The sequence below is a fragment of the Solenopsis invicta genome, chromosome 3, assembly GCF_016802725.1.
Source record: "Solenopsis invicta isolate M01_SB chromosome 3, UNIL_Sinv_3.0, whole genome shotgun sequence".
NCBI classification, from domain to species: Eukaryota; Metazoa; Arthropoda; class Insecta; order Hymenoptera; family Formicidae; genus Solenopsis; species Solenopsis invicta.
In genome coordinates this window covers 7,540,161-7,595,359 of record NC_052666.1, presented here as the reverse complement: position 1 = coordinate 7,595,359, position 55,199 = coordinate 7,540,161, and the positions used below count along the sequence as shown (strand labels likewise).

The 55,199-nt window shown below is 38.4% G+C and overlaps 3 protein-coding genes and 1 pseudogene across 4 annotated transcripts; 2 read left to right on the top strand and 2 right to left on the bottom strand.

Moving 5' to 3' along the window:
• Nucleotides 1-14,361: 14,361 nt before the first annotated feature.
• Nucleotides 14,362-15,240, bottom strand: LOC113004533. The gene is made up of 3 exons (XM_039447504.1): nt 15,166-15,240; nt 14,893-15,109; nt 14,362-14,636 (listed from the first exon to the last, which is right to left on the bottom strand). Exons 1-3 carry the CDS (start codon nt 15,238-15,240, stop codon nt 14,362-14,364), a joined length of 567 nt encoding a protein of 188 aa, XP_039303438.1.
• Nucleotides 15,241-15,477: 237 nt separating this feature from the next.
• LOC120357337 lies at nt 15,478-32,894 on the bottom strand. The gene is made up of 13 exons (XM_039447503.1): nt 32,765-32,894; nt 31,650-31,866; nt 31,033-31,203; nt 30,820-30,881; nt 29,844-29,882; nt 29,641-29,740; nt 29,464-29,558; nt 29,191-29,238; nt 29,072-29,107; nt 28,960-28,989; nt 28,746-28,871; nt 16,102-16,206; nt 15,478-15,749 (listed from the first exon to the last, which is right to left on the bottom strand). The coding sequence occupies exons 2-13, from the start codon at nt 31,813-31,815 to the stop codon at nt 15,486-15,488; spliced, it is 1,242 nt and encodes a 413-aa protein (XP_039303437.1). The 5' UTR covers nt 31,816-31,866; nt 32,765-32,894; the 3' UTR covers nt 15,478-15,485.
• Nucleotides 32,895-34,093: 1,199 nt separating this feature from the next.
• LOC113003042 lies at nt 34,094-40,753 on the top strand (annotated as a pseudogene).
• A 7,954-nt stretch (nt 40,754-48,707) lies between these two features.
• LOC113003989 lies at nt 48,708-51,613 on the top strand. 2 transcript variants are annotated; one of them, XM_039447264.1, is made up of 5 exons: nt 48,708-49,225; nt 49,318-49,572; nt 50,033-50,237; nt 50,364-50,521; nt 51,001-51,613. In XM_039447264.1, the coding sequence occupies exons 1-5, from the start codon at nt 49,011-49,013 to the stop codon at nt 51,026-51,028; spliced, it is 861 nt and encodes a 286-aa protein (XP_039303198.1). In that variant the 5' UTR covers nt 48,708-49,010; the 3' UTR covers nt 51,029-51,613. The 2 variants fall into 2 exon arrangements, with proteins under 2 accessions (XP_039303198.1, XP_039303199.1); XM_039447265.1 differs by lacking the exon at nt 51,001-51,613 and having other exon boundaries at nt 50,386-50,515.
• The last annotated feature ends 3,586 nt before the right edge of the window (nt 51,614-55,199 follow it).

Below are 55,199 nucleotides of genomic sequence, written 5' to 3'. Positions count from 1 at the left end.
TTAATTTCTAAATAAACAAAAAATAATTCTAAATAAATTATAATTTTATTGTGCTTCTACATTACATTCAATTTAATTATATACTAATTATTATGTATTTGATTTATTAAAAGTTGAATAAAATAAATTTTATTAATTTTTTACTTGTTTAGAAATGTCTATTAAAATTAATGTATCATTAATAAATTTGATTATTTAAAAAAATTAAAAAATTATTGTTTTTGTATTTTGATCTATTGTTAAAGGTCATGTAATAAATCGATCAAAACATAAAGATAACTTTCTAACCTCTTTAAAAAAAAGTCGGTTAAAACATAAAAAGTAAAGTTTGTTTTGTGTAAAATATTATTTTAATAGATTAATTTATAAGAACATGATGTAAAAAAATTAATACAGTTTGAATATATTTTATTTTATATGGTAACTACAATAGCACACTATGTTATTTAAGTGTTTTATTCAATACTTCATTCATGTTGTTCAAAAATAAATCTTATAAAAAAATATAATACAATTCTGTTTTCGTTTTATTTATGATATGTCACTCAAGTCGCTCGTTTATCTACCCTCATGTTCCGGTACTGTAAAACTTTCTAACGTGACTGTACTGACAAAGAGAGGTGGCCCTTCGAAATGGCTCTCTTTCGTCACGTTTACTGGCGGCCAGTGCCCATTCCAGTTAGAGTATAGTTCAATGGCAGCTCGGCTGTAGGTCCGCGAGCGGAGTGAGGGGCTCGAGGGGAGACAGTAGGCGTCACATCGGAAATCGGCTCGAAATGTGCCACTAATTCCAAGCACTGAATTACATATAAACAAGACCATTACAAATGTGAAGTATCCTAGCAACCACTGCGTTGATTAGATTTTGTTCAATATCTCGAAGTATTGAACGTTATTCGAACCCTGGGTGTGGTGTTATTTTTCGCAATAAATTTCTTACAGTTTTTTCAGGGGGGAATGGGTATATAGATGCAAATCAGCATCAATTATTATATTAAATTAATCAATTTAATATAAATAGTGATATTACTAATTCTTATTCGACATACTATGTTACGAGCGAAAATTAATTTGTCGCACATTCTGGTTGAATTTGGAGAAGTATATAATATAAAATCACACAAATAAATATAAGCACTAAGACCTAGCTGCGACCGAAGAAGGCTTTCTTACTATCATTGTGTTGTTACACTGTTAAATCCGTAGTGTGAAATTTTACTCAAAGTGAGTTATTTTTAACTATGTTTAGAAGTCGCCACTGCTCCTATTAAATACGTCGTTAATTTAATTGAAACGATAGAGTTAAATAATTTAACTAAAAATGTGTGTTGAATTTAACTAAAATTAGGTTCATTTTTGATCATATACATACGTTAATGTTAACTTTTGACTTAATAGAAAATGATTCAATATTGAGTTTTAATGAATTAATATTACTAATCTACATTGTGTCAAAAATTACTCAAAATTAAGTTAAATATTATTGTTTTTATCGTTTTGCTAAACACAGAATAATAGATAATTATTATTACATGTAATTATATTTTAAAAATTATAAAAACGTTATGTTTTTATGATTAATAAAATATAATTATATGTAATAAGCATTTTAAATATGGTGTAAATATAAATAGATATTATGGGTGTATTTATGTATACATATACCTTATTTCTTGAATTTTTACAGAAATTAATAATCTAAAGACTGCTATAAAAGCAGATTAAAAAAAATAATTACAGTAACTTTTCAGATTATACATCTTTAGTCGAACACACTTTGTTTCGTAAACATATATAATAGTTTTCGTTATCAACAAGAAATGGCTTACATGCATAATAAGTTCGAAAATCATACAATATTGATTTTTTTATATATATGTAGTCTTCTGAATAACATACAACATAGGCGTGAAAATGATCTTGAAAACAAAGTGTTTCAAATAGATGGCAATAAAAATAAACAGCAAAAGGTAAAATTTGCTTTATAACACCAAACAGTGGTAAATTTCCATTACATGAAATTAATAAAACATCACCAGCTCGGTACATTGTACTCTGAACATTTGCTGATTTTGCAATTGTTATTGTTGAATCAACAGTTAAATTATTTACTTTAAACGCTGTTTTCAAAAAAAAGCTGGTAATTTTCTAACAAAACCACTTTTTTAATTGTAGTGGAATATAATTCTGCTACATTCTCCAAAACACTTTTTCTTCTTAGAATTGCAGCCTGTTTTGATTTCTGTATGCAAGTGTTTTACTCACGTTAATAAAATTACCAGTGGAAGCTGCCATTATTTTAAAACTAAAATGTTTGCTTTCGTTGCGCATGTTCCAGTACCTGATTGGAGGACCTAATTCTCTTATAACCCGGGGATAATGTATGAGAAAGTGTTGTTTCGGTGTCAAATGTCGCTCAGGAAAAAGAAATAAAATTAATTTGTGATGATCATGAATCATTTCTTGTAGTAAAAATGTTTCACTTATTTAAATACGTGAAGCCATAACAATATCGAGAATCTTTAATATAAGAAAATGCAAATGCCAATAATTATTATCTGCTGGAATTTTATTACCTATGAGTAAAGGCAATATTCTAATTAAGCACCAGATTTGAGCGGCACTTTGTCCTGTTGCACCACCAGGCCTATTTATTTGTTCTTTTGTCAACGTAGTTGGCTTATTTTTCATATCACAAAAACCATAACTAAAGCTTTTTAAGCTACCATTTAAAAAAGATAAAGTAAAAAATTTGTCATTAAATATAAATTGTCTTAATATAAGTCGCAATTCTAATGATCCCCAGCCTTCAAATATATCATGCATACAGTCTACTGAAAAGTTTTTCGTAACATGCCAGTAATTCAATGTATTGAGACAATAACTGGTATTAATTCCAGTTTCAGAAACTGTTTTTATTCCATTTAACCCGTCTGCCAGATGTTTTTCGTAATTTTCTGGTGTTCTTGCAAATTTCGCAGAAATTTTTGTAGTACATGAATTCATAACATCTTTGTGCAAAGTACAAAACCTACAATAAAAATTGGCGGTGAAACCTTCTACCAAACAGTTTCTGAATTCCTAAATTATCTCCGGTAAATTGCCATAAAATAAATTTTAGATGATGTTTAATGTTGCTATTTTCATAAACTATTATGTCATCTTTGTTTAAGTCTTCCAATTCTCTAATAAGAGGCTGTAAAATTTTGTTGTAACCATATTTTTTAACATCAAAGTGTATAACCGCACAGTGTATATTACAAAGAAAAATATTTTCCAGAGAAGACATATGTATAAGAGGCAAGTCTTTTATCGTAAAATAAATAAGGCCAAGTTTATGAATTCCAGCTTTTGAACCTAAAGGATTTGTAATTTCAACATCGTCTATATAAAACTCTAAAGCTATTACGTTATCATCAATGGACAAAATCTCATGATTTTTATAATAAGCACCTTGTTGTAAGTTAATCATTTCATTAACAACATTCTTAGCTCTTTGTTTATACTGCGTAATATTATTTAGAATACCATCAGAAGTTAAAAATTTTATGAGCAATTCCTTTAATGGAACGTGTTGAAATGTTTCTTTTACTCGTATCAGACGCATCACACCTGACTTATATCTATTTTCATAACGCACTCCTAATTCAATTTCTAATGGTGCTACATAGGTTGGCTAATTTTTTACTAAATTCTGTAATTTTTGTACAGTAGAATAATGTTTTAGAGCTAATGACAATGTACCAAATTCTTGTAAGAGATTATTGTGTTCCTCTGAAAAAATATTCCCAATAAATGAATCTTTTATTCTTTGTTTCAATAAAGATGTAACATAAAATCTGATGTCTTCTCAATATTGCTTACTGCGGCAGTGACTGTAACATTTGATTGTGCCAATAAATCAATGCAGTGTTGAGCAGCTGCATTTTTAACCCTTTCATAGTATTATCTAGCACATTGTGATTACTATTCTCAGATTGAATTGCATATGTAGACAAATTTACAGTTTCTATATTTACGTTATTAGTTGGCAGATGATCTGTGAAAATAATTTCTGGTTTATGCATATGACTGATAATACGACATTTTCTACAATGTTGAATAAAATTAAACACTTTCATAAACATTTGAGAACAATTATTTTCAGCGCACACAATAATTTCGCCATCTCTAATGCCATGAAATAAACGAATATGTCTACGTAACATCTCAGTTTCATTAAATATTTTTTTACATTTTGGACATTTCATGACTGTTCTGAAATGTGAGAAAATAACTGCGTTTTTAATTCTCGTACAGAAGCCGGGATATGCTTATCAGAAAGAGAAGCAGTTTTATAAAATACAATATCTAAAACTGCCACACATTCTTGCAGAATTCAGAGTAATTAATATTACAAATAAAGGGCATTTTAAAACACAAATCAACATCTTTCAAAACAGTCGGTACATTAATAGTATGATTTTCTACGATAACAAAAATTTGTGTTGGTCGAGATTCTTCTCCAGTCAGCAGAATAAACGGTTGTTTTCGACGCTTATCTGGTCCTAAACGGTCATTAGCAAGATAGTAATCTAAATTTGTTGTTTCCTACAAAAAAATATCAAATTTATTAATATTAAAAGTGCATAGTATAAGAAATTTTTTTAATAATGAGACTAATTGCTGGAATCAGTAACATCATGAAATACGCTAATTATATACCATCGTTTTTCAGAAATGTATTATGAATAATGCCAATACAGCTTGTAATAATATATATTAAATATATAAAAAAACCTGTATATAAGAAACTATAAAATTTAGTACTCACAGGAATAACATCGATGAAATGCAATTTAGAAACCTGTGAAGTTGGTTTGATCCTAGTCGTTTCTTTTTTACCTTGTTCTTTGATTAAAAATGCTGTTTGAGGGAGAAGAAATGGAAGCAGTCGCAACGCAGTTATGGTCCGATCAGAATCTATTTTTGAAAGTTATATTATTTTTGAAAGTTATATTAAAATCAAAATTATTTATAAATCTAAAGTAATGAAAATTGTTTTATTAACCTTGCGCGCATAGTTCTAGTGCAAATTTTTCAGCTGCTGTTCGTCCGCAGTTTTTGGCTTGAAAGATTATTCTTTCTGAAAGTAAGCCAAATTCACTACAAAGAGCATCTCCTTGTTGTTGTGAATATCGTTGCACAAATTCTTTATCTATCTGAAAGATAAAATCAAAAGATACTTTAAATATCTATTGCACAATATATTTCTCTTTTTTTTCTCTTTGTTTAAATAAATTGTTATATTTAAAATTAATACAAATGACCATAAAAATATTTACAATTTCTGGATCTAATAATCGAGGCCATGCATCAAGAATTTCTGTAAGAGAATGCTTCTCGTCAAAAATAAAAACGTCTCTTGCAATTGCAGTATCACGCATACGTTCAATTACAACAGATCTTGGCGTAGAGTTTTCTTTCAACCATTGTTGCATTTGCAGATCTTCTTGGCTGATTGCTGCATTTTTTCTTAAACATTTTATAGTTGTTTCTTTGTTGTCCTCTTTAGATATTTTCCTGTTACGTGATTGTATTCCTAATGCTATTTTATCCCCGGGACTAAGACGTTTCCTCCAGTTTTTGATTCGTTCTTTAATAAGTCCAGATAACGCACTTCCATTCTGTCTTTCACAGAACCACTGTTCCTATAAATGTTACAATTCAATGGCTGTACAAACTGAAAATTTACAAGTTTTTTATAACTAACATAGCCTTTTCCTTCGTGATCTTTCAAAGATGGAAATTGTTGTATAATTAGCTGTGCTAAACTGGTTTTCCGTGCTGTAGTGGAAAAGGCCCATATTTTTCAATAAGTGCCGAAATAAACAATCGATTAATTCGCTGTTTATCACACCAACCAATTTGTTTTTCTTTTCTAAGCAAGGATAAAATGTTTGGGTACTTCTTTTGCAATATTTGTATCAGATCAAGATTAACTAAATCAAAAGATGATTGTGTAGAAAGAGAAAATGAATGATTAGAATCAAATGAATCTGATTCAGATACACTTATCAAGTCAGTATTGTCACTGGAAGCAGTAGATATAGGTAATGATATGTCGTATAGCACTTCGTCTAATAAAGATTTGTATTCAGCTAACATCTTTGTAAATTTTAATCGTGGGCCAGCTGGTGGAATGAGAACTTTTATCGTATCCAAATCTAACAATTTAAATGATTTTTCATCATTTGTTCTCTTGTTAAGGAAAATTAAATTAAGAATATCATGACTAAAAACGTTTCGTTTACTATAATACATATTACAGTAACGCAGCTGATCTTATAAAGTACTAAATAATAAAAAAAGTTCCACATAATAGTAATATTAAATAAACTATTAATTGCAATAGCACAATATAAAATATAACAACTCACAAAATACTGCTGAACATATTTCATGACACTTACGATTAAAATTGTCTATAAAATTTTTAAATCCCCATTCCTGGAGTTTTTTAGCAATAAAATCTCTGTTATTGACTTTAGCCATTATTTCCGAAATAATCTGAATGAAAAATATACAATAAAAAAAGGCACGTATAATGTGGGTGACTGTTTATTAACGAATAAATTTATTATAAGTAACAAAAAACTGACGAACTGACTAATAAATAAATATCGAATGTGTGGTAGTTCTCATTTCTGAAAATCTTTAGTAACATGTATAACATATATGTAACACATATTTGTAACATGTACATAGTTCGTGCTTTATGTGCCTTATGTGTTATCATTCATTGTTTCATATTGCCCTTATCATCCATTTTTTTATATTACTCGATCTGTTTTTGATATTACTATTGTGAATATAAATGTCTAAACATTTGCTAGTTGCTTACTGCTCGATTAATCAATGAGCACAATTTTGCAATGAATACAATTTATAAATTGGTGGATGAAAATGATATTAACTATCAATGTTAGATTATTCTTGCTTATTATTTATAGGCCTGTCCAAAGCCGGCTCGCGAACTAAAGTGGTTCTACCTTTCCATCGCCTCGATAGAGCGAGACAAAGCAAACAAAAAAAAGTCACTATAAGCTCTTTCTGCATTCGAAGCTCTAGTCTATCGTAAGTAAGCTCGTGAACCAAGTTTTGGACAGATCTAATTTAGGTATATAAATTTTAGTGCCTACATAACCTAAATCTAAACGTTGATAACTAACGTGTCCGTCGGTCAATAAAAAAAATTTATTTTTACTTACTACAAAAGGTATCACTTTCTTCTTCTTTTTCTTTTTCTTTTACAAATTAGCAGTCTTTTTCTATCACAAATTAAGTAGCATTATGGCACTCTTGGAAGTACACGTCTTGTTGTCTCTCATACATAGCAACGACACCGCTACTCATTTGTTTTATTGAATTGTGGCGGTCAGTGGCGCTGCTTTGAAATGAAGTAATTCAACCATAGAAATGAGTAAAAAAAAATAACCATAGATGTGGTTGTTTCTTTAAACACATGTTTTGTGTTAAAATAGTAAATTTTGACACATATGTAGTTAAGAATAACTAAATATTATTTAACTCAAGAAATTGGTTCAAATTTAATCCATTAACATTTAACAGTGTACACTATCGGTCCAATAACATATTTGTAATTTTCATTTCTTTTTAATTTATAATAAATTATTTTTACAGCTGAATTAGATATAAATGACAATATTGAAGCTAATGATATCGAAGTTATTAATATTGAAGCTAACGATATTGAAGCTAATGATGACTCTGAAATATTGAATGCTGACAGCATTTCTTTCGTTAAAAATATTGAAGATGATCTATTGTCAGATAATATACAAATAATTGAAAGAATTCAAAGTAACAAAGAAACAAATACCGATGAAGTAAATGAATTACGCGAATGAGCTCTTGATTGTAATATAAAGCATGCGCATTGTTACGTCCGCGGATTCGCGAAATTGTAATCTGGGACATAGATTTTGTTCTTTTGTTAGTTTTGGTGAATAAGTGGGTATTTTGGCACCCCACCGCTGTCACCAGTTGTTACGTCCGCGGATTCGCGCGGCTCGCGGTCCGGGACGTGTGTTTCTTTGATTTTAGGTATTAAGGCAGCTGTCACCAGTCGCGGCTCGGAATCGTGCGATAACACGCCCCGATACACGACAATTCATTCATGCAAGGAGAGGAGATGTTCTGGGAGAATACATATATTTATGTAATGAATAAGCAGTGAATTTGGAAAGTTCTAATAGAATTTCATTGTAATGGAAGGAGATTTGAAATGCGTGATTGAGCTTGTGGGGTTAAATAACAGTGACACGCGTGTGATTGTTAGATTAAATATGTATATATATTTACGTAATTACATACAAAGAAGTTGAACGGTGGTTACATAGTTTAACTGCGGGTAATGCGGATGTTCCCGTGCCGATTCTTAGTTATAATTAATTTAATTTTTACGTCCTTTATAATGGCCGGTAATCTTCGCGAGATCAGTACCGGGGTTCTGCGAGAGACCTGGTCGGTTTCCTGGCGGCGATGGACAGGGACAAGGGCCGGGTCATAATACGCGCTGGAGCGAAATCTGTGGTTCCCCGTGCAGGCCGGCGCCTCTCAAAGCTCGAGACTGCATTTTTGCGAGTTGCCGCAGGGTCTGGTCGCGAGGTCTCCGAAACGTTGGGCCTAACGGCAGAGGCGTTAACGGATGACTCCTCTGGAGATTCACCTCCGCTCAAGTCCGGCCTTAATCGGTAGTCGGTGTTCAAAGCCTCCTCTACCTCCACCGGTGAGGGTAGGAAGCTTAGACGCGGGGGTGAAAACGCTGAAGGGTCAAACTCTCTGAATGCGTGGAGCTCCCGCATCATTTTTCGGAAAAAACGTTTTCTACCGCCGGCGTACGCGCGGTGTGCCTTACGTTTGTCCATATGTGCTTCAAGAGAGACATGGTTGAGTTAATATGAGAGAAAGATTGCCACGTGAATGTAAGAATGAGCAGATGACTTACCGCTCTTCTGAAGAACCGATTCTAAAGCGATAGCGATTGATAGAAAGAGGTCAGTGTGAGCGATCTACGAATTTTAGTGAGACAAATTATTAATGATTGAAAACCAATTGAAATTACGAGTACACGTTGTGAGAGACGAATCCGCCGGGTCGGAGTGGATACCCGTTAGAATGCCTTTCTGCAGGTAGAGATTGTCTAGCAGAAGGCTTCGGGCCCGGGTAGAGAGACTGACTGACTGACTGACTGAGCGTTTATTATTATTCTAGGGCGTAGCCCTCTAAGAATAAAATACAGGAAAATAACTTCAGGATTGAGTACAATGTAGATAACAAAAATAAAAACAAAAAATAATAACAAGAGAAGTAAGGTGCAAATAAACTTAAGATAAGCGTAACTAGAGAGAGAGAGAGAGAGAGAGAGAGAGAGAGAGAGAGAGAGAGAGAGAGAGAGAGAGAGAGTGGGAAGACGCCGAAGAGTCGCGCTAGCGAATCTTCTTCGGTGCTGCGGGAGGGGAAGAGAGGGAAAACGCCGAAGAGTCACGTTAGCGAATCTTCTTCGGCGGGGATGGAAGAGAGAAGGATAAAGGACGCCGAGGAGTCGCGTTAACGAATCTTCCTCGATGCCAGGGTGAAGGGACAGAGAAACGAGTGAGGCCACACTCTAGCTAATGCTAGGTGTCGTTCAACTCTCTGGACCTCTGGTGGGAGGGGGAGAGCAGGGGAAAGGCGATTTGACCGGGATCACCCCGAAGACCAACGTCTTCGTCAGGAGTAAGTGGCCCAACAATATACATATATGTTAAATAATAAACCAACATAATTTTATACATAAAAAATAAGTAAAAAGATTAATATTAAATAAACATTTAATAAATATTAAACAAATATATAAAAAATGCTAATTGAAATAATTTTTTTAATTAAATTCATGACAAATAAATAAACAATATTAACTCTTAAACACACCGATCCCGTAAAATACGTAAGCACATTTTTGGGTCTGGGAGACTACTTTAACTTTGAGAAGCTATAACTTTGCTTCCAATCAACATTTTTCAACAATCTTTTTTTTATATAAAAATTCAGAATCTTAAAAATGTGACTGCATAATCGGAATTGTCAAAAAATGCTTTATTGTGAAAGTGTAAAAGAAAAACCATTAAATAAAAATGAGAAATTGTTCAAAAATTCACTTGTCCTTTAAAAAAATCATATCTCCGCAACAAAAAACTTTTAAGGACTTTATAATACGACGTTTTAAAGCTAAAGAGTCATATTTTCAAAAGAATTATGGTATTGTCATTCTTTTTAAAATCGGTACCCCAGGCATCAATGCAACGCACTGTACCTACAACAATTGATGATTATAATTTTTATGAAAGATTGCGTTATATAATTTAATATATTTTGTCCTATCGGGGAATGTCACGCGTCTCATCGCCAATTAGACAATTCCAGATCTAAAGTTACATACGGCTGTTACTGTTGCTGTAACATAATTTCGAATCTCGAGATTCTTTAATTGAATTCTGGCGTTTATAATATTCGGTACTTTAATACAACAATTAAAATGTGTTAATATTTCAGTCAACTCTTGGCTACCATGCACGTTTTTTATTTAAAATGTATCACGCAACAAAAAATTATGCTCATTTTTTTATATCAAAATAAATACACCTATTACCGAAATTATTTTTTTTTAATAACCTGTTTTCTTACATTTACTTTATTTTACATAAATATTTATTTACACAAACGTACATAGTGTTGCTCAACGGAAACCACAAGAAAGTAGTGGTCTCTTCCGTCAAGAGGGAAATGTAAAAAATTCTTATCTATAATTGAAAGTAATAAGAATTATAATTAATATTTAATCAGCTACATTGTTTTACAATATTAACTAGTCGCATAAAAAGTGAAATTAGTTAACATTGCAAAATAATGTAACTGATTAAATATCACTTTTAAAATAAATTTTTTACATTTTCTTCACTGTGTGTATGTGTGTGTGTGTATCCGCGCGCGCGCGCGCGTGTGCATGTGTGCGTGTGTGTTTGCGTGCTTAACTTTATATGGTTTTTACACGCTTGTTCTTTTCGAACAATGTCCTTACGGACAAAATATTTTGCACATGCACTCTTTCGAGTGATATCTTCACGGACATAATATTTTGCACACTTTTTCGAACGATGTCCTTATAAAGAAGTACATACACATACGCGAATAGGGTAAAAATGAAAGGACAGTTATTTATATTTACTTCTGTATAACTAATTTATTTATTATAATATTTATTTATTATTATTGTCTCTGCCCCCTACCGCCAATACTCCTGCTTCTTTCGCCTCCACTCCTTCCTCTCTCGCCTCTACCTCTAAAAATCCCGCGTTGACGGTACCAGCGGGCACGGGAACGTCCCGCACCAGGACCGTTTCAATGAACTGAAAATAAATATAAATCAATGTAAAAATAAAATTTCATATATATATATTCATTTATTTACATATAAATATTGTAATAAATATTATTATTATTTTGCTGCTGCTGTTGTGCATGCTGCGCCTGATGCTGTGGTTGCTCCTGCTGCTGTTGTTCCGGTTGCTGTTATTGCAGCCTTTTCTGCAACAGCAGATTGACCGCTTGTTGATGGCGGTCAATCTGCTGCTGCGGTTGCTGCTGCTGTTGCCGCCACTCTTGCAGCATCCGCTGAACGGCCTCCATCGTTCTTACCATTTGTTCCAGCCTTTGCTGGAACCCTTGTCGCACGATCTGTTTATCTGAAAAATACAAACAGAATATTAATAAATAACAAAAATATATGAATATATATTATGTAGTAATTCTAAAAGCAAGGTTGACGTAAAATATCAATAATTTCGCTTGAAATATAAATAATTTACATAATTAACATAATACTACAAGTAAATAATGTAAGCTATGTGAATTATTATAAATTGCATAACACAATACAGAAAGTTTTAACGCAATAAAATTATTAATATATCCCAAAGAGAAATAACTCATCAGGTTTATGTCAAATAGATATTGATTCGATATAAAAATCATCGTTTTGATGTCGATTTTATTATCATTTCTCGCTGGAATACGGTTTTAATATTGATAAAATAAAAATATGTAACGTCTCAGAGAATTAAAAAAAAAAAACCAAGTTTATCAAGTCTGAGTTCATTTTGAGATGCAAAAGGAATTCTTTTTTAAAAAATCAGAAACAGAATTTTTGCATCTGAAAATGAACTCGTGAATTGACATAAACTTGTATTTAAAAACGTTTTTTTAATCCTTTGGGATGTTATGTTTTTTATTTTATCAGTATTAAAATCACATCACAGCGAGGAACGATAATGAAATCAACGTCAGAACGATGATTTTTATATCAAATCAATATCCATGCGATATCAATTTGATGAGTTATTTCTTTTTGGAATATATAAATAATTTTATTCCGTTCTAACTTTCTGTATTGATATTCAATTTATAATTTACATAGTTTATCTACTAGTAAGAGATTCGTTAGACATGTAAACAAAACATATACATAACCCCTTGTATCATGAATTATTTCTTTTAATCGCTGAGTTATTACACGTCTCTGAATTATTATACGTACAATCCCGTTAAAGAATTACTTTAATCATTGAATTAACATGGATTGACTTTATCATTATGTTAGTATTAATAAAATATTTATAACTAACTTGCTATATCGCTGTCCGTCGCTGTCGCAGGAACATAAACAAATGACAGCGGAGACGCGGATCATCGATAAACGCGCGTCTACATGCTTTTTTATCAACCGATTAGTAAGACGCGTGCTAAATGTGGTATCACTGTTCTGAAATATGCTCAATTATTTTTTTATGCGCTATGTTCATTGTTATATGTTTGGTCGCAACGTCTTGCTGCTGATCAGAGCTCTGTCTTTAGTTGGCAAATATTTACGACCAAAAAGGTAAAACCGAAGGGCAAACCGCTGAGGGCATTTGGTGTACAGACTTCCTTGCCGAAAATATGCCATTAAAACCGATTAAAAAAGAAGTAATCCAAATCGATCGGGATTTCTGCACCGAAAATACGGTATTAAGACTGATTAAAAATCAGATCGGAATTAGTATAATTCGAACGGATTAATATTGGAATAAATCCATTTCAATCCGAAATTACATGATTTCATAAATTATAATTAAATCGAATTTTAATGCGATATGACACGCTGAGACGCTAACAAATCTTGTGTGCCATTTTTAAATAAATCGATATTTTGATGACAACACTATAAATCACGTTAAAAAATTTGTAAAATTGTCCAAAAGCTATGATTTTTTGGCAGTTCATAAACCGTCAAGAAAAAAATAGTTTTAGAACAATTTTACAAATTTGTTAAAATAATTTACAATGTTACTTTATCAAAATAGCTTTTTATTTGAAAATAGCACGCAAGAATTCTCAGCGTCTCAGCGCATCATTTCTCGCTACTAGTGTCAGGATTCCTAAATGTGATGGTCACTGAGAGTATTTAGGAGTCTTAATGCAACTACATTAAAATTTGTAAAAATTTTTATATTATGCATTACACTTAAACAATTTATAAATTTAAAAACAGAAATATATATAGAATAGGTGTCGTATTTCACAGTCAGAAATATCGTAAAGCATGAAAAACGAGCGATACAATGGTTCAGTTGCATTCAGGTGAATATGAACAAATATTACACATCACTCTCTTAAATAATAAATGTCACATTCAAATATCAAAAATTACAATCAGTTCCAACAAACCGTTCGTACATGTATCGTACATGGATAAGATAGAATCAGAAGATTATGTACATAGCTCAATAGTTCCAACAAGTGATGTAAAAAGCAAGATTATTCATGTAGATGTAGGATATTTTAAATATTTATGCAAACCTCCGAATGTATATGAGATTCAATAATAATAACATGGTAATAAACAAATTTCATATATATATATTTATATATATAAAATATATGTAAAATTAAAATATTATAAGATAAACAAAACTTCTGTTTTTCACTTTTTAATTTTATTAATGAAACTTATGTTTTTCACCAAATAATAAATGATATTTTGGTTTTTCATCTGAAATGGTTTAATTTTCTAAATAAAATTTTCGTTTTTAACCAAATAAAAAATGAAACTTCGGTTTTTCACCTGAAATGTTTTAATTTTATAATAAAAACTTCTGTTTTTCACCCGAAATGTTTTAATTGTGAAAATTAAAACATTTCAGGTGAATAATTATAAAAACGAACATCTTCGTCAACAATATTTGCATTTTTTCGCTTTGTTCGTTAGTCTCTTGAGTGATTTTACTGTTTCTTGTTTTTCTGTTTATACTTCTTTTTCTTGTCACTATTTTTTAGCCTCGCATTTTCATCATTCATCTGTGAATCATCAACAACGTCCTCGCTTCCTTCATCAATCGATTGATCTTCATCGGTATCTTCACATATTTTCTTTAAATCAGCAAGTTTTTTTCCCACATAATAATAAAATTTCGACATTTCTCTCATAGAATTATCTTTGTCAGGAGTATCGGCAAATTTGGTTTTATACACGTTGTTTATCCAATGCTTGTATGCATCTGAACAAAAAATATAAATGACAATACATATTTTTAACTCAGTAGTATGGTCTTAAAAACAAAACATAAAAAAGTAATATATATTATATATTCATACAATAAACTAAAATAATATTCTCAAATGATTACACTTATGAATTTATGCTCATTATTATAATATTCCATTGATTTTGTTCAAAAATTATTAGTAACAAACTTTATATATTTATATATTTATATTAATATTATATGTTGCACAAAGAAACATATGTTATACCTTCATAAGCCCCCAATTTCTTTTCATCCAGTTTATTGCATTTCTTTTTTTTACCGCGTCGTGCAGTAGTGTATCCTGTAACGGTGCTAGTCATGAGCAATTCATCGTTGAAATTAGCAAGAATAATATTACTTGCAAATTGGCGAGGAATTTTCGACGAGTTCAACACTCTGTTATAGTGGATTTCACTCATCCACTCGTTTCGCCCAATGTGAATCTGTAATGTGTGCATGAATGTTTATTATCATAACGAATAATTTTTAAAAATAATACATAGGAAAGGCAGTACTTATTACCACTAGTAGACTGTCTTGTCCCAATTGGTGGAAAATTATTTTTGTACTGCATGTTGATATTGGAAGTCAATACAGTTTTCAATGTTGCTGTAAAAATTAAAATGTTAATTTTTATCTAGATAACATTTTTAAAAATTACGACTATCCAGATAACATATAACATATCTAAACAAGATGATTAAAAATTACTTAAAGATTCCTTATTGTCTTTTATATATTTTTAAGAAATTTTCTTTTCTATGCTGTCTGAATAGCTATGTAATTCATTTATTAGTGTATTTATTGTACTTCAAGAATTTAGGATTTTTTTATAAACTGACGGAAAAAAGCGTAATGTATACACAATTTCTTCCTTTCGCATTCGTTAGTTTTATCGATTAATGCTGTTTGCAGTCGTTCGTTTAACTTTCTTACATTTGTCAACTCAGACGTTACTTTCTCCAGCTTTTTTTTCATTTCTTTGCGTTCACCCTCTAAATTGTTGTTATATTCGTGTAATTCCTTAATCCGTGATTGTAATTTCGACTTTTGTTCACGAAGTAACGATACTTTTTCTTTTAACTGCAAAAAACGGGTATAGTTTTAAGTGTATATTATACTACTACTAATAATAGTACAATGTATGCAGAGAAAAATGTATCCAATTTACAGACGAGAATTAAAATATCTACTGGTTATTCTTATATTGTTATGTTATATAATTATTCTTTATCATAATTCTTTTTATGGAGTTGTATGTTTGCCATAAAATAATGAATTGTTTTGCAAATCGCCACTTTCATACCGATTACTCTTTGATTTTTTATTTAAATACTCTGTTATAAGCTGCAACCAGACATGTATTTGAATGTGATACATTTTTCTCTCTGTGTAAGCAAATATTTTTTGTTCTAACAAATATTTTACACAGTACCTTTAACTCATTACACATTTTCTTAGTTGCAGTGATTTTCGTAAAATGATGCAAAGATTTCGGACGCAAAGATTTCGCAAAGAGTTCAGATTTATGTGGACTCATCTAAATAAAAATTGTCATATTAGGTTAAGTTTTCAAAAATTAAATATACAGAACAATTATACAAATTATAAATTTCTAACTGTTCGATTCGAGAATGGCTTTCAAAATCTGGGGCTTGTGCCCTGTCCGCGCGTTTCGCACCAAGTAACTCACAAGAAAACGCGGTCGAGAATTGCTGGCTAATTCTCTAATTTCTTTAATAACTTTATTTAAAAAACTTTGAACAAACTACAGCTTTTGCGAAAACGGGGTACAAGAATATCGACACGCTTGAAAAACTTAAATGAAAAAATGTACAAATACGTCCGCACGCATCGGTGACTGAATTATGAATAATTGTGATCGCGGAGGGCGGGAACAGCGCAGAAATCGGGATCAAAAAAGACAATCGAAAACGCGAATATTCACCTGTCTAAGACGCACGACGCTTTATGGGAATATGCGCAAACGGAGGCTTGTTGCCAAGGGAAAACTCGCGAGAAAAACGGAGTAAGCGATGAAAATAGGGCAATCGCAAAAATGCGATGAAAACGAATCAAACTCAAAGAGGCGCAATGGAAACCGAGCGACAACGATGACGCGCGTACCGAACAATGCCGCCCCCCTTGAAAGGACCAACTTCAAAAAAAAAAAAGGTGTGACAAGTACGCGCGTAACACTCTAGCTCTCGCGCGGGAATATGCTATTTGACAAATATGAATGAATTGTGATCAAATTTAGAACAAAAGTTTAAAAATACATTGATATTGCCGTAATTCAATTGTCTATTGGCAATATCGCAAGCCGCGATAGCGGACGCACGAAAACACCTTTGGCAGTTTTAATAGTGGCTGTTCTCGCCACCCCGTCCGACCCTGGATGAGTTTCCTGGACGCGACCCAGAACCCACTGCATTGGTGCTAAATTTTGTTGTCTTACTAGCACCATTTGATTTGGTGATAATTGCGCTCCCTTGCTACTCCTCCACTTAGTGCGTTCCTGTAAGGAGTGGAGGTACTCTGTACTCCACCGCTGCCAAAAGTGCTGTCGAAGCTGCTCTACCTTTGCCAGCGCACGAGGCCGTACTCAGGAACGTTGCTTATGTCGCTGTAAGGAAAACTGTTTAGAGCGTGCCGACCAGAAAATGACCCGGTGTGATAAATTCTAAGTCGTTTGGATCCGAACTCAAAGGCGTGATAGGGCGTGAATTTAAAATCGCCTCGATTTCGCAGAGTGAAGTCTGCATCTTTTCGAATGTTAAGTGAGCATTGCCTATGATTCGGGCCATGTGAAACTTCGCAGACTTAACTGCTGCCTCCCAAAGCCCGCCGAAATGATGGGTGTTAGGAGGTATAAAACTCCAAGAAATTTCCTGATCATAGAGGGATTACTTAATATCTGATTTGTTGCTCGTTATAAATTTTGTAGAATTCACTAAGTCGGTTTTGTGCGCCCACGAAGATGGTTCCATTATCGGAAAACATATGAGCCGGCCTCCCCCTTCGCGAGATAAATCGCCTGAATGCTCCAAGGAAAGCTTCGGTCGTGAGATCACTTACGAGCTCAACGTGAACCGCCTTCGTAGTAAAGCACACAAATATCGCTATATAGGCTTTGTGATTTCGCGAGTTTCTTCTCTTTCCCTCTCGCAAGATCACTGGCCCTGCGTAGTCGATTCCGCAGCGAGAGAACGGCCGGGATATCGTAACTCGACTCGCCGGGAGTGAGCCCATGACGGCTTCCGACTGACGTGGTTTGGCTTTAAAGCACGTAATACAGTTTTGAACAATTTTTTGGGTTGTTGATCGTATTGCCAACGGCCAATATCGCTGTCTGACGGCCGCCATGGTGGCCTGCGTCCCTGCGTGCAAGTTGCGAACATGCTCATGCTCTATGATAAGTCTAGTTAAATTGTCGCTGCGCGGCAGTAATATCGGATGACACGAGTCGAAAGATATGTTAGCATTCTTTAATCTGTCACCGACCCGCATTAAACCTGCCTCGTCCATGAATGGAGACAACGATAGTAAATTACTTGAGATACTAATGTTGCTCCCATCGCTCAAAGCTCTATATTCATCGACGAATGTCCGTTTCTGTACGGCTCGACACATGATAGAGAGTGCGAGTGATTTCTCGTCTGGGGATACCAAGCGAATAGGCTCGTCCGGACGCCGATTTCTCCGAAATCGCAAACAATATGCCACAATACGGCTTATCTTATTGAGATTAGAGAACTTGCTTGTTAATTTGCTAACGATACACTCACCAATGACGGATGCGACCGCAACGGTCTTCCTTCTTTCCGGCATATCCTCGCCCATGTGAACGAAACTGCTACTCGGCCAGAGATTATCATCGAGCTGGAGGAAATCGGGACCGTGCCACCATTTAGCGATATGTATTGTCATTCGGCGATTAATTCCATAGGGCTTACGCCGCGGGAGAGAATGTCAGCGGAATTATTTGACGAAGAAATGTGACGCCAGCTTCCAGGATCGGTCAATCGCTGTATCTCGCCCACTCGATTGGCAACGAAAACAGCCCACTTCCTAGAGGAAGACGTTATCCAGTTTAACGTGATCGTGGAATCCGACCAGAGAATTGTTTGAATGCGTGCGAAACTTAACGACTCTTCCACCTTGGCTATCAGTCTTGCCAACAGAACGGCAGCGCATAATTCCAGCTTGGGCAGAGACACGGCCTTGAGGGGAGCAACGCGAGATCTCGAACATAATAGTTCAGATTGATATATGCCTAGTCCAAGCTCGACGCGAATGTATACGCAAGCTCCGTAAGCTCGTTGACTAGCGTCGCAGAAACTATGTACTTGAATGACGGTGGAGTTTGAGTTTGGCTTGACACAGCGTGGAATTTGCAACTGATTGATGTCGAACAACTGTGATCTAAGTTTTGACCAACGAGAATGAATATCTTGAGGTACTGATTCATCCCAATGGACCCCGGACTGCCACAGCTCTTGTAAAATGAGTTTTGCCGTAACAATAACTGGGCCGAGGAGGCCGAGAGGATCAAACAACCTTGAAACTTCTGATGAAAATGACACGCTTGGATACAACGTCAGGAGTAGTATTAAGCTTGCATGAAAAATGAAAGGTGTCACTGATTTGATTCCATTGAATTCCTAGAATAGAGAAATGACTTCGATCATCTATGTTGACTACTTCGCCATTTCTGTTGTCGACTGCTTCGAGCAATTTGCGACAATTAGAAGCCCACTTGCTCAGCTCGAAAGAGCCTCGACGCAACAATTGAATTGTTTCATCCCGAATACGACTGACTTCCTCAATCGTATCCGCCCCTGATAGCATGTCGTCAACGTAAAAATCACGCTGGACACAAGTGGAGCCAATAGGATAAATGGAAGCATGTTGTTCGGCCAAATTCTTGAGGCATCTGGTTGCCAGGAATGATGTCGATGATGTACCGTATGTCAAGGTCGATAATTCGTATGTCTGGACATCCGAATTGGGATCGCTGCGCCAAAGAATTCTCTGCAGGCTTGTTTGTGAAGGATCTACCAAAATTTGCCGGTACAATTTGATAATATCGGCAGAAATTACGTATTGAAAAATACGAAGACGCGTCAGGATGGATGCCAACTCCTGCTGAATGACTGGGCCCACCATCAAAGCATCATTTAGAGAGATACCGCTGATCGTTTTGCAAGAAGCATCAAATACAACGCGCAACTTTGAAGACTGATCGGTTACCTTGTATACGCAATGATGAGGCAAATAAAAATTTACTGATCTTTCTTCGGGCAGTGCATTTATCAATCGCATGTGACCCAGCGAAAGATATTCGTCAATGAATTGTGAGTATTGAAGTTTTAATTGAGGATCGCGACGAAAACGTCTTTCTAGAGAGAATAATCGTTTGAGGGCAGCGGCTCGAGAATCTCCAAGCTTACTGATGAGATGCTCCTTGACGGGGAGTTTGACAATGTACCGACTTTGCGAGGTCTGTGTGACATTGCTGATGAAATGCTGTTTGCAAAAATTTTCTTCTGATGTACGAGTATCTGAAGGAATAATACTGTCGTTCAATTGCCAAAAACGATTCAACTGCTCATGTAATTGAGTATCTGTTGCTGAAGCGTGAAGAGAATGCACCCTTGAAGGCAATGCGAGGCCTCGCAATCGCCCTGCTAAAATCCAGGCCAGCCGCATCTTTTATAATATGGGATGATCTCGTGTGGCCCTGATCTGTCCAATACACCATAGCTCCCAGAATAAGTCATTTCCTATTAGAACGTCAATTTCAGATGACACGTCAAAGTGAGGATCGGCTAGCTTTAAATTCTGGGGAATGAGGAATTTATTGCGCTTCAATGAGAGTGCCGGCATTCTGTCTGTCACTTTGTCCGCGACGATGCACTCTAGCTGTGTATGAGTTTATGCGCGATTGCAATTCCAAATTGACCTTTTGATTGGCTGTAGAAATCGTTCCGTTTACCCCTGAAATGGTTATGTTAGACGGACGCGAAATAATCCCGAGAGTATCTAAAAAGCGTTTTGAAATAAGATTAATTTCTGATCCGCAGTCCAGAAGTACTCGGCATGAATGAGGTGAGCCATTTATGTCGAAGGCGTGAACGACGGCTGTTGATAGTATACTAAAGCTACTGTTAATCGAGATCAAGCCGTGCGTCCGTGCCCGATGCATGCGCCGCTAGAACTGTGGCAGAACCGGACGGCTTGGTATCATCAGGATTTGCGTTGTGCTCAGATGTTTCCGATGCGGAGCTGGATGAGTGTAGCAGAGTATTGTGTTTGGCTTGACAAACCCTGCAACTACCCGAAGCACATTTATTAGCTACGTGCGACGTGGATCGTAAGCAATTCGCGCAAATCTTACGGCTACGTATTTTCGTGATTCTACGCTGAACTGGAAGAGCTAGAAATTGTTTGCAGCGGTAAATTAAATGTTCGCCACTGCAATAATTGCACTTTGGACGTATAGTTGCTGTACATGAGGAGTGGCGTTTGGAAACTGACTGAGATGCCTTTGAAGTCGGTGCGCTAATTCCGTTAGTAGCTTCGAGCATCTGACATTGGTGAGTGGTAAAATCAAAAAATTGCTGGAGTGTTGGCAATTCAGCGCCGATCAATGCCGACTGCCATTCTCTGAGCGTAACCGCATCAAGTTTCGAGCTAAGTATGTGTACGAGTAGGTCGTCCCAATGAGAAGTTGGACGTCTTAGAGCGTGGAGAGCATGCAAATGTTTTGCGGCACCGTCCGCAATTTTTCTTAACTCCAAGTGGTTTTCCTTCGCCATAGATGGCAATTCCATTAATGCCTTTATATGATTTTGAACAATGATTCTCTTGTCGTATCGATGCTTGAGGAGGGTCCATGCGACCTCATAATTCGCATCCGAAATTTCCAAAGAATTAATTACGTTACTCGCGTCACCAGTAAGAGACGCCCTCAAATATTGAAATTTTTGAATGTTATTTAGAGTAACGTTGGAATGTATGACTGATACAAAAGTGTCATAGAAGGGAAACCACTCGTCGTATTTCCCGGAAAATGTAGGCAGATTTAATTTAGGAAGGTGGACGTGCGTGACCGATTCAGCTGTATCGCGAGAACTTATCGAGACCGGAAAGGATGGACCCGGCGTACGCGTCGCCGACATGGCCTTTACGACTAATTAGCGAGCCTTAGATGATAACGCATAAAATTGGTCTTCGAATGTCACGCGATCGACAGTCTCCGATTCATCGGCGAGCTCTATTCGCGTTTGTACCCTATCATACTCCATCCAATAATGATCTAGCTTTATTTTTCGTTCCTCGAGTAGAGCGATTATTGACGGAGAAATTGCGACTACTGAGTCTACATATGTCTTAATTCGTGTACACGAACCTTTAATGATGGAGCGCTGCTTCTTGAGCGCGGCGATATCTTCGTTCGGCATAGTGAAAAGAAAGACGCGGGCGCACGCGATGCAAAAATAAAAGAGAAACGGCTCGGCAACAGCAATAACAACAGTTTCCCTTACCTTACTAAATTATCAATTAATAATTAATGTAAGGGCCGAAAGGTACTCCCCGTGGATGACGTCGTCGTCTGAGACGGTCTCCTGGTGAATGCGCAGATTGTCGGGATGCCTGTTACTGGCTGCGTGCAACGCCGACCGCTGAATGTCCGTGCCTCTTTACTCGATCTGCGAAGTCGACCGCTGAGAGCCCGTGCTGCTGCGTGAAGATATACCGATCGCTAGACGCCGCTGAAGAATCGTCGTCACCTTCTGGGAGGGCTCCCTGGAGAAACGTAGTCCGATCGCCCAGATGCCTGTTTCCCGATGCTCTGAACTGTAGCTGCGCTCAGGAAACGCCGGCCGCCCCGAATGTGCGTTCGGCCGGAAGAGTTGTATTTGCTGCAGTGTACGTTTGACTGCGATGTTGTTTAGCCGTGAATTCCTCTGACCGGAAAACGACGCTCAGGAGATCGTGTCGTGTTGATGGGCAATTAACAACCGAAGCCTTGACCCGCTGGAATCCGCTGTAGCCGATGTTCTGATATTGTGCAGAATAATCCGGAGCGAAATATCCGGCTCGAAGGACCATAAAAATGTTCGATTCGAGAATGGCTCTCAAAATCTGGGGCTTGTGCCCTGTTCGCGCGTTTTGCACCAAATAACTCACAAGAAAACGCGCGGTCGAGAATTGCTGGCTAATTCTCTAATTTCTTTAATAAATTTATTTAAAAAACATTGAACACACTACAGCTTTTGCGAAAACGGGGTTCAAGAATATTGACACGCCTGAAAAACTTAAATGAAAAAATGTACAGATACGTCCGCACGCATCGGTGACTGAATTATGAATAATTGTGATCGCGGAGCGCGAGAACAGCACAGAAATCGGGATCAAAAAAGACAATCGGAAACCCGAATATTTACCTGTCTAAGACGCACGACGCTTTATGGGAATATGCGCAAACGGAGGCTTGTTGCCAAGGGAAAACTCACGAGAAAAACGGAGTAAGCGATGAAAATAGGGCAATCGCAAAAATGCGATGAAAACGAATCAAACTCAAAGACGCGCAATGGAAACCGAGCGACAACGATGACACGCGTACCAAACACTAACAGATTGATATCCACTGCGGAATTTACATCTTCGCATTCAAAAATTATGAAACATCACACGGGGTACATTTTGATTAAACTTAATATAGAATTTAACTATAATAATAATAATAATAATAAAACTGAGGGGCCGGTCCTCTGGTCGAAGATCCGCCTACGGCACGCAGACAGTCCATTGTGTCACCCTCCAGTCGTTTGCCACCTATGGGGGCCCCGATTCCGCCCAAAAGAGACTCAGGTCTCTCATAGGTAGCCTGCTAATCGGCCCTGGCTCGGGAAATGTCGAGCCTAGCAGTTTCAGTCTCAGCCCCGCATAGGCCGGACAGTCACAGAGAATGTGGAGACTTGTCTCCTCTTCCTCCCCACCGGCCCTACACTCGGCCGTATCAGAACGGCCCAGCCTGTGCATGTGGTAATTGAGGGCTCCGTGGCCAGTCAGTATTTGCACAATTAGCCTGGCGTCCCTTCTGCTCAAGGACCTTATGTCCCCGACTAGGCCCTCACTGGGAGTTTCCCCTAGTAGAGCACCGGCCTGTCGACACTTGGTCCTCAGCTCATTTTTCCAAAACTTGAGGTGCTCGTCCCGTAGCCAGGCTCTCCCTGCCAAGGCAGAAAAGGAGCCCCAGCACCGGTCCCGGCCCGAACACCTCCATTCTTGATGCGGCCCTGGCGAGCCGACCGGCCTCCTCATTGCCCTCAATCCCCGAGTGACCGGGGACCCAGGTCAAGGTCACGATAACTTCTTTGTCCTTCGCCAGCTTCTCCAGTGCATTTCTGCAGTCCGACACCAGCCGCGAGATGTAAATTAGAGCTTTGAGTGCCTTGATAGCAGCTTGACTGTCCGAGCATATTCTCACACGCCCACCTGTCTCCCTCACTTCCAGGGCCAATTGGGCACATCTCAGGATCGCCACGATCTCCGTCTGGAAAACTGTGGCGTACCCATCCAGGGGCAGGTTTTCCGCCACCCTCCTCTGTCGGCAAACAATGCCCGCGCCGGAGCTCGTGCCCGTCTTGGAGCCATCTGTAAACCAGACGTCCCCGTCCCAGGCCTGAACCGATGCCCAGAGTTTAATCTCGTCCGCGAACCCTGTGACCTGCACTTTAAAGCACCTGTCCAGGACTCGAACTGCTGGCATCCTGTCCTGCCTCATTCTGAAGATGGAGTCGGTCAGCACGCTGCCGGGGAACTTAGTATGCGCAGTCCCCTCCTTCCACTTCAGTTCACAGGCAAGTCGGTGTGCAGCGATCGCCGCCGTCCCCACCACCACCTGGTGAAGTGGTTCAATCCCGAGCAAAATGCCCATGGCTGCCACCGGCGTGGTTTGCATTGCACCCAGGGCCCCTCTTAAAATCAAAGCCCTGATGTGCTCGAGCGCCATCACCGCCGCTTTCTTCCGCACCCTAGGCCACCACACAACTGCTGCATAGGTGAGCCTGGGTCAAAGTATTGCAGTATAGATCCAACAGACCATCCTGGACTTCAGCCCCCACGTCTGGCCCACGATTCTCCTGCACATCCAGAAGTAAGAGCACAGAATATTACAGCAGCTTTCAAGATGTTTCCTCCAGGATAGCTTCTTATCTACGGTCACTCCCAGATATTTTACTGACTCCGCTGGGGCTAGCCTTGTACCTTCGAAGATGAGCACCTTTATAGCGCCCACTTTATATTTGTGAATGAAAACAACGATCCCCGTTTTCAGGGGATTCACTGACAAACCGGTCCCCCTGCACTATCGCTCTACTGTTCTCAGTGCGTTCTGCATAAGCTCCAAGAGAGGCCCGAGAAAGGGGCCTCGCACTAGCACAGCCACGTCGTCAGCGTAGCCCTGCACGAAGAAGCCCCTCACACTCAGCCTCTCAAGCAGCCCATCTACCACCAGGCACCATAGCAGTAGAGAGAGTACCCCGCCCTGGGGGTACCCCCTCTCCACCCATCCACTGACCCTCGTTGTTCCCAACGAAGCTACAACTCGTAGCCCTAGCATGCCCCGGATCCACTCCACGAGTTTCTCCGACACACCCCTGTGCAACGCTTCTTCACACACCACCTTGTGCGGGGTGTTGTTGATAGCACCCTCTATGTCTAAGAAGGTGCCCACCGCATTGCCGCCCCTCTCTAGTTGCCCCTCGATAAATGACACAGTCGCATGAAGAGCCCGTGGAGTAGCCCATGCGGTATGCGTGCTGCACGCAGTGCGAGGGGCGCCGCAGGAGGACAACGTCCCTTACATACGCGTCGACCAATTTCTCCACAGTCTTCAGGAGAAACGAAGTCAGACTTATCGGTCTGAAGTCTTTAGCAGAGGAGTAGCTCACTCTTCCCGCTTTTGGGATGAATACCACTCTCCCTAGTTTCCATGCACTAGGCGTATGGCCCAGAGCCAAACATGCCCTCAAAGTCCTTGTCAGAGGTCCCACGATCAGCTCCAGCCCCTCCTGTAGAAGAGCCGGAAAGATTTTATCTGGTCCCGCCGACTTAAAGGTTTTGAAGGTGTTTATCGCCCATCTCTCTTTTCCGGGCTTGACAATGCTGTCCGCTAATTCCCAGTCCGCCTTGCGAGTCCTGCGCGAGCCCGCCGCATCATGGGCGAATAGTTCACCGTGCTCCCTGCGAAAGCCCGGAATGCTGACCTCCAGCAGGTGCACCAGACACCGCTCACCGGTTACCATTGTCCCATCAGGGAGACTAATGGAGTCCAGGACGGCGTCTGGGTTTCTGGCTAGAATCCTGCATAGTCTTGCGGTCTCGGGCACGCCCTCTACCGACTCGCAGAAGTCTTTCCAGCTCTTTTTCTTTGCCCTTACCACGGAGTCTCTGTAGTCTTTCTGGGCCCTTCTGTGAAGTTTCCAGTCCGGCTGGCGGCCCGTGTTCCTGGCCCTATTCCAGGCCCTCCGAGCCGCACTTCTGAGCTCCTGCAGCTTGGGACTCCACCAGGAGTTGCCCCTGGAGTTCTTAACCGCCCTCTCTGGACAGTTCTGTTCGTAGCTCTCCACCAGAGCCCTCTGCAGATGATTCACGCAGAGCTCCAGTTCCTCCTCGTTCCCGTGCCACCTTGGGAAGCCCTCGAGATGGCATTTCAAGTCCACCCGATAGGAGTCCCAATCGGTCCTTCTGGGGTCCCTGAACATCGTCACCTCGCTTCTGGCCCAGGCCAGCTTGAAGGTTATTTGCCTATGATGTGACAGTGAAGTTTCGCGCGAGACCGTCTATCCGACCACATTCCTCGATATACACCTAGAACAGACAGTAAGATTGAGAACCTCTCTCCTCACCGCCGTGCAAAAGGTAGTCTCGTTACCTCTGTTGAGAATCTCCAGGTCTGTCGACGCTAGAAATTCTAACAGCCTCCTACCTCTATCGTTGGTATCCGTGCCCCCCCAGACCGTGTGTTGCGAGTTAGCATCGCAATCCACTATCAGGGGAAGCCGCTCACTCTGGCAGTACTCTACCAGTCTGGTCACCGGTTCCGGCGGCGGTGGAGCCCCCTCGTCGTGGGGAAAATACGCGGAGCACACCACCACCCTCCTCCTGCTTCCCAAGGAATCGGCAACGTCAAGCTCGACCGCTACCACATCTCTGGAACATAAATGCGGGATTAGTCGAGCGTCAGCGCTTTTCACCGCTACGCAGGCTCTGGGCTTTTCGGCTGTTGGAGGCTTAAATAACCTCCCGCATGCTGCCACGCCACTGATACGGCCCCGGACGAGCCAAGGTTCTTGTATCAGTGAAATGGCTGTGTGCACCGCAGTTTGTTTCCTTGACAGAATCGCCGAGGCCCCTTTGCTGTGTTGCAAGTTGATCTGAGTAAAGGTCACCCCAGGACGATCGAACTTTATGATTCGTCCACAGGGGGCCCCTTCTCGCCCTTCCTATTCCCACCTTGGGCCCCGCTCACCTTGAAGGTGACCTGGTCGAGCCCGAGGTAGGGCTTGAAGTCCAGCGCCTTCAGCTTGAGGACGCTGGACTCTGGAATCCTGAGAACCAGGTTCCTACCATCCCTGGTAGCCCCTACGTTTTCAGCCATAATCTTCCAGCTCCCGGTGCTGAGCCCAGGATTCTGCCTCTCCAACCGCTCCAGGACTGCGGCCGGTTCATCGGGAGCCCCCGGGACCCAGACCACGGCCCTGTGCTGCCTTTGAATCACCTCCGGCCCCACCACCCTGAGCTTGGCGTTTTCCCAGTGAGAGATGTTCCCCATCTGCTCAGCGAGCCAGATTAGGGACGCCTCATCCCTGCCTAAGACTACCGCGGCCCTTCCCCTAAGGAAGGTACGACGGAAGCATGGAATGGATCCTTCCCGGATCCCACTGATTGCCCTGCTGACGGCCAGCTTCAAGAGAGCCAGCCGCTCGACAGTGATTTCCTCCTCGGGATAACCCTCGGGGATGATAACCCTTGTTAAAGTGTCCACCGCCTCGGCATAGGTCTCAATGTGTTGAGCCCTGTGTTTCTTAGCGGGTCCTTCCGCCGAAGGGGGAGTGTCCGTAGAGCCCTTCCGACGTTTGCCGCCGGCGTGCCCCTCCGTCTACGTCGGCGTTGCTACCGGGGGGGTCGCGGTGCCCGTGGAGGTCCCACACTGAGACCTCTCTCGTTCCCGTTTAGACCTCCTTTTCTCCGCACCAGAGCGGTTCCTCTTGCCAAGAGGGCCCGCCGCTGGCGCTAAGTTTTTCTCTAAGACGGTGGCAGTGGTGCCTCCGGAGCCCGGGCGAGCCCCATCCGCACCCACCGCGTTCGCCTGAGAGCCGGAGCTGACTGCGTTAGCGCCTTCAGAGCCCAGATGAGCCCCGTCCGCAGCCCCTTCCGCCGCCTCCGCACTGGAGGTCCCGCGCTGCGATCCCTCCATCTCCTCTACAACGTCTTTAAGGTACTTTAGAGTTTCCATTTTGGTCCCACGAGTACCTAGGGAAATAACCGCCCACACAGAGCCCCGGATGCGTGGGTAAGGCTACTTACTCTGGGGTGTCGCCTGGCTCCCCAGAGGCATCGTTCAAGACACTGCTCCCTCAGTGCCACGCAGCCGTCGCCACGATAGCTTACAGCTTGGCGTAGGGAGTTGGTCCGCGGTAGCGGCCTTCCTGACCCCACGCAGGGTTTTACACCTGGGAGACCAATTATAACCGCCACTAACCATAGGTACCCTAATCCCGCGCAGGATTTTATCCCTGGGGGACTCGGGCCCCTCCGGCCGTTCTCCTATCCGCCACCCGGAGACGCGCCCGGTAGGTAGCTCAACCCCCGGGAATTTAACTATACTAAAAAATAATTTTTTGGCTCTATATCTTAATAAACGCTTTTCAGCACTTTTTTATCTTTGCACAAAAAGATTGTAATGTATAAGCGACTTTTGAGATCTTTTGCGTACACTGATCACACATAATAGAATAAGTACTTAGAAAATTGATATTAAAGCATTGAATTTATATTACATACCTCTGAAAGATGGTTGTCTATATCATGGTTGTCTAATACATCATGGTTGTCTAATACATCATGGTTGTCTACATCATGGTTGTCTACATCATTGATTACATCGGTGGTTGTTTCACATGTAGAAGTCTAACAGGGTACAATATGATATGAATTTTTATTCAATAATGCACAATAATGCACAAAGAAATTTTTAATATATTTTCGAATCACTCACTTGTAATGGGTCGTGTTCTTCATTTGTAATCTAAAAGTCACATAAAACAGAATAAATTTCAGTTTTTAATATTTACTTTAATTATCAAAGAATTAAATACCAAACAACGTACCTCCTTTTCATTATTGCATCCTCCCGATTGATTGCTCTACACAAATACGTACATATTAAAATTATAATACATTTATTAATTTATTAGTTCTAAGATCTAATAGCAGAAATTAAACAAACCTCTGAATGATTGAGATCGAATATGAAGCATTCTTCAGGTTGAAAAATCTAAAAGGGTTACATAACATATATTTCAGTTAAACATGTTCAATAATAATTTTCGTAATAAATTATAAATATTGAAAACTACATTTTTGCTTTCATGCTTATTTCAGATATTATTGTTTATCTGAACATGCAAAAATGAATTGTAGTTATCGTTATAACGATAAATACTGTTATAATGTAAGTTTCAATGATTTATTTGTAATATACTTAAAATGTATAGAATACCTTCGAATTACTGCAACCTTTTTCTAGTACTGGTTCTATACATTTTCCAACTGGTTCCGACGACTGTGTGTCAGGAAATTCGGGATTCCAAAATCCTTTTCAGTAAAAAGATTATATTATATTTTACATGTCACAGATATGATCAGAAAAATGATGAGAAACACGTTATAAATATACCTTCTGGTGTTATTGGCCTTTCGTACTTTCGTCGATGTCGTGAGCATTTATTTTTTCTCTTCTGCAGTTCGTCTTTTGACAGCGACAAATTCTTGTAATACTAAAAAATCGCATGCAGAATCAGAAAAATTAATATTTGTTCATATAGAAATATTTGCTTTACGTGTATATATATATATTGTATAATAATATTTTAATATTACCTTTTCACATTCCCAGCAATCCGAACCACTCAATTTGCTCTGTCAGCTTTGCGTCGTACATTAATATGCTCTCTCTTCTTGTTGGGACTTATAAACTGAGATTGCTGCAATCAATTTCCAATTCAAATTATACAAAATATTTATATAGTTGAAATATTGATAGCAAAATATTATACATTTTTGATACTCAATTTTGTATGATTTTAATGTAAAAGTTATCATAAATCTTTAAAAAATTGAACAGATTAAGGTCAATACATTAATTACAATTAAAAACAAAGTAATAAAAAAAAGACGAGAGAAAAAATACATGAAACTGAAACAAGACAAGAAAGTAAAATGACTTCCTGAAATCAAAAATGTGTGCCTATCAAAAAAACTAAAACAATTATAAAACAAAAAGTAATGAAAAGAACATTGAGTTTTCAGAAATACACTTTTCAGAAATAAAAAATAAAACAAAAAATGAAGTTAATTTTTCTTTTTTATAAAGTTATAAAGTTCTATGTTATTGCTGACAATATTAATTAATACATATTTATTCAAATACTTATTTAGGTACATACATTTTATTTGTATTTGTAACATTAATATCATTTGTTTCTTTACTAAGAAATAAAGAGTATTGAAAAAATTATTTATAGAATAGGTTTTTATCATATATAGAATAGATTTTATAATTAAGAAAAGAATTTTACAAATTTAGAATAAGAGATGTCATAAAAACATCGTAATTGGAAGTTAATACAAAGCACAGTGTCCGAAGTAATACAGAATAAATCAAATAACTTTCATTTAAAGAATCTACCAATAAACCAAAAGATTGTAATACAAAAAACATTAACTATAATTTAATTACTTATAAGAAGCATAAAAGAAATAATTAAGTAACATCATGTTAATTATAACAACATTTTGATGAAAATTTTGAAATATATGTACCTAAAATTTGTATTGCAAACATTTTACGTCATACCTGTTCATTAACATTTTCATCGACATCTTTCATTGTAGACTGCGTCAACTTATCCAGTTTTGCTGTTAATATTTTTTCCAAATCCTGAAACATGAATGTCAGTGTATAAGATGTATATAAATGTATATAAGATATATTATCAACAAATCTGATTATTATTATTTATGTAATAAAATATTGTGCATTATACAATTTGAGCAAAAAAATATTAACTTACGGAATTCTTTTCTTGTGTATTTTTCGAAGATGCCTTACTATTCAGTGAATCATCAATGATTTCATCAGACGATGTGCCACCACTTGATGCTGTTATCATCAAGCGTTCCGGAATACTAGACACCCTTTTCAAACTTTTCAGTCGCTTTATAATATCATTTTTCGAGTCTGTAAAATAATAAATCACACGTTTAATATTTGTTTGCGGTAATTAAAAAAGACTAATGTTGCAAGTTTTGTGGTATCTTGTGATATACTACTAATATTATGTCACGAGTTTAATAAAAAGTCTGTTATTTTTTTCTACATATTTTTGAAACGAATAATTTTATTCTTTTCAAAAATATGTATAAATAATATACCTCTTTATTAAACCTATCTTATAGTATCGATAATATATATAGAGTGTTTTTTTTATGAGCGAATTCTTTGAAATATTCTCTGTGTATATGTTACGAGCAAATTCTGCACAGTGGACAGTGTTGACATTGTCCGGGCAATGTCGACACTGCCCGGACATTGTCCGGGCAATGTTGACACTGTCCGCTGTACGGACTTTGCCCGTAACATATATATCATAGAAACAAAATATTATATAAGTATGCATTACGTACCTTCTAATAACATAATTATTCCTGAGCACAATTTTCTGTTCACCTCCACATGATATTTGATATTGTTCTTATGTGTGTTTTTTGAAAAATTTTTGATTTCTGAAGTATGCATAATTATTTTTTTCCCTCTGTTGGGACCTTCAAGGAGTTTCACATACGCATACATTTCTTTGATTACAAAAAAATTCAACCTCACAACGGAAACTTTATGTACGTACGAGGTGTGTTCAAAAAATACCGGGAATTTTCGTTTTTTGAAAAAAAATATTTATTTATTCGTCTACATTAATGTTGTCGCCTTCAAAATAGTCACCATTAGATATTATGCACTTATGCCAGCGCTTCTTCCAATCCCCAAAACACTTCTCAAACTCGATCTTTGGGATGGCCTTTAGCTCTTTCAGCGATGCGCTTTTAATGTCATCTATGCTTGTAAAACGACGGCCCTTTAAGGTTCTCTTTATTTTTGGAAATAGGAAAAAGTCACACGGAGCCATGTCTGGCGAATATGGAGGCTAGGGCATCATTACAGTATTGTTTTTGGCCAAAAATTCACGAACAAGCAATGAAGTGTGAGCAGGTGCATTATCGTGGTGCAAAAGCCATGAATTGTTTTTCCATAAATTCGGGCGTTTTTTTCAGCAACTTCTCTGATTGTGATTCGGCGATTGTTCATAACCATTTCTTTCACTTTTTCGACGTTTTCATCGGTTCTTGATGTGCTGGGGCGTCCTTGGCGTTCGTCATCTTCAACGTCTTCACGGCCATCTTGGAAACGATTATACCACTCGTAAACTCTTGTTTTACTCATAGCAGACTCACCATAGGTCTTTGTTAACATTTCACACACTTTGTTACACTTTATGTTATTTTTTACGCAAAATTTGATACAAATTCTTTGATCCATTTTTTTTCATAAACGAAAATCGCCGAGCTCATAAAAAAACGTGTAATCTTAGCGGCTGCCACAGACAAATAAACAATGAATACAGCTCAACATTTCAGCATACTTCAGGGGCATGTATACCAACATAAACAAAAAAAAATTTTGACTGTCGGACTCTCCAAACCCGCGAAATTTAAAAATTCCCGTTACTTTTTGAACACACTTCGTATTGTAACAACCGGGTATCGCGAGATTAACATTAAACGATACGATTTCAGATTATTCTACTTCAGAATCAGAAATTTGTCTACGCTGTTATGCTTCTGTCGCTGTACCGGCATCGGCTCAGTATCACGCAGTGAAATAACGGTGTGTGATGGTGTGTGATGGTGGAAGTGGAAGTGTGGAACAGTGTGGAAATGGCTAATCGCCGAGTGCCGTGCTTGCTGGTACAAGGCCGTGCATGCTCGATCGCTTGTCGCAACTAGTCGCAATTCGAGCACCGAATCAGAGAGAAGCAGAGCGAAATAGCTACTGCGCACGCATAGCGGCTAGTATGGCTGAATATGGCTGTTGTGTAAAAATAAAGGTTAGAGAGTGTAAAGATCAATATACATACATACACGTACGTTGGTTTTGTACAGTAAAGCTGTTGAGCTAATGCAGTTATAATCAATCACTGGTATTTGAAAAAGTAACATCAAGAAACAGCTTTTGTCAAGACGAGGCTGACTGGAACAGTAGAGATTTCTCGGCCCCGTACGTAGTAAGAGGCAATTTTTAATTTTGACGGCGGCTATCTTATAGTACTAGTCCGCAAACATACGTCGGAATTTTATCCGGTCATAAAAAATCCTTAAGCCTTATGTAAAATTTAACGGAGAATAAGACACATCCCAAATAATTTCCCAGATTTCAGACTCATACACCGGAATTTGGAATCAAGGGTGAGCATCTTTTTCATCTTGGCATTAATCTATATAAAATAAGAGTACCTAGTGTAGAAACACTATTATATTTTGTCGTTATTGGTAAAATGTTACTAAAGTTTTTGAGTGGATCCTTTTGTATATCTTTTATATTCAAAGTATTATTTCTTGTATTTAAACTCGTACCAACATAGATAATATGTTAAAGTTAGTAAAGGGATTCTTGTTGCATAAGCAATTTGCGAATGCTGGAATACATATAATAGATAAGTAATCTGAATAGATATTCAAACTGGATAAGAATTGTTAAATATTTAAGTATTTAAACATTATACGAAGATATTGAACACTTTCTACATTTCAGTGAACTCATTCTAGATCCTAATATCATAACGTTTTATGATGAAGAGTTTTACGTGATCAGTTATTTTGAATATAAATCAGAATCTTTATGATGTAATAAGTAAGTGAGGTTCCCATATGATTGGGTTATTAAAATTGCATTCTACACTGTAGGCTTGTATGGGAGCTATTAAAAGTTATTCTATTGCTTTCAATTGAAAGCGGAAATCAGGAAACCACGATTAAGGATTAAAGATCGGTGTACTTGAAATATCGGATTATTATTACACGAGCAATATTGTTTGTATACACCACTTTTATAAGATCAGGTAAGTGTCAAAAATAAGTTGTACGTTATATGTTATGCTAAAAAAGTTATACAGGCTGCATATACAATACTAAATTAAATCTTTTATAACCACAGACATCTTTTATTATCACAGACAATGGAAAGTACATCAAATACAAGTGACGACGATATCCAACAAACATGCCAGGAAAATCGTAAAAAGATAAAACGGTATAAAATAGGTTTATACAAAAACTATAAAAAATCATACAAGTATAATGTATCTTCACGCACATCAGCAATATGGGAAGCTCTTGGTATAGCTCGACATTGTACTGATGGTGAGTAAATGCCATATATATACTATATATATATATATATATATATATATATATATATATATATATATATATATATATAAAATCTATACACAAGACATTATGCATTAATATGATTTTATTTGTTTTACGATTTTATTTGTTTTTTATTTTTTATGCTCAATAGATATAAAGATGTAAAATAAAAATCTATTTGTAACAATCGCTTTATTTTTAACAGGGTTTATTCTACATTATGGTTTTGAAAATTCTATAATTTTTATGATTTAGGTAATACTGGAGTCCATCAAATACATAATACTAAAGACGGTTGCAACAACACTGCCAAACAACTTGAGGATTGCAGTACATCTAATATTGCGAATAATAGTACCATGCGATATTCTCCATTGATGGCAATGGCAGCAAGAAATAAAGATAATGACGACATAGTTAACAACGACGATACATCTCAGTGACATGGATTGCATTGACAATGAAAATGAAATAAATAATGATGAAGAGGATAATTATACTATCAAAAACGATGACAACTATGAACATATCGAAGAGGAAACAAGTGAAGAAGACGAGGTCGCATTCAACGATATCGTGTTATTTTCAGAGTCTAAGTTGACTATACGAGACGTAATAACATTAGTAATTGCATTTTCACTTCGATTTAGGCTATCAGATGTTGGAAAATCTGCGCTTATAAACATGATAAAATTATTTGCCGGGCCAAAATTCGAAAAAATTAATATTTCCAAGTATACTTTAGGTAAAGCATTTGATCCACCAGACGACAAAATAATTTATCACTATTTCTGCGACAAGTGTCATATGAAAATTATGTATTCGACTTCAAGAAATAATTTTACAAGACAATCTGTAACGTGTTATTCTTGTCGAGAAAAACATGTAATTTCATTGACATCCAATAATTATTTCATGTCATTTGATATAAGATATCAATTAGCAATGCTTTTTTCATATCAAGCAACTAAAACTGAGATATTCGATTTTATTTTATCAAAAAGTAATTGTCATGCCACCCGGGGGTTGAGCTACCTACCGGGCGCGTCTCCGGGTGGCGGATAGGAGAACGGCCGGAGGGGCCCGGGTCCCCCAGGGATGAAATCCTGCGTGGGTCTGGGGTACCCCCGGTTAGTGGCGGTTATAACTGGTCTCCCAGGTGTAAAACCCTGCGTGGGGTCAGGAAGGCCGTGACCGCGGACCAGCTCCCTAAGCCAAGCTGTAAGCTATCGTGGCGACGGCTGCGTGGCACTGAGGGAGCAGTGTCTTGAACGATGCCTCTGGGGCATCAGGCGACACCCCAGAGTAAGTAGCTTTACCCACGCATCCGGGGCTCTGTGTGGGCAGACCGTTATTTCCCTAGGTACTCGTGGGACCAAAATGGCAACTCTAAAGTACCTTAAAGACGTTGTAGAGAAGATGGAGGGCTCGCAGCGCGGGACCTCCAGTGCGGAGGCGGCGGAGGGGGCTGCGGACTGGGCTCACCTGGGCTCTGAAGGCGCCACCGCCGTCGGCTCTGGCTCTCAGGAGAGGGCGGTGGGTGCGGATGGGGCTCGCCCGGGCTCCGGAGGCACCACTGCCATCGTCTCAGAGGAAAACTCCGCGCCAGAGGCGGGCCCTCTTGGCAAGAGGAACCGCTCTGGTGTGGAGAAAAGGAGGGCTAAACGGGAACGAGAAAGGTCTAAGTGTGGGACCTCCTCGGGCACCGTGACCCCCCCGGTAGCAACGCCGAGAGAGAGGCGGGGGGAAGGACCCGCTAAGAAGCATAGGGCTCAACGCAGTGGGACCTATGCCGAGGGGGTGGACCCTTTAACAAGGGTTATTATCCCCGAGGGTTATCCCGAGGAGGAAATCACCGTTGAGCGGCTGGCTCTCCTAAAGCTGGACGTCAGCAGGGCAATCAGTGGGATCCGGGAAGGACCCATTCCATGCTTCCGTTGTACCTACCTTAGGGGAGGGGCCGCGGTAGTTTTAGGCAGGGATGAGGCGCCCCTAATCTGGCTCGCTCAGCAGATGGGGAACATCTCTCCCTGGGAAAACGCCAAGCTCAGGGTGGTGGGCCCGGAGGTGCTTCAAAGGCAGCACAGGGCCGTGATCTGGGTCCCGGGGGCTGCCGATGAACCGGCCGCGGTCCTGGAGCGGTTGGAGAGGCAGAATCCTGGGCTCAGCACCGGGAGCTGGAAGATTATGGCTGAGAACGTAGGGGCTACCAGGGATGGTTGGAACCTGGTTCTCAGGATTCCAGAGTCCAGCGTCTTCAAGCTGAAGGCGCTGGACTTCAAGCCCTACCTCGGGGTCGACCAGGTCACCTTCAAGGAGAGCGGGGCTCAAGGTGGGGATAGGGAGGGCGAGAAGGAGCCCCCCATGGACGAATCGTAAAGTTCGATCGTCCCGGGGTGACCTTTACTCAAATTACCTTGCACCACAGCAAAGGGGCCTCGGCGATTCTGTCGAGGAAACAAGCTGCGGTGCACACAGCCATTTCACTGATACAAGAGCCTTGGCTCGTCCGGGGCCGTATCAGTGGCGTGGCAGCATGCGGGAGGTTATTTAAGCCTCCAACAGCTAAAAAGCCCAGAGCCTGCACAACGGTGAAGGGCGTTGACGCTCGACTAATCCCGCATTTATGTTCCAGAGATGTAGTAGCGGTCGAGCTCGATGTCGCCGACGCCTTGGGAAGCAGGAGGAGGGTGGTGGTGTGCTCCGCGTATTTTCCCCATGACGAGGGGGGCCCCACCGCCGCCGGAACCGGTGACTAGACTGGTAGAGTACTGCCAGAGTGAGCGGCTTCCCCTGATAGTGGGTTGCGATGCTAACTCGCACCACACGGTCTGGGGTAGCACGGATATCAACGATAGAGGTAGGAGGCTGTTGGAATTTCTAGCGTCGACGGACCTGGAGATTCTCAACAGAGGTAACGAGCCCACATTTTGCACGGCGGTGAGGAGAGAGGTTCTCGATCTTACTGTCTGTTCTAGGTGTATATCGAGGGACGTGGTCGGATGGAGGGTCTCGCGCGATCCCTCACTGTCAGACCATAGGCAAATCAACTTCAAGCTGGCCTGGGCCAGAGGTGAAGTGACGACGTTTAGGGACCCCAGAAGGACTGATTGGGACTCCTATCGGTGGACTTGAAATGCCATCTCGAGGGCTTCCCAAGGAGGCACGGGACTGCGGAGGAACTGGAGCTCTGCGTGAATCATCTGCAGAGGGCTCTGGTAGAGAGCTACGAAAGGAACTGCCCAGAAAGGGCGGTTAAGAACTCCAGGGGCAACTCCTGGTGGAATCCCAAGCTGCAGGAGCTCAGAAGTGCGGCTCGGAGGGCCTGGAATAGGGCCAGGAGCACGGGCCGCCAGTCGGACTGGGAACTTCACAGAAGGGCCCAGAAAGACTACAGAGACTCCGTGGTAAGGGCAAAGAAAAAGAGCTGGAGAGAGTTCTGCGAGTCAGTAGAGGGCGTGCCCGAGACCGCAAGACTATTCAGGATCCTAGCCAGAAACCCAGACTCCGTCCTGGACTCCATTAGTCTCCCTGATGGGACAATGGTGCCGGGAAGCGATATCTGGAGCACCTGGTGGAGGCCAGTTTTCCGGGCTTTCGCAGAGAGCATGGTGAACTGTTCGCCCATGATGCGGCGGGCTCGCGCAGGGCTCGCAAGGCGGACTGGGGATTAGCGGCCAGCATTGTCAAGCCCGGAAAAGTGAGATGGGCGATAAACACCTTCAAACCCTTTAAGTCGGCGGGACCCGATCAAGTATTTCCGGCTCTTCTACAGGAGGGGCTGGAGCTGGTCGTGGGACCTCTGACAAGGACTTTGAGGGCATGTTTGGCTCTGGGCCATACGCCTAGCGCATGGAAACTAGCAAGAGTGGTATTCATCCCAAAAGCGGGAAGAGTGAGCTACTCCTCTGCTAAAGACTTCAGACCGATGAGTCTGACTTCGTTTCTCCTGAAGACTCTGGAGAAACTGGTCGACGCGTATGTAAGGGACGTTCTTCTCCTGCGACGTCCCTTGCACTGCGCGCAGCACGCGTACCGCATGGGCTACTCCACGGAGACGGCTCTTCATGAGACTGTGTCGTTTATTGAGGGGCAACTGTAGAGGGGCGGCTATTCGGTGGGCACCTTCCTAGATATAGAGGTTGCTTTTAACAACACCTCGCACAGGTAGTGTGTGAAGAAGCGTTGCTCAGGGATGTGCCGGAGAAACTCGTAGAGTGGATCAGGGGCATGCTAGGGCGACCAGTTGTAGCCTCGTCGGGAACAACGAGGGATGACTGGAGAGGGGGTGGCCCCAGGGCGGGGTACTCTCTCCACTGCTATGGTGCCTGGTGGTGGATGGGCTGCTTGAGGGACTGAGTGAGAGGAGCTTCTTCGTGCAGGGCTACGCTGACGACGTGGCTCTGCTAGTGCGAGGACCCTTTCTCAAGACTCTCTTGGAGCTCATGCAGAACGCACTGGGAATAGTAGAGCCGTGGTGCAGGGAGACCGGTTTGTCAGTGAATCCGCTGAAAACGGGGCTCGTTGTTTTCACTCGCAAATATAAAATGGGCACTATAAAGGGGCCCATCTTTGAAGGTACAAGGCTAGCCCCACCTGAGTCAGTGAAATATCTGGGAGTGATCCTAGATAAGAAGCTGTCCTGGAGGGAGCACCTTGAAAGCCGCTGTAAGGGTCTGTGCTCCTACTTCTGGACGTACAGGAGAATCGTGGGCCAGACGTGGGGGCTGAAGCCCAAGATTATCTGTTGGATCTACACTGCTATACTTCGACCCAGGCTCACCTACGCAGCAGTTGTGTGGTGGCCTACGGCGCGGAAAAAAGCGGCGGTGGTGGCGCTCGAGCACATCAGGGCTCTGATTCTAAGAGTGGCCCTGGGTGCGATGCGAACCACGCCGGTGGCAGCCATGGGCATTTTGCTTGGGATCGAACCATTTCACCATGTGGTGATGGAAGCGGCGACGATCGCTGCACACCGACTAGCCTGCAAACTGAAGTGGAAGGAGGGGACTGCGCATACTATGTTCCCCAGCGGCGTGCTGACCGACTCCATCTTCAGAATGAGGCAGGACATGATGCCAGCAGTTCGGTCCCTGGACAGGTGCTTTAAAGTGCAGGTCACAGGGCCCGCGGACGAAATTGAACCCGGAGCACCGGTTCAGGCCTGGAACGGTGTCGTCTGGTTCACAGATGGCTCCAAGACGGGTACGAGCTCCGGCGCGGGCATTGTTTGCCGACAGAGGAGGGTGGCGGAAAGCCTGCTCCTTGAAGGGTACGCCACGGTTTTCCAGCCGGAGATTGTGGCGATCCTGAGATGTGCCCAACTGGCCCTGGAAGTGAAGGAGACAGGTGGGCGCGTGAGAATATGTTCGGACAGTCAAGCTGCCATCAAGGCACTCGAAGCTCTGATCTACACCTCGCGACTGCAGAAATGCACTGGAGGAGCTGGCGAAGGACAAAGAAGTCATCGTGACTTGAGTCCCCGGTCACTCGGGGATTGAAGACAATGAAGAGGCCGATCGGCTCGCCAGGGCCGCATCAAGAATGGAGGTGTTCGGGCCGGGACCGGTGCTGGGGGTCCCTTTCTACCTTGGCAGGGAGAGGCTTCAGACCTGGCTGCGGAACGAGCACCTCGAGTTTTGGAAAAATGAGCTGAGGACCAGGTATCGACAGGCCGGGGCTCTACTGGGGGAAACGCCCAGTGAGGGAGTAGTCCGGTACATAAGGTCCTTGAGCAGAAGGGTCGCCAGGCTAGTGGTGCAAATACTGACTGGCCATGGAGCCCTCAATTACCACATGCACAGGCTGGGCCGTTCCGATACGACCGAGTGTAGGGCTTGTGGGGAGGAAGAGGAGACAAGTCTCCACATTCTTTGCGACTGTCCGGTCTACGCGGGGTAAGACCAAAACTACTAGGCTCGGCATTTCCCGAACCAGGGCAGATTAGCAGGCTACCTATGAGGGATCTAAGTCTCTTCTGGAGGGAATCGGGGTTCCCATAAGCGGCTAACGACTGGAGGGTGACACAATGGACAACAGTCTGCGTGTCGTAGGCGGATCTTCGATCCGAGGACCGCCCCCTCAGTCTCCATTATTATTATTATTATTATTATTAATTGTCATGCCAATAATTCCAATGTTATAACAGACATTTATGACAGTAAAATTTATAAAAATATTCCGAAAGATTGAAATTTAATAGTAACATTCAATTATAGTACTGATGGCGCCCCTTTAACCAAAAGTGGGAAACGAAGTTTTTGGCCACTGCAAATAATTTTAAATTGTTTACCACCCAAGATTAGATTTAAATATGTTATTTTAGCCGGGTTACTAATGTGTACTCACGAACCGAACAGCAAATTATTAAACTTATATTTTTTTAATTTCAATGATCAAATTTCTCATCTTTATAACACCGGTATTAGTGTTCGTGGTCCTAATAATGAAAAGATTCGTGTGAAATTTTGTCCTTTAGTGTGTTCCGTTGATTCCGTTTGCCGTCCAATTATGCAAAATAGAGTGCAATTTAACGGAAGATATGGTTGCAGTTGGTGCTACCATCCCGGAGAATACATTTCAGAAATACACGGAATAAGATATCCCGTACGTGAAAATGATCCACCGTTACGGACTGCTGACAGTCACCAAAAGAATGTTCAAGTTGTGCGTGATTTAAATAAAAATAGTGAAATGGGCGTACTAGGTGATATCTCAGTATCTCAAATTCCACAAATTGACATGGTTTGGTCATTTGCTTACGAATACATGCATGGTATTCTCTGTGGTGTAAGCAAATATATTTGGAGTCAGTATACTTCAGAACCTAAGTCGTGTTTTAAGTTAAATAAAGCTGACCGGAATACGAGGTGTGTTCAAAAAGTAACGGGAATTTTTAAATTTCGCGAGTTTGGAGAGTCCGACAGTCAAATTTTTTTTTTGTTTATGTTGGTATACATACCCTTGAAGTATGCTGAAATGTTGAGCTGTATTCATTGTTTACTTTGTCTCTGGCAGCCGCTAAGGTTACACGTATTTTTATGAGCTCGGCGATTTTCGTTTCTGAAAAAAAATGGATCAAAGAATTTGTATCAAATTGTAGGTTGCGCCGTAGATGCGCTCCACGTTGGCTTGCGGGATAAATGGGCCGTCACAATAAACGTGGCCGAGAGACTGATGTTCTCTTAGTTTTTCTTTATTAATTGAGCACACTAGAACGAGCACTTACATCTCAATCGAGAGATTACTCACAGCCGGCGTAAAACGATCCGATCTGTCGGACGGCTTCTTGCAGAGAGAGCGTCTCGAGAGCCGAGCGCGAACGAAGGCTACCGGAGAGCCGCGAAGATGACGGGCCTGTGTGTGAGCGAAGACTAGAGGGCGCGGGAAACTTAAGCATAGCACGCTTGGCAATGAAAGCAAAGAAAATAAATTCTACTTATAGTAATCACAACTCATGAGTAACTTCGAAACTCATTATAAATACCCAACACAAATTTTGCGTAAAAAATAACATAAAATGTAACAAAGTGTGTGAAATGTTAACAAAGGCCTATGGTGAGTCTGCTATGAGTAAAACAAGAGTTTACGAGTGGTATAATCGTTTCCAAGATGGCCGTGAAGACGTTGAAGATGACGAACGCCAAGGACGCCCCAGCACATCAAGAACCGATGAAAACGTCGAAAAGTGAAAGAAATGGTTATGAACAATCGCCGAATCACAATCAGAGAAGTCGCTGAAAAAAACGCCCGAATTTATGGAAAAACAATTCATGGCTTTTGCACTACGATAATGCACCTGCTCACACTTCATTGCTTGTTCGTGAATTTTTGGCCAAAAACAATACTGTAATGATGCCCCAGCCTCCATATTCGCCAGACATGGCTCCGTGTGACTTTTTCCAATTTCCAAAAATAAAGAGGACCTTAAAGGGCCGTCGTTTTACAAGCATAGATGACATTAAAAGCGCATCGCTGAAAGAGCTATCCCAAAGATCGTGTTTGAGAAGTGTTTCGGGGATTGGAAGAAGCGCTGGCATAAGTGCATAATATCTAATGGTGACTATTTTGAAGGCGACAACATTAATGTAGACGAATAAATAAATATTTTTTTTCAAAAAACGAAAATTCCCGGTATTTTTTTAACACACCTCGTATTGTTAACCAATATTTGAGTTTAATTAAACCGACACAAGATATTCATAAACTTCCAGAATCTTTACATGATCGCGCAAAATGGAAAGCATCAGCGGAAAAATCATGGTTATTATATTATAGTTTGCCATGCCTTAAGGGCATTTTAAATCAGGATGCATTCACACATTATTCTTTACTTATAAATAGTATGTACGTATTATTACAAACTGAATATATAACTGAATATATAACTGAATATATAACTGCAACTGAACTAAAACAATGTGAACATAACTTGTTGAAGTTTGTTGGCTATTTCGAATTATATTATGGACAACAAAAGATGACTTTTAATGTGCACGCTTTATTGCATATAGTACAATCTGTAAAGAAAACGGGTCCTTTGTGGTCATCTTTAACATTTCCTTTTGAGAGCAATATATACAAATTGAAACAATGTATGATTGGTCCGAACGGAATTGACCAACAAATGTCAAAAAAGTCCTTGGAGATATTGCTCTTTCTAACGAATAACATAGATTATTCTGATATATCTGGCGTGCGTGAATACTGCATAAATTTATTTCAATATAAACATTTGTCAATCCCGGCACGTATGAAGAAAACAATGTTGTCTTAATTGGCAAATGTTATCGAGTAAAATGCGATGATGGGATGTATAAAGCGTATAAAAAGTGTATCGTTAAAGGTGTCGTATTTCACAGTCAAAAATATCGTAAAGCACGAAGGACGAGCGATACAATGGTTCAGTTGCATTCAGGTGAATATGGACAAATATTACACATCATTCTCTTAAATAATAACTGTCACATTCAAATATCAAAAATTACAATCAGTTCCAACAAACCGTTCGTACATGTATCGTACATGGATAAGATAGAATCAGAAGATTATGTACATAGCTCAATAGTTCCAATAAATGATGTAAAAAGCAAGATTATTCATGTAGATGTAGGATATTCTAGATATTTATGCAAACCTCCGAATGTAGATGAGATTCAATAATATGGTAATAAATACAATGCTGTTTATAAAAAAATGTTATTGTACATTTTATTTAAAAAAATGTTAATGCAAATGTTATGCAAACCTCAATATAGTTAAAATTATTAATAAGAAATATTATTGTAATAAACAACTTTTTTTTATTTAAAAAATCTACAATTTGTGTCCAGGTATACTAACGTGGTTGAAATTTAATTGTTGGTTAATTTACAGAATGACAATGTCAAAATTTCTAATATAATTATTGCATATAATATAGTAGAAATGCTTAAATTTCGGAGTTGCCAGCATCCTACAAGTTAACCAATGATTAAATTTAAACCTTTGATAGAAATGTGCATTAAGCGGATTATTTTGGATTATATATCCGTTCGATTATTCAAATGTATTTGGATTGACAACAGTATGGATTAGAATGTAATTATTTCGGATTAGAAATAATTCGCGAAAGCGATATTAAAATCAATTACGATTTGTATAGAATTAAAACCGATTATTTTTTAATCCGCTCGTGGATTGAATCGATTAAAACATGCTTAAAACCGATTAAAAAGGATTCCGTTTTAATCGGTTTTAATCGCACATTTTTGGCAGGATTGAGACATTATTGGGCATTACTTAAGAATTAGTAGGAATTAGTAGGCATTAGTGGACATTGGTAGCCATTAGTGGGCATTAGTGGGCATTAGTGGGCATTACTATGTATTATTAGATGGGCATTAATAGATATTTATTATATATTATTAAATTTTATTAGGTATTAATTAATATTATTATCAATTTTAAAGAAATTGAATACAGATTTCAGTTTATAATGATACTTTCCTTTTATTTCATTATCTTGTGTGCCAAATATCGACTGAAAAATCGACTGAATTATCGACTGAACGTGCCGAATCCTAACCTAAATCGCTCGATTCGCAATCGTGTCTTTAACGGTCTCCTCGGTTACCTGTTAGATTATAATCTTGCGACACTGATACAAGATTTACATTTAGACTATTATAGAATCTGTTTGGGGTGCGGATTCTATATAATCCATGTCGTGTGCGGACACGTTTGTCCATTACAAAAATTTGTGCAAGATTGCTGATGCAACCATCAGACGCAATACTAGATTTTTGATTCCAACTTTATACTTATTCCACTATTATTTACATACTGGTTGCATTGCTGTTGCATAAAAAGGTTCGTATTTTCAGAACATTAGAAAGAGCTTGCAGTGTTATATATGTTAAATGCAATTAATTTAGGGTTTTATTTTCTAACCAAAAATGTAACCTTACGTATTTCTTTATAATTTTATACAATTATGTTTTTTTATCAAGTCTATTAGAATTCAATCTTCATTCAGTAGTAAATAAACATTTATTTTTAAATTTAAGTTTATAAATTTTCTTCTAGTCTCACAACTTATCACTTGTCATACGAAGCAATCGAGGACGCAACTTAGTGTTAAAATTATTTTTAGCAATACATTTTTAAGAACAACACAAATGATATATTATTGTATTTAACAAACTATAGTCTATGGCAGAGCTCGGCAAGAAATGCACATTTCGCCCGATTTTCAGTTGACTCCGCCTAGCGCTCGTCCCTTACCTCGACGTCCCGCGCGCAGCCAACGAGCCGCGCGAGGCTCAGGACCGTGTCACCTCGCGACTCGCGACCGTACCGTGTCACCGGTCACCGGACCTCGAATACATATTTTTAATAGAGTTGAGCAAAAATTCACTACCTGTGAATTAGTCACTAATAATAAAAATTCACGTTCACGACCTGTGAACAAATATGAAAATTCACTGTGGATAGTGTGAATGAAATTTTTGGCTTTCCGCACTGTCGGGTAGTCACCAAATTAAAAAGTTATACATTAAAATGCGCAATTAAAGATTATTTGCAATGCAAAGTACAAATTAGAATCTAAGATTTATTAAATAAAAGTTTTAGTTTACGTTTTTTATAATATATATTATATATTATAAAAAACTTAAACTAAAACTTTTATTTAATAAATCTTATATATTATATATTATAATATATATTATATATTATAAAAAACGTAAAATAAAACTTTTATTTAATAAATCTTAGATTCTAATTTGTACTTTGCATTGCAAATAATCTTTAATTGCGCATTTTAATGTATAATTTTTTAATTTGATGACTACCCGACAGTGCGGAAAGCCAAAAGTCTCATTCACACTATTCACAGTGAATTTTCATATTTGTTCACAGGTCGTGAACGTGAATTTTTATTATCAGTGACTAATTCACAGGTTGTGAATTTTTGCTCAACTCTATTAAAAATATGTATTCGAGGTCCGGTGACCGGTGACACGATACGGTCGCGAGTCGCGAGGTGACACGGTCCTAAGCCTCGCGCGGCTCGTTGGCTGCGCGCAGGACGTCGAGATAAGGGACGAGCGCTAGGCGGAGTCAACTGAAAATCGGGCGAAATGTGCATTTCTTGCCGAGCTCTGGTCTATGGTATCATTTTTACTATTAAAATAAAATGTGTATGTAACCATATGTATAGGTACATAAATTATACTAAACTATTATCTTAAAAATGTATATTTTATAGATAATAGATACCGACGATTTTGCAAAAGAACTTAAGGATTCGCAGCAATCGACCTGTTCAGAAGATTTTTTTACGCAAGCTGAAACAGCTTTGAATTTAAAAATCCCTTCAACTTTAAAAAATTTATTAATAATTAATTTCGGTTTCGAAAATGAAATCATTGTAGCTAATATAAATGATACTGACTTATCAGAAATTGTATCATTTGCAAGAAATGAGTTATATATTAGGAGTACAAATTGAAAACCGCCGTTTTTTGTCAAAATTTGAGGATTGATTGTTGAAAAATGGTTACATACTTATTCTTGAAAGTATTGTCCATCGCTGGCCACTACTTTTTCCCACCTTTCGGGCAGCATACGAATCCCGCGTCGAAAAAACTGCTCGTCTTTTGCGGCGATCCACGAATCGACCCAGTTTTTGGCCTCTTCGTAATAATGGAAGTGCTGCTCAGCCAGGCCATGCGCCATTGATCGGAACAATGGTAATCTGAAGGGGCGATGTCAGGAGAATACGGCGGATGAGGTAAGACGTCCCATTTCAATATTTCCAGATAGGTTTTAACGACCTGAGCAACATGTGGCCGAGCGTTGTCGTGCAGCAACATCACTTTTTCGTGTCTTTGCTCGTATTGTGGCCGTTTTTCCTGCAATGCTCGGCTCAAACGCATTAGTATACATAGGAAATGTTAAGAAAGTTCTTCATACTCATATTCAAGGAAAGTATGGGCATCAAAAATTAAGCAAAAGGAAGTTGGATATTCTTGATTCAAGAATGACAGAACTGAAATCATATTGTCCCACTGAATTCAATCGCCGCCCGAATAAATTAAGTATGTATTATCACTTTGAGGCTACCGAATTCAGACAACTGCTATTATATACTGCTCCGGCTGTCCTACAAAATGTTTTTGGTGAAGAATATTATAGTCATTTTATTTTACTACATTGTGTGATGCGCATTTTGAGCTCTGAAAATATAGAAGATGAAATGTACATGTATTGCCAAAAAGCTTTGGAAATCTACGTCAATATGTGTGAGCAGATGTACGGAGAGCAGTATTGTTCATACAATGTGCATGGCCTTTTACACGTGGTAGCTGACGTTAAGCAATTGGGTTCTTTAGACACTGTTCAGTGGGAAAAACTTAATTTTCGTCACTGTGTTTTCGTTTATTTATTTGTTTGAGAGTTACCACTTACAGTGCGTTTCTTCTACTAATATTATCGCGTTACACTATCACGTTAACGACAGTTGCGCGGTCCAAGTATTCTCGCTGAGCGAGAGGGCTACGACGTCATGCGACGATCGCCCTTTGTTATCGGCTCGGGAGCGTATTTCGCCCCGAGTTCGTATTAGAGGTACGACTCTTCGCTTGGTTATCTCGAATAGGCGAGCTCGCGGAAGCACGGCAGGGAGAGCGAAACTTGGTTGCTACCGCGACGAAGTCGGTTTAAAAAAGGGTAACGGAGAGCCTTCCAGACCCTTATTTATTAATTCAGGAATCGCCACGTTCTCACCCCACTTGGTTCCGATTTCCGAAATCCTCGCCCGATTGGGCGATTCGGATGTTCGGTTTCCAAGCGCAGCGAATAAAGACGATCGGCCGACGAACGATTGCCGACGGTCCCAGGACTAGTGACGCCGATATTGTCACAGGACAATTATTTACAATCGCCCTGCAATTGTAATATCGGCGCCGCATCGTCTAGACGATGTTTATGGCTGGGTGATAACCGCGTGCGACCCGGAAAGATTCGAACCCGTCCAAGCTTCGCTTTTTTGTTTATTTATGTCCCTTTTTTGCTGCTTTGTTATGCCGCGTCATCCGACCGTCGCCTATTCGATGTGATGCACGTATTGCATCCGCATGTGTGTGCGCGATGCGCATTTCTCGTCGTTACAGACACGTTTAGTGCATTTTGCTACGAGAATAATATGCCTCAATTTCGCAAATTTATTAGAAAGCCGCACTTAGCTCTCCAACAATATTACAAAAGAATATCCGAATTGAATGACTTTGTTGTTGCACCCGTTGAAAACAGAATTAAAATTTGTGTCTCCAAAATTCATGCAGATGGTCCTCTAACAGAAAATATTCCCGCTCGACTTTGCCAGCAATTTAAAAAGCTACAAGTTGGAAATCTAACTTTTTCAACTTCCATGCGTGACAATTGTTGTATACTTAACAATTCAGAAATCTGCATAATCAAGAACATTGTGCAAATTGAAGGGAATACTTTGCTTGTTATACAAAAATTTCGTACACAAATAAATGTGTATGACGTTGGGGTAACATCCGGTTTTGTAGGAGTGTATCATTGCTCTAATTTATCAACTGTAGTCAAGGCAATCAATTTAAATGATGTAAAAGGAAAGATGTATAGGATGCCGAAGTGGAGCGGCGAGGAAGGTCAGGAAGAACGCATTATTGCAGATGAATGGATCGGCGTATCTCTCTTTACATCATTAGTATTACCCTAATATTAAATATTTTGCAAAAATATTATTTATTGAAAGTTATAAAATTATACTGTCTGCTCTAATAATTAACAAGTACAGTGGTACAAAAGTGTCCCAATAAACATTCGGAGTAATATTTATGCTTAAAACAGAAAAAAATTCATTTTACTATGCAAACTTAATAAAACAAACAACATTTTCAAGAAAACAATAAACATTAATTTGGTGAAATATAAGTCATTGCAGATCATTGAACGTTGTCACGATTTTTGGAATTCGAACTTCAAGCATGAATCAAACATTAGAAAAAAAGAAAACTTTAAAAACATTTACCAGTAGTGGTAGAGTAGATGCGTCCAAAACGAATAATGACCACTTCTTCTGACGACACAGCTAAACAAAAAAAGAAATTAAAGGAAAAAAATATGAAAGCAGAATTGGATCGACTACGCCTTTTTGTAAAAGAATTGAAGTCCAAGGATGAGCAAATATCTATTAATGAGTCGGAGAATAAAAATCTTGAAAGCACATTGAACACTAATCCGATTGATATAGATGAAAATTTGTAAGTATATGTTAATAAACTTTAAAATATGTTATTAAATTCATTATGTTAATATACTTTAAAAATATGTTAATATATTTTGTTATTTTCAGATATGAAGTAACTGCTAATGATGAAAATTCTCCCAATGTAGTTTTGTTGACATCTCTAAGTAATAATTACAATATAAAAAATAAAACATCATTTTTTCCTGTTACTGCTAACAGTACGTTGCCAGAAAAAGATAATGGCACGAATGTGCTAAATTCAGTAGAAATCATCGAGACATATGGCCCTTCCTCTCATCATCGTACGCACATTGATGGCAGCAAGTGCATTAACTGTCACAAAATACTTGAAAAATTTACGTGAGTAACTGTATTTATTATCAAATAAATTGACTCTTTCGTATGAAAATAAATTTCAAAATTAACTTATTAACAACTGCAGAAATGTCTTATTATTCCATATATTGTAGGACAAAAACCATGTAATCTTATAGGTTGAATAATAATCATATAAGGTTTTTGTCTTAGAGTTTATGAGTTTCTTATGTCAATATATGAGACTCCCGTTTTCAACACGGCTAGAGCTTATTGGTCGTATATTATCTTTAAGGGGAATTAAATTAAAGGATAATAAAGGTTATTTATATATTAATTTAGTGGCTTATTTTCTCATAATATTCACCAAACTTTATTATCATACCGCGTAAATAAAAATATTAAATACAATACTTTGCAAGAAAATTTGTAATTACATTATGACAATTCAACACTTAAAAGGAATATTTTATATTTCATCTAATTATTTATTTGTATTTTGTAGGATACTGGAAACTCAATACGAAACCCTATTAAAAGGACAGGAAACAATAAATGTGCAGATGAAGGAGACATTTAAAAAATTGTCAGAGAATACAACCGAGATCTCTAAAACGTTTTATGAGCCTCTCGATGGTTTTCCATTAAAATCATTGGAAGATTTTTATAACCTTGAGAGTGAGACTAAAATAAACGAACGCAACCAATTGGTAAATTTATGAATTCATTATAATGTACCATGCAATCTATGAATATGTGCCAGTTACTTGAACATTAATTGAGTATAGTATTGAAAAATAATATAATTAAAATAATACATCTTAATTTTGTTTTAGTGTCATCATTTACAATCTTTAGGAGGCGCGAAGTTGAGAGAATTTTTACATACTTCTGTAAAACACATTATGACTGATGAATTGGTTAATCAGTTCACGTGGCTCGGTGGGATTGGAACTGAAAAGTTTAGCGACACAAAAATGTCTACCTTATTATAGTAAGATATTTTAAGTAAGATATTTTAATGTAAATGTTGATATATATATATAATTGTTTATAACAATATGTTAAACTATTTATGTGAAAACACAACTTTGAGAGGCCTTGAACGTTCATCAGAATTTTTGTGTTGATATTTCATGAATGATTTTATATACATTTTGCATGTTCACTCAATTGCATGCGTACTGAATAAATTTTCAGTACTTAAGATGCAGCTTTATATCGAACAAAAAAACCTAATATCACGACATTAAATTGATTTATTACTGAATTGATTTAATGATAAACCAATTTAATAATAAATTTATACCTCTTTCCTAGACTAAACTTTCCAGATTTCTCAAATTATTTACATTTATACGCGCGTACACACACACGCACGCATAACATATCAATGATACTTCACTGTGCTCACATAAGTAAATTGATTTACTTATGTGATTAATGCTATACATAGTTTATTCTTTTTTTCAGCTGCAGCAAAGAAATGCCCGCTTTTTAAAGGCCCTGAAAATAAGTCTGAATTTAAAACAGAAATGCAGGAGGTTTTGCGAGCCATAAAGCAACGATATGGCAACAAAATAAAACAAAAAATTGTTGAGTTTGAGGTTGCATCTAATACCGACATCGAATCTTCTGAAGATAGCATGGATACGTCATAATCTTATTTATCTTTATTTTCAAAAAGCCTAAAAAAGTGTACCTTATATTTTCTTTTTTTTATCTAGCATTTTGTTAAGCTATAGCTTCTATATTTTATAATTTCGTGATTTAGTTCGCAGTTGCTCAGTTTTAGAGGAGAATGGTTCTATACGGTTACTTGAATAAACCGGTAATTACAGTTTGAATAAAAGTCACGTAACCAATTGGATCTATTCTCTTCTATGTTTATTTATATAATTTAGAAACACTCGCGGAAGAGCATATTGATTGGTAGATTTACTCTGTCATTCCTATATATTAATATTGTGTTATAGAGTCTACACATATGGAATACGTTTATATTATCGCTTTACAGTTAATCTAATATTAAATGTAATTGTCTGCATGTTATACTCTGCACTCTAAAAGCTACTATATACATGAAAATATCTACAAGTATAGAAATGTAAAATGCAAAATACATGTATTTTGACTCATAGCATCTAATATATATACATACATATATACATATATATTATATCTTATAAACGTATATATGTATACATATATATTTTATCTTATATACATGTATAATATACAAATGTACGTATATATACGTATACACATATAATATATATATATTGTGCCAAAAATGTGATATCGATTTTATCGGACGAAATATTTATGCTCTTATATAATTTTACCCAGTTTTATATATTTTATAGTAGCTTTTGGTGTATCCTTTTTTGTGCTTTTATATGAAGATGCTATAGGTAGATAAATGATGATTAAGATACTTTGTATTTTTGTCAGCTATTTAAATTACGTGGAAAACGATAATGTAAATATATTGTGTGTAGACTATCGCTCATTTTTATGATGCTCAACATTTTTAAATGTCTATGGAAGTAATACTAGAAAATAATGACAATAGCGGTTAAAGTGGGATCGCGCTTTAAGCAGAGAATCGCTTATTATTATTTTTACTGCTAATTATTATATCCATTCCTGTTAAATTAACTGTGATTTAAGAATATTGATAGACATAGGTTGCTCGAAATGATTCGTTGTTATCAATGCACAAAAGCGATTGTTTTCGTCGAATGATATTCCATTGCGACTATTATTTTTATTTGGATTTAGTGTGCCCGCGTCTAGTCGAAGTCAGTCAGAAGTCAGAAGTAGCGGAGATTTCTATAGATCGATAGACGATTTCGCGTTGTTTGCTTTACATTACGTTTGCTAGGGAAAGTGTCTCGTACGTCTACGTTAGTGTGTAACAGGAGCGAACACAAGTAATACGAGAGCAAGCACGATTTTATATTTTATATATTGTTGACAGACCTCGCATATTTTATTTATAAGTCCTCTCGAAGAGGTGTGGACGGTTCGATACTTACGACAGATTGTATTATTCTCACCATTATATCACTCATCTCGAAGTAGTAAATACAAAAGCGAAATACCTGTATGTTTTCCACGTTCCACGAGACTCTCATCATAGTCTAAGATCGAATTATTTTTCATATATATGTACGATGGCATGGATAAATGACTCGATTTCACTTATCTATTCTACCGAATATAATATACATTTTAATAGCGATTTTAAAATGAACTGATTTACCGAGCTCTGAATAATACTGAATGAGGACAGTGTTAAATTATTGACTATTTAACTTGGGTCTTGACTCAAAAAATCAAGACTGTTGCGTTTGGGCCTATTTCGTAAAACACAGTAAAACGATAAAAAGCAAACGATAGAAGTTTGTATAATATCTTTTGAAATAAAATTTTGTGTTGTTCATATATTTTTAACATCAAATAATTGTGTACATGTTAATTTTTCTCTTGACCACGTTGCCATTGATCACCAGCAGCCACTCACAGTACTTGAACAATAAAAAAATTCTAGGCACCTGTGAATGGCTGTGGTTAATTGCAACGTGGTCAAACAAGACCCTCCCGTATATTATACTGAATTAACAAATTTACAAAATACTATATGAACTTCTAATCTTGCGTATTTTTTTCTAGTACTTTTTATGCTTTTAATACTTTTAATGCTAATTTACTAAAGATTGTATATAATAATATTAATCTTTAATTGTAAATCATAAAAAAAGAATAAACATTGATATATAAATGTAAGGGTATCAGAAACAAACCACGCGAATAATTAGGGTTAATAAGCATTAAAAGTACGTGAAAAAAATGGACAATGATTAGAATTTTTGAGTGCCGTATATGCATGCGTGCGAACAATATGAGTCTCATTTGGAGAACGCATTTGAGGCTCATATCGCTCGCACGCATGAGTACCGCACGCGTGCGACCGATATGAGTCTCATATGATGACGCATCTGTCGGATGCCGTGAGCTCACACCGTGCGGATAATCCGCACAGCATGCGCGCTCCGTGAACTCATTACGCACGCATTTTGTTATCTGGGTTTTATTAATGAAATGAATGTTTAAATTATAAAATCAATGTGAGAGTCAATAAAACATTTATTTCATGTTTACTAATTAGTTGCTTTAGTGATCCATGTGTATTGGAAATATTGAAAATGAGATATCATACATCATGTATAAATGCTATACTTTAAATTTTCCAACTGTCATGATAGAAGTATACATAAATTTGGTCATGAAATAAAGCTAATTAGGCCGAATGCGCGTGATTAAACCTGTTATTATCTTTCTTTCTTCCTTAAATGCGTATGTTGCTCATTTTTCTAGAAAACATAATGTGTAACGCTTCAACATATCTGTCTCTTAAGTCATTATTTTTCTTCTTCTATCGTGAATGCAATATGTATTTTTAAAGAATTGATCTTCAAAACAAGAATTTAATGAACTAAATGGAGATATGAAAGTGTTTCTAATGCTCGTGTTATGATTAATTTTAAAAGCTATGCCTTAGAGGTTACATTTCTTCGCTTTCATATTTAATAGTGAGTAAATTAATTAATCAACACGTAAGGTAAGTTCAATTTGACTGCAGTTTATTGTAATAACTTTATTATAATTAACGGGATTCAAACTGTCTTATATTAATTATTAATTCATTATGTTACACACTTTAAATTCTCAGAGAGAATTCACAAATATTCTTGACCTCTAACACTCATCTTTTAAAGTTAATGCTATCAGAATACATATTGCATTGCCAATAAAGGCAGTAAAATATTGATTTAGAGATAGATAATATGAAAATATTGTTTATTATATTATAATTTAATTTATAATTAATAATTTTGATATGTATTATAATATAAGTTATACGTTGAACATTGCAGAGTGTCTCTGAATGAAGAAGTGCGTAATTCAACTAATAAATAAGGTAATTTTATTTTGAATGCTGTTTGTTATAATAATTTTATTTTAACGTTATTATTAAACGACATTCAAAATACATTTATTTTACTTGTGAATTGAGTTACACATTTCTGAATTCAGAAACTCCACCACAGCTAGGCTACGTTAGGTTGGAGCCCGATTCTCTTCCAATTCACCGTATGCAGCTTGTAGTTCGCTCCCCTTCGTATGCTGTAAGTGGTTGCTCGTGTACCTGTCGGTAGCTGGGCTATTTTATCCAATTGCCAAGGAATTTAGGTCGTATAAGATGCATCTCGGAGATATAACTTACATGGTTCAAAGTCCTCAAAGTAATTTCCAGTTTGCATAGACAAGGTGATGTTTTTGTATTTTAAGAAAAAGTATTGATATTACATTGCTTTAAAATTGAATTTATTATTTTGAAACTTATTTATAAAATGAGTAAAGAAACTTAAAGTAATAACATATTCTGATACATATCATTGTTTCTTATACTTATACAACGAATTTTTTTTTATATATTTTGTAAATATGTTAACTTTATAAACTTTTTGGGATAAAAGTATAAGGTATGTGTAAGACTATATAATATGTTATAACATGTTAGATTTAAAAATACGTTTCACAAATGAAAATTATCACATAATGCGTCATTACAACTAACTTGAACTCTATTACAGATTATTTGT

Coding starts and splice junctions, on each gene's coding strand:
- LOC113003989 (XM_039447264.1), top strand. CDS start 49,011: ATGCGTCCAAAACGAATAATGACCACTTCTTCTGACGACACAGCTAAA. Junction 49,226..49,317: donor ATTGATATAGATGAAAATTT/GTAAGTATATGT, acceptor TGTTATTTTCAG/ATATGAAGTAACTGCTAATG. Junction 50,522..51,000: donor AAAATGTCTACCTTATTATA/GTAAGATATTTT, acceptor TCTTTTTTTCAG/CTGCAGCAAAGAAATGCCCG.
- LOC113004533 (XM_039447504.1), bottom strand. CDS start 15,240: ATGCAGTACAAAAATAATTTTCCACCAATTGGGACAAGACAGTCTACT. Junction 15,110..15,165: donor ATAAGTACTGCCTTTCCTAT/GTATTATTTTTA, acceptor CACACATTACAG/ATTCACATTGGGCGAAACGA. Junction 14,637..14,892: donor GAAATTGGGGGCTTATGAAG/GTATAACATATG, acceptor TTTTTTGTTCAG/ATGCATACAAGCATTGGATA.
- LOC120357337 (XM_039447503.1), bottom strand. CDS start 31,815: ATGTATGCGTATGTGAAACTCCTTGAAGGTCCCAACAGAGGGAAAAAA. Junction 29,559..29,640: donor AAGGCCAATAACACCAGAAG/GTATATTTATAA, acceptor TTTACTGAAAAG/GATTTTGGAATCCCGAATTT. Junction 28,872..28,959: donor AAGAACACGACCCATTACAA/GTGAGTGATTCG, acceptor GTACCCTGTTAG/ACTTCTACATGTGAAACAAC.